Below are 60,948 nucleotides of genomic sequence, written 5' to 3' on the forward strand. Positions count from 1 at the left end.
TATAATGACAGTATTTGATCAACTTTGGTTTTGCTATCTTTGTCTATTATTCGACAAAGCCGGTGGTACTATCCTTTTCTAGGTCCACAACAATGTCAACTATGTTTTTGACAGTGTTGAAATATAATTAATTAATGCAGAGAATCGGCATCGCTATTCTCCTATCTTTATCCACTGCCATTATAACGTAGACCTCACTATAGTGTGATTCACAGAGAAGAAAGATTCCTTCTACTTTGTGTGTGATTGTAATAGTGAACTCTTCATGTGCAAAGACACAAGGAACGTTTTATCAGGCGTTTTTGCACTGGCAGGGACCGAGTCAGTAAGGCAGGAAGCTCTTCGATTGGCTGATTATCAGCTTTCTGTCCTGTGGCCTGAAAAACTCTTTATGTGGCTTGACCCTTCAGAATAGAGAGAGTTCACTGACAGAGAACTTCAATGCTTACAGAATAGAGTTCATTGGTAGATGTTAGAGAACTCTACATAGTAGAGTATTGGGTTCTCTGTACAGTGGAATATAGAGTTTACTAAGTGAGAATGATATTGTATTAGATAACTGATTGAATGTAACTGACTGGAATGAATCTATTTTTTATCATGAATTCCAGTTCATCACAATCAGCTTTTTGGACAAAATTTTCGTTCTTTGTGCTTATCAAAACATTTACAATAATACCAATATATTGCCATACAAGGGAATCGGAAACCAAACCTCCCTAACCTGTCCTTTTATTTTTGAAACCATGATTGAACTGAATCTTATAGGTAATGAAAATCCACCCTTGTAGGGTGGATGAATATTTATTTATTGAATTGTAATATGATTATTGAAATCCAGAGGAACTGAGTCGCTCCCTATACACCCTGCATCATTGTTGACATACCACGCTAGCTAGCTCTGTCTGCTTCCACTCTGTGGAGACACACAGCATGGCATGGCCTCTCTCTCACTCTACCCGTCTCATCAAGTCTATGCTTTTGTTCACTCTTTTACTGATCGTTGCTCTCTCGCTCCACCGAAGTCTCCCGCCGACGAAGAACGTCTGCGGTGTTGCCGCTTTGCTCCAGACAGAGTAGCAGCAGCAGCTCTGACTGGAAAAAAACCCAATCAATATCATCAGCAGAACCGAAATCGCTTGCAACTAGCAAAGAATGTCGCTACCGAAAAACACACATTTCCACTATCCACTGTCTGTTGTATCGGTTATGGATTATCAGACATCTTCGCGGTATGTTCATTAAATTAGACCGCCGTAATATGACGACATCGTAGTGTTGTAATATATGTTTATTTGGAATGCTATCATTATTGGGTACTCATAGAAGTATATATGACTGACATAGTGATATTCATGCAAGACAAGTTCAAATTCAATGAATAAAAAATATTAACGATAAGAAATATGAGGGATACAAGGCATGTAAAGAATTAAATGTGGACAGGAATACAAGGGACACAAGGATAAAGTTAGATGAAGAGCAAATACATTATATTAGCGACACCTCAAACGAGAGCTCAATGATTGCAAGGAATACAAGAGATAGATAATGTTCTCATTTCTCTTACTATTTTCTACCTCCTCCTCCTCCGCCTCATCATCATCATCATCACTTACTCCTACTCCTTTTCCTCCTCCTTTTTCCACTACTACTCCTCCTCTTCCTACACATCCACCACCTCCTCCTCCTTCTTCTGCTACTCCTCATCCTCATCCTTCTCCTCCTCCTCATTTTCTCATTCTTTGTCCGCTTTGACATTTACTTGAAGATTTTTGGGTCAAACTGGGTTCAATTTACAATAAATGAGAATTGTTTTGAGACTAGAATACTGAGTATTAGAATGCACGGAGAAAGGAGACGCATGAGTAGAAGTGGGAGGAGGAGGAGGCGCAAGAGGAGGATAGACGAAAGAGGAAGTGGAAGAAGAAGAGGAGGAGGAAAAGGAGAAGAATGAGGGTGGATGGGAAGTGTGAGAAGTAGAAGGTAGGTTATGATAATTGATATGTTGGGAGATTTTTCAAATTTTTGAAAAAAATGTTCCTGAATCGCTGTAGATTTAGAAGCAGAGGGTGTACGTTTTCACTAATCACATCAAATAGCGTGTGTATATAATAGGAATTGAGTCTTTCTATACTCTCCTCAATAAATTGCGGAAGGGGATGCGTTGTGCTCGATTTAAAAAAAAACTGTTCCTTGAAATTAGTTATCAGTAATCGGTTCAGTAAAATTTATCGATAAGATAATAATACAATGAGAATAATATTTACAAATTCAGTTATAAGTATAAGGGCATTTTATTTTATAAGTTCTATTTGCAATAGAGCTCAAGTTGGGCAAGATATCAGAGTAGAATATTCCAAATCTCAATATTTGAATCAATAAGGAATAAGGCTCTGATGATAATTTTCAAAAGTTAGAGTTCAACAAGAATATAGATGAAGTTCTGAAAGTTCAAGTTCGAGCTGAGGTATCAAGTATGCGAATATTTGAACGATACTGTTTTGATAATAATTTCCAACTAAACTACAGTATAGTTCAAGTTCACGTAAATTGCAGTTCAAGTTTGAGGTGAAGGTATTTATGTATTATGTATCTTGCTCTCACTCACTTTCCCTTGCTCACACTGTCTCTCTCTCTTTGGCTCTGATTCACTCTCTCCCTCACACACACTCACTCATTCACTCTCTCTCTCTCTCTCTCTCTCTCTCTCTCTCTCTCTCCTTCTCTTTCTCACCCTTTCTCCATCAGTAATGCGCTCAATAAAAAGCTATCAATAGTAGTTCAAAAAGCAATAGAACAGCAGAGCAAACTACAACTACAAAACGTGCATATACGTATGTAGAGATAAGAATAGTAAACATATACATTTACAGTGATAGTGAGGTAGACAAATACATAGAGGTGGAAGTGAAAATATAGTGATAGTAAGGCAGACAACAAACTACCACTACTACTGAAAAACACAGTAACCAAGTGAACTAGACATAGCATAGCATGGTAGACAATCGTTCGTTATGTTCCACTGCTCGAGAGAACGAACAGACTGAAAAAAGAAGATGAGAAGAAGAAGAAGAACAGTAACAAGAAAGAGAAAAGAATGGTGATGATGAGGAGGGAGGGAGGTAGAAGAAGAGTCTATCTATATCTGAGATCGAGTTTTGTATAGAGAGAGCATGAAGAGTTTTTGAGACGAAGTATTAGACGGAGAGAGATTGTGAGAGAATATGTTTGTGAGGATTAGTGTGAGAGAAGATGGTGACTTGAAGTAAGATAGAAAGAGAGATTGTAAGTGAGAGATTACCCGTGGAAGTGAGAAGAGTAGTGATCTCTCTCTTGTGATACAAGTAGAGAGAAAAGGAGTAATTGAGAAGGTGGGGAAAGAAAAGATAAATATGATAAGGACTTTGTTGCGAGGGAGACAGAGAGATGAGGAGTAAAATAAGAAGAAAAAAGAGAAGGAAAGTGAATAAAGAGAGAAGAGGAGGAATTTGAGGAGTACGAGGATTCGGCTGCTGAAACAAAGCGAAAGAATTGTTCATCTTCTCATTCATTCCACTATTTCTATCTTTATTCAATTCTTAATTCTCTCCCTCAAACATTCACCATTACTCGCTCTATCTCTCTCCCTCACGTCCTATTCTCCTTGTCTTTCTTGAGCATGAGAGCTTCTTCCATAGAGCCCTGATCAATTGCCATTTCCATCACATTATTAAGCCTGCAGCAACACCATTCTTCCAGCTTCCAGGATCGTGTGTTGATAACCACTTCGATAACTTTTTTCTTGTTTCTCTATTATAAATTGGAGGGTTTGAACTTACGGGTGATAACTGAAGATGAGACTGACGGTATTTCTGAATATTAAACCTATAGTATGACAATATTATTGAAGCAAGACCTGAAAACCTCTTGCTGAAGGCCTACCTCAAATTTTAACTATGCTATTCCATGTAATCTATTAGCAGTGGCTTTGGCAGGGGGTCAACTGAGCAGAAAGAGAATACAATTGGTTCTATGTGAGTGTTAACACATTTGCAGTTTTAGCATTTGTAGAATGGATCATTGAATGTAATATATTTCCAATGGCAAGAGCTTAAAAAGATTTTGCAAATAAAAGGTAAAAAAAGTAGTTTCAGATACATTTTAGCGTATGTGTGGTTGTGTGCACACAGAGAGCGGTCCGGCGGTCTTGGGAGAATATAGATTATATAAATACAGTCGAACCTCTCTATAACAAACCTCCACTTAACGAAATCCTCTACACAACGAATTTTCACCTAGTCCCATGACATTTTAGAGTTTTGGCTGCATATTTACATCTAACGAATTTCGGACCTCTCAACAACAAAGTTTTCTCTTGACTTCAATAAACAAAATGTAGTGTGTATAAGAAGCAGACGGTCATTCTCAAGGAATTGTTCAGTTTCAGCAAAAAAGTCAATAGACTAAAAATAATGGAAATTCAGGTAGGAAGAAGATAGGGTGGTACACAATCAATAGAGGTTGAAACACATGTTTGAATGCAAGTTATAAGAAATTGAATTCCAAGAACTTGTCATTTGTAGACCAGGCAGGTGAACGACTGGACTTTCCCATTCTTGCTCTTGTCACACATTTCAATTCATTGAACTGACTATGATGATGATGGCTGTGACGAACCTGAGGAAAAGAATCCGTCAGATCAAGAAATTCTAGAAGATTTAAAAATCATCAGGCAAGGATTAAAACTGAAAAATGTACCAGACAACATTCGACTTGTTCGACTGTTTGAATAGAAGTGAGTCGTTTATTAGACATGATGTTTTATCCAAATGCAAACAAAATTCAACCGAAAATTACTCACTTTTTCAAATAAAACATTAAAAAATAGGAAAGTTGAGTTATTATAGTATTTATAGTGAAGTTATTAACAAAAGTACCGTATTTATATCTGATAGTAGTGTAAAAAGTAGTAAAATAACTTTGGTGAATGAAGTTGAAAAATATTGCTACAGAGTATGTACTTTGATTAAACTCTATTAATAGTACAAATCAAGCTTTCTGGGAATACTTACTTATTACATTCTATAAATATTCAAAAAACATGTTTTTTTATTTTAAACTGCATGAATTTACAAATTTCCATATTAATATTGGCCTAATAGGTACCCTACCTAAGTTCGCGATGATATGTTTTATGTAGGTACCATATTCATTTATTTACCGCCGTGATACGATATTACAAGATCCATAAGATCGTGGCAGTTTTCTTGAGAGAGGAACCTCTCAATAACGAATACCTCTCTGCAGCGAATTTTTTCTCGGGATAATCGACTTCGTTATACAGAGGTTCGACTGTATCTATATTTTCCTTACACCGCTCTGACCGCTTACCGCTGTCTACCGCTCTCTGTGTGAATACACACTTAAAAAACCACCAGTTCGGTTATATGTAGGAGAAATAGCCCATTATTTTGGGACTGAATAATACTGGGACTAAATAATCAACGTTATAAATAACGTTCAAGAATTTAACCTCAACTTGTCCGTCATGCCCATCAACTTTTCACCTGCTTTTTACACTTCTTAAAAGTTATAATTTAAAATGGAATAATGAATATTTAAACATGATTGTGACATTATATTTAATGACATTGTCAGCTATTTGATTTATTACTGACTTATGACTTGACATTGTGCAAACTACTGTATTTACATAGGGGATAAGATTCAAATCACAGTAATTTGACTTTTCGCAAACTATAACTGCTTAGGAAATTGTGAAAACTTTGATTGATCACTATCATATTCACATTGTGTATTTGTATCTCAGTTGCACTCATTGAGTATAGAATGCTACACTGGTTGCATTGTGTCAATTTGTGTATTTCTGATAAATTTGTATTTGTAATTGATCAACTGTATTTGATGAAAAGCATAGGAGACTGGCAGAATGGAAGTACGGAAGATGTGTAGGTCAGTTTAAGAGAAATATTTGATATTAGTTACTATCTCACATTTCTATCCTATGAAGTCTAGTTTCGTGAGATTCATGACCATTATTCCATAAGATTCATCCATCTCTTGTTCTTCTTCTTCTCCCTATAACTACTTCTTTCTTTCTTCCTCGATTTTCACATTCTCCACCACTTCACCAATCCATCATCAAACCATCTCTTTTCAAACTTCCTCATCATTTCATTCTCCTCCATCTCCTTCATCACCTCTTTCTCATCTATAATCCTTCTCTCTCTTCCATCCTCCTTGTATTTCTCTTTCTCCTATCCTCCTCTTCCTCCCCTTCCTCCTCTTCCTCCAATTCCTCAACTACCTCCACTTGCTCCTCTTCCTCCTCATCCTCCTAATTCTCACATTCCTCCTCTTTCATCTCTTCCTTCGCTTTCATCTATCATCCTCGTCCTCCTCATCCTCTCTTTCTCCTCATCATATCTTCCTCCTCCTTCTTCTCTTCCTCTTCTTCCTCCTCTTCCTCCTCTTCCTCCTCTTCCTCCTCTTCCTCCTCTTCCTCCTCTTCCTCCTCTTCCTCCTCTTCCTCCTCTTCCTCCTCTTCCTCCTCTTCCTCCTCTTCCTCCTCTCCTCCTCTTCCTCCTCTTCCTCCTCTTCCTCCTCTTCCTCCTCTTCCTCCTCTTCCTCCTCATCATATCTTCCTCCTCCTTCTTCTCTTCCTCCTCTTCCTCCTCTTCCTCCTCTTCCTCCTCTTCCTCCTCATCATATCTTCCTCCTCCTTCTTCTCTTCCTCCTCTTCCTCCTCTTCCTCCTCTTCCTCCTCTTCCTCCTCTTCCTCCTCTTCCTCCTCTTCATCCTCTTCCTCCTCTTCCTCCTCTTCCTCCTCTTCCTCCTCTTCCTCCTCTTCCTCCTCTCCTCCTCTTCCTCTTCCTCCTCTTCCTCCTCTTCCTCCTCTTCCTCCTCTTCCTCCTCTTCCTCCTCTTCCTCCTCTTCCTCCTCTTCCTCCTCTTCCTCCTCTTCCTCCTCTTCTCCTCTTCCTCCTCCTCCTCTTCCTCCTCTTCCTTCTCTTCCTCCTCTTCCTCCTCTTCCTCCTCTTCCTTCTTTTCCTTCTCTTCCTTCTCTTCCTCCTCTTAATCATTTTGCCTTTCAATTCTAACTCTCAATCTTCTTCGCCATGCCTTGTACACTGTTCAGCCTCCACCTCGTGCAGTAGACGAAGTTGGAGACTTGGCAACACTGTACTCAGAAAGAGAGAAGTCCGCGCTTTGTTTACGTTTGCCTCTCCCAACCACTCCTCCTTCTCCACACACTACTCCTCTATTCCTCCTCCTATTCCTCCTTCTACTACTACTCCTCCTTTCCTATACTGTTTCAGAGATGCATGTTCTAAGTCCCAAGTTTCAAGTCCGAAATGCGCTTTGCAAGTACCCGCTAATGCATAATCATTATTGCCAGTACTGTACTTTAATCATCTCAACCAACTACAATCGGATGGTTATATAACCACGATCCTTAGTTCTATTGTCGATCACTCTTCAAGAGCCGTGTATTTTGGAAATGTGATAACTCTGTTATTTGCTACCCCTTATATTGGGATAATTTCACAAATACATATACTATACTTTTAGATAATGTTGACGCTTTTTGATTTTATTTTGAAGTGAGAAATCCCTTTTATCTCAAGATGAACAAGCAGATGGCTAATTAATCATTTACTTATTCATAACATCAAATAGAAACGGAAAACAGAGATAAATTTTATTATATTTTCATTTTCGAACTTTTATTGAATAAATGAATAAGGGAGCGGTTTGACTCAGTGGTCGCGCTGATAAGCTATCGCTTAGATAAGTTAGGAACATTATGATTTGTAAAATTGCTTTCCGGTGGTTTGGAACCCACCTAGAACAGTAGGTCAAGACTAAATTTCAACAGAAATCTCATACACATATTATACATGTATTCAAAAACTTTAGTACTTTGTGAAGATTAATTAACGTTGATCCCATTCTCATGATGAGTAAATTTGTTTCAAATCCAGTAAATCATTCAAAAACACTCTACCTATTAAAGATTAGAGAAAGAGGAATAGCACAAGGTCACTTTATTTACCTCTCACTATCATTTCGATGATGTACTTATTGTATAAATGAATAAAGAATGAAGATCCTGACTAGTGCATTGTAATAGTCTTGAATAAGAATATAATTTGATACAGCCCTGATAAGTGATATCAATAATTATTTATTACTTTTATATGACTCCCAGAATTTGTAAGTTATAATTAAGTATATGTGATTTGTTGATGTTAAGCACTTTGTCTTAACAAATTACTCTATAATTTCAATTCAGTAAGTCATTTAGAAAAATGTATCTTTTATTATTGTTGAACGAAAATCCGAATTAAATGCTGTAGCCTAATTCACCCCGAAGACTTCTGCTACTGCAAATATTGACAACAGGGTAAACAGCTAGAAGAAAATTCGATGAGCGCTACTATTCAAAAATAGTTACTATCAAGTATTTCATTGATATAATAGCATAGAGAAACAATAGCGTAAGTAGATATCCCATGGTATAGGGCGTTTATGTCGCAACTTTTACTGTTATCTCAAGCCGATTACTGTCGATTATTATCGATTTTTACTGTTTGACTGGGTAAGAGTGTATGAACGGCACAATATGTGAGACTACTAGTGTCACACAGCTTCACGGGAAAGAATTACATGGACTATGGGCTTGAGATAACAGTAAAAGTTGCGACATAAACGCTCCATACCATGGGATTTCTACTCACGCAATTGTTTCTCTATGATAATAGTTACTAATACTATTTTGAATAGTAGCGCTCATCGAATTTTCCATCTAGCTGTTTACCCTGTTGTCAATATTTTTGCAGTATCAGTCTTCGGAATGAATTACAGCATTTAATTTGGATTTTCGTTCTATAATAATAATTAATTCATTAGCATTTGAGTGATTGCAATATCTCAGTAATTTCCATCTGTAGATGTATCTTTGATTCAATGTGTTATATTCTCGAGGGATAATAAACTATTCTATTCTATGACACTGACACATTCCATTTTCCAAACAGCTGATGTAGAGTGGGGTGAAGGAGGAGGAAGAGGATGAGGAGGAGGAGGAGGAGAATGAGGAGGAGCAGGAGGAATGAGGTGGAGGAGGAGGAAAAGTGGGAGAAAGAGGAGAAGAGGGAAAAGCACCCTCTAGCAGCTCGTCCTAGTAATGTCTGGCGTTTTTCTAGTTGGAGGGGATTTTTCCGGGTGGGTGGGGGTAGGAGAGGAGGTGGTAGTATAAGTTTCCCGGGGACTGCATGCACTTTGCACCCCCGTTAGCCCCCCTCCCCCAACTGCGCTAGTAGGAACTTAAAAATCGATCAACTTGCAAGTACCCTCACTTGGGGGTGGTTGGGGGGTGGGAAAGTTCCTGTCTGTCCCAGGCAAAATCAGCTGAGGTCGGTCTCCCTCGCCCTCCCTCTCCCTCTTCAATGATAACAGTCTGCGAATAGCTTTTTGAACTGCAATGCAACAATAAATTCTTCAACAGTGGAATTCTGCTCTGGAATGTTCTAAAATTTATTCGCAAAATTATATGAATGTTTGCAGATGGTGAACTATGAAATTATTTAGCAACATGTTGGAAAGTGCGAAAAGTTCCTAGCTCAATGAATATGATGTTCAATAGAAGAAGTTTCGTTTTTATTAATTCCCTCACCAATCACAGAGTAAACAGTTCGGAAAAGGAATAACTGCCAAACTGCCCCAATAATTGATTCATTCAACGGACACTATCAAATATTCTGAATAAATGCAAGGGTTACTCTTGTCTAATCAGCTATTAATATTATAGTGTTGACTTTTAACCAATTGAATTACTACCGTACTGCATCCATGATTCCTCATATCTTAATATTATTGGAATGTAGAAATTTTGAAGAATTTCTGATCAAATTTAGAACTTTGTAGAAAAAACAGAATACTTAAGAATGCGTATTTCACAATCATTTTTACAATTTATGTAATTTTTCAATAAGAAATTAACCAAATTTATAATTCTTCCATTACTTGCTGGATGACAGCTGGATACAACATTACTTGATGGATGACAAATTTACAAGAATTATTTTCGACTCAGTGTACTCCCCAAATTTGGCAATAGTTAGTAGACTAACTCTGAATTATAACACTGAATTCTCTTGCACTGGCAGTAGAATACAGCATGATGTTGGATAGGCTACCATGTTCAACAAAATTACATTATGTGGTTTCTAATGCTTGAGTTTTCAATGTTCCTATAATACAGAACAAACAGTAAGTTCATAATTCCAAATTTCTAGCCCTATTTAAATTAAAATGACTATGGTTCCCAAATTATCAATTTTTAAATTTTGAGTGAAACAGATTATAATTTCCAAAAAAGATTAGATTTCCAACATAAAGTTGAAAGAAGATGATACTTGTAACTGTGAAATATATTCAACCATCTACATCATGAATGAACAAGTTATTCTGATTCCATAACAGTTCAAGAAGGTTGAAAACTTTGAAAAACTTGATAGTATTTCCAATAGAAATTACTAATACCCTATTAATTACATTACTCTTCACTCTTTTTGTGAATTATTGGAAGGATACAAAAGGGTTGTTCATTTATTCATCAACGATATGTCGACAACTCGTCGATTATCTACTGTACACTGTTGTTAGTTCTACAGGAATAATGCAATAAAAGTCTCGTTAATTCGTATTCAATTCTGAATCCTCTGAGTATTCAACATTTTTGCTACTTGTACAGCAGAAGCCAGCAGGTTGTGGTACGGTCCTTGCTGCAATCCAATACTCACAAAGATTCAACTATTACGTCGTCTACAAATCACAGGCCCAGTATATACAGAGCTGTTGTACATATAAATATATAAATTATATGTAAGGCCAGTATTCTTAATGCATGCGACTGGACTGGAGAACGAAGCACGCTGCTTTCAGTTTCATGTCTCAAGGTCTAGGCTGGCTGTGTGTGAAGGCGCGTGCGTGAGTGTATGTAGGAGCCTACGCGAGCGAGAGTGAGTAATGGTGAGGGGCGATTATTCAGTCGGGAGGAAAGGGGAACACTCACTGGACCACAGTGCTCCATTGCTGCTCGCCAGTCTGGCTTCGGCGGCATCTCTGTCTCAGAAATAAAGTATGTGGGGTGATCGTAAAATTGTAATTCCTAATAGAAATTACTACGAGTGTACTTTACATACCAATAAAAATTTCAAATCTATAATGGTATGAATAAATATTGCAGAGAAAATTGAATGGAAAATTATTTTCACCGATAAATTGGTGGATAAAACAGAAATGTGATATCGTCATCCTACGTTCAAATTATCACAACTGTAATTAAATTAATTGAAAATATCAGAAATTACTAATAATAAATTTCATTATCAGTGATTTTTTATATTTTCAATTTGACAAAGTTAGCCATTGATTAATAGAGATTTCTATCTCTGTTTTGAAAACCTTAAAACGAAGAAGAGATTGAAATTGAAAAAAGGAGTAAGAAATTGTGAATCATCACTGTTCGAATAAATGGAGAGACTACTGAAAATTGAAACATTTGAACATGGAGAGGCTACTGTCAAATTTGAAAACAAAATGAGAAATAATTTTGAGAGAATGAGGAGAAAGATGAAACAGCAGTAAAAGTCGAAGAAAAAAACGAGAAAGAGGAAGAAGAACAAAAAGAAAATAGTAGAAAAACAGAATTGAATTATACCAATAAAAATCTGGTGTGGTGCACTCACACAACATTCCTAGCCGTTATGGAAATTGATCAACTGACGCTAGTGTTCCCGCGCATCTCAAGTCCACTTTTCTAAGATCTTAACCAGCTGGTGACAGGACAATAATGCTGGAGACACACGAAGTCTTCTATCTCTTCATAGTGAATGATTTAATAGAATCAACAGTTGCCAACAGTTTGCAATTCAATAATCTTATTTTCTCTAATTTCGAGCTTATTTTCAATTTTAGGTGGAAATTTTACTTGTCATTAATTGAAGAGATTTTCATGCTCAATCTATTCCAATTGAAATTTTTTGTTTAAATTGTATCTGAAACCTGATAATTGAAGATCTAAAATCAAACTTTGCATGGATGGTGCAGTGCTCCTGAAATTTTTACAGATATGGGACTTGTAGCAGTTGATGGAGCTTATCAATGACTTTTCTAGGTATGAATTTGATCAAAATCGTTGGAGCCGTTTTCGAGAAAATCGCGAAAAACCCTGTTTTTGACAACATTTTCGCTATTTTATCCGCCATCTTGAATTGCATTTGATCGAAATTGTTCGTGTCGGATCCTTATAGTGTAAGGAACTTACGTTACAAATTTCAAGTCATTCCGTTAATTGGGAGATGAGATATCGTGTACACAGACGCACATACACTCATACACACACACACACACACACACACACACCACACACACACACACACACACACACACACAGACAGACCAATACCCAAAAACCACTTTTTTGGACTCAAGGGCCCTTGAAACGTATAGAAATTGGGGTACCTTTTTCGGAAAGCAATACTTTCCTTACCTATGGTAATAGGGCAAGGAAAGTAAAAAAATTATGAATCACTGCTTTTTTATTAAATCTAGAATAAGAAAAAAGATAAAAGAAGAAGAGGTGATGAAGGAGGAGGGAGAAGAAGAAGGAGAAGAGGAGAAGTAGCAAGAACACGGACAAGAAGAAGCGGAAGAATAAAAAAGAACAAAAGAAGCACAAAACAAAGAGCAAGCCAGCAAGCATTTTGGACTGGACCAACACTGCAAGAGGAGCCAAGTTGTTGGCTGTTGCTGTAGTATTGAGAAGAGAATCTACGTGTCCGAGACAAACTTGTGTTAGAGAGAGAGAATGACTGAGAAGGGGGGAACGAGAGTGTGCGAGAGAGTGAGAGCGTCAACTGAGAGTGAGAGTGAGTGAGTTTCAAGGTCTGTAGGCTGCTTTGGTTGTGCTTGTGCGCTTGAATAGCTGCCCAAGGTGAGAGACTACATACAGCCTCTCCTTCGAGAGAGTCCAAGAGCAGCCCAGAAGGTCACACTTCAACAGGTCAACGATCCACCACTGTGTCTCTCTCAACCCCCTCTCACTACCACTGTCTCTGTCTCGCACCCGGCTAACAAAGTTGAGAACAACTTTGAGAGGACTGTTCTCTGGTCTGAAGTCTACCTCTTCGGCTACTCTACTCTGCAGCTTCTTGGCTACAGCACGCCTATTGGAAGGAGGCCCTACAAAGGGTGCTTCATGCTGGAGGAGACTGTATTCAATGTATTCAATAGTAAATTAATTGAACGTTGTTGATGATCGGGTTGACAGACTTTTGTAATAAGACGACTAGCAAAATACATAAAAAGATATTTTGTTTTTCCAATGTTATTTTTTCCTTGTTGAATACTAATCACAGTACTAGTTATTATTTGCTATAGTAAACATAATATTATAGAGTAAATATACCGTTTAATACATCAAGAATACCTAGATAACTATCTCCAACCCACCAATTGATATAAAAATGAAATTTGACAGAACTGAATAAAATGTATGAGAAAATTCTATTTTCATTTTATTTTATTTTATTTTAAATTTTATTTTATTTTCTCTAAATACAGTAATGTATTTGCTTGCCTTATAGCAATGATTTTCTTATTCTAGAATCCAAAAAACAATAGATCAATAATTTATCTGATAATTTATATTGATTGAATTTATCTTTTTGCTCCCTCTCATGGAAAACGATACTCTGAATATAAACTTTAAAGATTAAGCTGAAATAAGTGCATTGTAAAACAAAATCTTTTACTATCAAAAATCTTCAGTAAAAATCATTGGGATACTTGGCCATGAGGTTTAAATTTGATTTACTGAATTACATAACAGAGTATTCATAAGTATAATACTGTGAATATGCTTTTTGTTCTATGTATTTTATGGTAGCAGGTAACCGGTGCTTTCTCTGTGGAAAATTCTATGTTGTAAAATGCATCTCCTTATGACCAGGAAACATCTGAAAATAGAATAATTATTTAGTAAAAATAACTTGGATCATCTTCACCAGAGTTGAATATTCTCAGCAAAATTTTTCAGTTTGGTCTCGAGCCCGCAACCTTTCATTCATGATTTTCGTGTGCTACCAATGCTATCAATTGAAAGCTCTGTTTGGTTAGGCTTTTATTGTTGCGTAAACACAGAATCACAAATTGAATAAATTTACTTCAGTTATTGAATTAAAATTAATTTATTCATTGATTAATAGAAATAAAAATGAAAATAAGGTTACATATATCCATCCTCGGTAAATCCAGAATTGTTTTGCAAAATTGCAACAGTTCGTTAGTTCATAATATGTGATAATGAGTCAATCGTGCATTTCCTATCCCTTACATGTATAAGCCAATTCCTTTTTTCTAATATAATAGATAGATTAAAGATAACAGGACCCACAGAATCTTTATAAACTGTTCTATCCCATAAAAGCTAATAAAATAGAAAAACACTAATTTTATTACTGAATAACTATCATACGATGTTATGAAGTAGTAATCTTTAATGCATTGAATTTATGAACTATACTATTGTAAATTAGGAAGCAATATAGATTGCACCTTGTAGAGCTTTGTTTACTACATTTGGAATGAAAAGAAAACAAAAGAGTTGATGTTATAGTACTACAATTCATTCAGGGAGAAAAAGGATATCATTGGCTCACACAAAATTCCAATCGAGTCTTGAACAGATAACGTTTGTATGAATGAAATGGAAATTGTTCTTATGTTCAGTGGAAAAAATGAAGATTAAAGAAACAACAGCATATTTATGTAACGGCTTATTTAGCGGACCCCGAAATGAGAGAAAAAGAACTCGAAGAGAAAAAGAAGAAACTTGGAAGTAGGTATTTTATGAATCAAGGAAGCAGGCGCAATAGGAAAAAAGATGAGGCTATCTTCTTCCTCTTTACTTTACTTTTTTCTATTCCCACTTTTACTTTTTGACTTGTCTTCCTTCTTCATCTTTCCATGAACTCGTTTAAAGCATATTGTTTTGTTTATATTCTCTCTATGTTGTTGTAATCTGAATTCGTTTTCTCTTTTCTTCTTCACTTCCTACTCACATCATTATTACTCTTATTTTACTATTTTCTATTCTTGATCGTTCTTTTACTGCAACAGTAAAAAATGATGTAACAGAAGAGTTTTCTCCAAAATGTGACACCTTCCAGAGCTCATAACTAGAAAACAATAAGAGTTATGGGAAAATGTTACAGATGAAACTTGTAGGCTAATTTGTAAACTATGATTTTGTATTCGATAAAAATCTCTGAAAGACGCATAGTGATCGAGATATACGCAAAAAAAACAAAATATGGTACTTTCAAACCATCCCCACTCACTTAGCACAGGGGATAAGAGTGAGGACTTTTGATATATTTACCCTCTCACTATCCTTTAAAGAACTGCGGGGTAAAAAAATATGTTCCAAACATTTCCCTCTATAATCTTTCGTTGACTGGACTACTATTATAATGAGAAGAATATTTTCTTGTTTCCAAGTGCAGAAATACGATTCAGGAGGAAGGTATGTGACCCGCTAAACATTATTAATTACATACAGAAACTCCTTATTGAATTAAAAGAATCTATTGAATTTGCAGATTTCTTATTCTGCGAATTGCAAGAGCATTAAGAATGATCTCTATAGCCTAGTTCTTTTTCAATCACAAATACAAAGCAGCCACGCTTTGAGAAATTGTTTTTTGGGATACTTTTAGATCTTTGTAGCAAGATAACAAGACCATAATAACAGGGGTGAATACCCCCCTACCAACCCCCCCCCCTGGACGCATTCTCCCTAAATTTGAAAGAAAATTAGCTTGTATCTTAAATCAATTTGCAACCCAAATAAACTTCATGTGGTCATTTTAAACACTTATTTTGGGATCCTCCCAAGATTTGATTTGATTTTGGACCCCCCCCTCAAGGATTTCAATGACGCAATCTGCTTCCAAACCCCCTCCCATTCTGTGGGCACCCCTGACTTTAACAAATATATTTTTTGGACTATGTTTAGAAGTACTTGCTTGGATGGGTCTGGTACCTATATAGCTGAATGAAAAGAGTGGGAAAATGGTGTCCTAAGTTTAATTTGTATATTTTGTCTAGGTCAATAATTTTATTTGTTTCAACGTTTTGTTATTGCAATTAATTTGTAATGTATTGATTACGGTATGTTGTTTTAAATTCTATGTGTGACTCTTATCTTCAAATGTTAACAAATTAGTGAGTGATTTAATGGCTGGATAAAACAACGAATTGAATTTTTTAATAATAAATTACATACACTGATACGATAAGTGGAGTAAACATCTCTTTCAGCATTGAGTGACTGATACTTTGGATCAATAAATCTCATGAAAATATAGTCTTTGAGAAAGATATTAGTTATAAATTCTTTATATCAACAAATATTTTCTATTCAAACGTCTTTCAATGAATAATCTCTATTCAAACTTCGGTTGTTATGTGAAATGTGGTACTCCATAATGAAAGGAAACTTCGTTAAATATTGCATTGTACTGTTGGTGTCCGGACCGAGCACAATAATTTCAATTCTATTGTGGGATGTCTTGCAACAGAATCTGGATAGCATAGAAACTGAAATATAAAATTATAAAAAAGTTTCATTGAATTAAATACTTATGCAAGCTCTACAATGCTATTTTGAGCATTTTCTATGAATTGAATCCGCTTTGTAATCCAAACAAACATCATTCATGGAAAGGAACAATCATCTATTTCTATGCTGCTGTATCATCATTGCCATCTGCAAGCAGAGAATTGAAAATTTACAATTATTCTGTGAATGGAAGTAACTGACCTCCACGTTTATTGTTTCAGACGTAAGTAGTAAGTAAAACACACCTCTACATCGCAGTCTTCCAAGATATTGGAATTTATTGAATATTGAACTATTTCATTATGATAGAATCTTGGAAAATAATGAATGAACTCTATTAGGCTGAGCGTCTATTGACGCAAATGACGCATATTGAGCTTCTTCTGTGATTAAACGATAATACAGTACATATTAAACTTCAAGGAAGACCCTCTCGTGTAACCTAGATAGGTTGAAATGTTTGCTGACCAAATTATCAACAAAAATAAACGTCTCAAATTCAATTTTATGTAATTTGGGGCTTTTTACAAACTCTACACCACCAGGAAATGTCCTAGGTTGCGGGCCTCACAGGTCCGTTGTTTTACCTCAATGAAGACAAGTCGTAAGAAAGTGGAAAATATTGTATATTAGGCTACTACATACTTCATTGACAATATAATAATGAGGAGAATTCTAGGATATTTAACAAAATCAATGAAAGTTTCAGTATTTTCCTCAGAGCCTTTCACTTGACTCAAACAAAAGACTAAAATGGACCTATTTCTAAAGGGAAGACAATGAGAGAAGCCCATTCCAGCCCGGTTTTCAAATTGAAAGTGGAATAGACAATATTCAGGAGAGCAGAGTATTAATTTATTCAAAACTTTACAATAATATTCATTTTACTATAATATCTGAGTTTTGAGAATCAAGGATGTAGATGATGATCATGATTTTGCGATTTTGTCCTAGCAATAATAATTATTATTATAATTTATGTTGAGACGACACAAGATTTGGTAGCCAATATAGAGATGAAGTCGGCCTAATGCAATAAATTGAAATGTCAAGGTAACCATCTTATTTCCGCGTCTCAACGCATGTACACAAAAGTCTAAATTCGGGAGATCTTGTTGTGACGTTCTGACACTACTTATGAAAAACCTTGTTGCTAAGATACAAAATTCCCTTTCCAAAACTCTCCAAATATAATTAATTGTATGTAGATTGGATAGTGAGATACATCAACAGTGGTGATGTAGTAGTGGGAGGAATATAACAGAATTGCTGATTTTTTTAATGAAGTGACAATTTTAATGCTATTTATCGTACAAAATCATTATTGAGATACTTTACAAATGGTTATCTGTCCTCACTTTAACAGTACCGTACCCAGGATTTTGAAATGGTTGTCAAAAAATGTTGAGGCCCCTATAGAAGAATTTGATGAGCGGGGAGGGAGTTATGTTGGGTCTCATCTTGAATTTTTGAGCCTCTTCTTCGGGCTCATGAGGGGGTGGTTGTAGCCTGGACACCCCCCATCGCTATCCCCCTGTACTTTACCGTTTTTGCAGACAACACAATTTCACTCGTATATCATAGTGATTCAAATTGCATTTTATCTTCATATTGTTCAATTATTTTTCAGTTTATAATCTGTGAAATCCATCGAATATCTGTATTGGTTTTTATTAAATGTGTAAAGCAGTACAATATAAATATTGTTATCTTCTTCTACATAAAGAAAGGGATCTAATTTGATCAAATCTCTCTCTGAGATGTCAAAAAGTTGGTTTTTCTTTCGAACTCAATCAATTTTCATAGATACATTGCAATATATTTTATAACTGTAATTCAAATGATATTTCTTCTTCATTGTTCGTTGAACAATTCTTCACTTAATACTTTTTAAAATGCATTGAATAGTTAGCAATGTTGTTGATTATCATGAAACAGCGTATATCCGAATCAGAGAGTAAATAATGTGATTTTTATTCAGAGTATACAATGTTACATTCTAGATTCTACACTTTCTGATTATAATCTGCATTTATGGAGAAATCCAATCTAATCCGACCTATCTCTCTGTTGAAACTCCTATTTTATTTAACTTTCTTCAGATCAAATCCTATTTTAAAGAAATCTATCTTTACTACAGTATCATGAAAAAACTATTCTAGTTCACAAAGTGTTGATGAGAAGTGGGAAGGATATCATTACATTTCCTTTTCTCGAAGATTATGACTCTCAAATTGAAAAAAGAATCCGAATCGTGTACATACAACATGTTTATGAATGCTATTATCACCTTATAGTCTACATTTCAAGGATTATTCAGTTCTCACTAGACACAATTTATTTGTAGTCTGTAAATTATCAACTTATATTATCTATACCTCATCTGCCTAAATAAAGAAATCCAATCTTATCCTTTTTTGTCAGTTCTCATCTACTCAGTCTCTCACTCTCTCAACTTACTGTCCTCTCTTTCTATCGTTCTGCACGATTTATCGGCGTGCTCATAGTAAGATTCACTTATATACTGACAGCATTCCTTATAGATAAAGCATCAACTAACTCATTCGACCAATGCTGGCAAATTTAAGTGAATCTTACCACTTATTTGTCCCTGACCTTGAAGCAAGCCAAGTTCATTGTCAGATCAAAGGAGCTAGCCTAGCTGCTGAGAACACAATAACCTAAAAATAGCTCTGCTATTCCAGCAGTAACGCGATAATTATCATTGAAGTCCATCAACGCTTGACTTTGCAAAAAACAAGACAGCAATTATTGCAAATGAAACAACTAGCATTGAAAGTTCATTCAACACTTTAGTATTATCAGTATAATCGTCGTCAATACAGCACCTATGTATTATCGATTCGAACATTTTTACGATTACAGAAACAAGTGTATGATTAGGATAATATTGTAGTTCCGATTCATTGATTTGAAAACTAGTGGTATCTATAACTAGTTATTGAATTGACTCATAAAATGAAAACTGCTATTATCCATAAACTGTGCGACATATCAACTAATTGTTGTTATAAGTTAATAGATATCAACGTTAGTAGACAAAGACTAACTTTGAATAGATATTACTCAGCAACTATTGAGTACTATCGAGTATACATGATTTATAATTTAACGGATAGAGTAATAAAATCCTTAGAATAGTTTCTAGTAGAGAAATTTTAATAACTGGAATTGATAGTCGGCATTTGTTGTTTTCACAGTTATAATTTACGAGTACTATTATGTTAGTGAACTTTACAACACTTTGGTTTGAGTTGAGACGTGTGTGCAGTCAACTTGTATATTAATTTGTGATTCATTAAAAAAAAAACTCAATACTAGATTAGCTACGATACTCGATACAGTTTAATAATTTCATGTATGATCTCAGATGGATCCCAACTATCTGCTCCTCTGTATAAGTGCCTGATTGTGATAATGTAATCATGATAATTATTATCACCTATATCTGTATCCATTTTGCTTTTACAGTAATCCGTTTTGGGCTTATATTGAAGAGCATGTGGTACTTTTCTTGGAGTTGAGTTATGTTAAATGATTTGATTGATTAAATGATTGGGAAAGGGACAATCATCATCCATATACTTTGTTGTAATTGCCATGGTGTGATATCAGTCCAACTTTATAATAAAAATATGAAAAAGCATAGTTTTCTAAACAGAAAAATATAATCCACCACATAAATCTCCGCTCTAATAATGGTGTGGACGCGGCTTGATTATATAACCCCACACACATGGTAAATGGTCATAGGTCTCTCGTGCAGTATAATATTGGTTGGAACTGATGTGGCGGGGTGGGGAAGGTGATTGGTGGTGGATAAGGGGGGTAGGTGATGACCTTGAAGGTGTTGGCTGGGCACCAAGCACCCCCCTCGCCGCACCACCCAAAAAACCGCCTCTGGACCAGCCCGTCTTGTCTCTATAACTTATATATGTATATACTTGAGGTGGATATATATTTTATATACCTCGTCTTGTATTTATGATCTCGCAGCAGTAGAGGCAGCATCTCGAGATTCAAGGTTGACCAGCATAATGATGACGATTATGATGATGATAATGATGGAGTTGATGATGATGGTAGTGGTAATGTCACACGATGCTGCTTCAGATGATGATTTCGAAGAAAGAGATAGAGATAGAACAGAAAGAGATAGAAGGAAGTGAGAGAGAAAATTGAGAGAAAGGATTGCAGTGATGTCCAGAAGCAAGCAGAAGCTGTACATCTCGGCACACCTTATGTAACTGAAATGTTTGTGTCTGGTTTTGAGGATAAGAATTCCACTGTTTTTTTTGTGGATGTTGATAAAGGAAGAGGAGGAGACGAACGAGGTGGTAAAAAAGGTTGAGGTGGAGAAGCAGGAGACAAGAAATGAGGTTGGATGAGTTGGAGGAGGAGGAGATAGTGGATAAAGAGGAAGAGGACAAGTAGGTGAAGTGGGAGGTAGGAGAAGTTAATAAAGAGAAGAACAAAATGAAACAATAGGAAAGAGAAGTAAATTACAGAAACACAACAAAAGTATTGTAAAGGAACATTTAAGAAAGTCTGGCAAAAAGAATACTATAATACGCAAGAAAATAGGCTGCACCAAATATGTTTCAAGGTCATTCACCTATAGTTTTGACGACCAACCCTTTTGTGTACAGTACAGACCTAATCTTATGTGTTACATATGTTTTAGAAATTTCAAGAAGACAAATTCTACAAAAGTGTCAGCTTTCTCTCTTACTAAGGAGAAATAATTAACTGTAAAATCTTGTACAAATGAACGTTGTGGAAGCTTTTAGAATCAATGAATAGCTGGCTAGAGATTAGTGCATGCCTGAATGCAATTCCGTGTATTGGTGAAAAATGTGTAACAGGGTAGTTGCCTTGGCACTATTGTTTGTAGACTTGACTTGAGTGCATGAGGTATTTATGAATAGAAATTCTTAGAAGGTATGTCATAAGCATGCATTGAATGGTCCATATAGATATTTTGAATAACACAACAAATAACCTGCATGAGTTGAATGGACTCACATTTCTTTTTCCATAATACCTAATTGAGCTATCAATCAACAAATCAACACATATATAGTACAGTTCAAGTCCGATGGAAACTGGAACAGATGAGTGTAACGTTGGCAAATAAGAGTGTATCAACTTTGTCTACAGCTGATAATAAATTAGGCTTAATTTAATATTTGTAACGAATTGGCACGTCGACGGATGTGCGGGGGGATGAAGTAGGATTCATCTCCAATTTCCATCAGACTATTATGCGGTTGACCAAACATGTTGCACCTATTGAATTAAAATCAAACGATTTGAAATTGATCCCAATCACTTATTAATGCTTTCAGGAAACTCGCTGCATAAGCTGGAATAAAAGATTAAAAAATGAAGTACATTACGTTACCAACTTATGGGTTCTAGGGAATGATTCGTAGTCATGGTTTGGGAATTCCTACCACAAATACATTCCGTCAACAAAACACATCAATTTATGAAACGACAAATTTCTAGAGCGAGAGAGAGAGAGAGAGAGAGAGAGAGAGAGAGAGAGAGAGAGAGAGAGAGAGAGGGTGTCTGAGTTTGGTGTTTGTGAGTGTTGGAAGGCAGGATTTTCAAGGTTACAAGAACAAGACACCGAGGAGAGAAGAGGGCCTAGCAAGCAGTGCAGACTAGAAGAGAGCAAACCAAGCCAAGCCAGCTACAGGCTTCAGTCGAGTAGCCAGACTCACAAAATGGCTTGAGCCAATGGCTCAGACTCAGTGCTGAGTGCTCAGAGGAACAAGGAGAAGTAGAAGATGGAGAAGGAGAAAAAGGAGTAAGAGGAGGAGGAGGAGGAGGAGTGACTGAGACATTCCAGTGCTGGTTTGACCTTGACAGTGGGAAGCTGAAGCTGTGATGATGTTGAAAGGGATGGTGATTAGGCAGGTTACAGAAGAGTTTTCTTCTTCTTCTTCTCCTTCTTCTTCTTCTTCTTCTTCTTCTTCTCCTACCTCCTCCCCTTCATCATCATCATCTACCTCCTCTTCTTCATCATCTTCTTCTTTATCCTCTATTCCGGATCATCCAAGTCTTTTGGTGTTTGTATAATTATTTTTATAAAAGTTTCAATGTTTATCAGCAGCAGCCTAAGAATGTAATCTGATAATAATATTATTAAGCTATTTTACCAACTTTTTTTTATTGTTTTCAGTTTCTCTGTACATCTTCATCTTCATTTTCTTCTCCATTTTTGTGCCCCAGTCAATACTACAGCATCTCCATTATTTATGTGGTAGTTATTTATAATATTATTCATTTTGTCATAAGCTTTGTAGTAATAATTGTCTTCTGTCTGACGAAAGTATAATAATAGTATAAAAAGTATAATAGTATTAAAGCATACTAAGGCAATATCGACTGGACTTATCACTTCACATCCTTCTTTATTCTTTCTTCTCATATCTTCTTCAGCTCCTACTTCTACTCCTTCACCTCATCATAATTCTATCTCCTCTGCCCACTGTCTGAGAAAACTATTTTTACTTTGATAAGATTGTATTATTCTTTGTTACAGCCTACTGCTACTTCTCTCATCTTCGCAATCCACAGCTCATCTTAAAACTTTGGTAATTTACACTTTAAACTGTCAGAATAAATTCATAGCAGATAGCATAATAATGCTTCCTTTTCAATCAATGCTGACAGATCGAAGTGACACTCACTGTAGGTCCGTCCTACCGTTTCTCAACATTCGTTGTATTCTCGGATCTTTTTTAATTCCAATATCTCTCTCTCTCTCTTTCTCTTTCCTAGATCCATCCAAATCCATCTCACTCTGTCCAGACAGGAGACTATTTTCCCCTTTTTCTCTCTCTCACCTTTCCTCTCTAAATCCGAAATCACCACTACTTACCCATTTAACCCGTCCCCCTCTGCCTCCTCTCTACCATCGAAACCTATCCTTACAACAGCGTTCCAGACGTAATCTTTTCCAAATTTACCCACAAGGCCTCTCAACATGGTTCCAGCGTAATGGTGTTGATGATGATGATGATGTAGAATCCTTCTACTACTTCTTCTTCCCGTTCTTATCTAACTCTACAAGTGCGTATTCTTCGTCATAGTCTTCTTCTTCTTCTTCGTCTACTCTTCTTCTTTTACCACATTTTCTTCGTTTCCTTCTTCTTCTTTTTCTTCTTACTCCTCCTCCTCCTCCTCGTCTTTCTTATCTTCCTCTTCTTCCACCACGTCCTACTTCTACTCCACTTCCTCCATTTCTTCTTTTCTCATTTCTATTCCTGCACATTGTCCTCTTATAACTCCTCCTTATACTTTTTCTCTTTCCTAATCCTTCTTTCTCCATTTTCTTATCATCATCATCCTCGTTTTTATTTTTTCGTCCACCTCGTCCGCTATTCTTCTCTTTCCTTCCTCTCGTTTCTTTCATTCTTCTTCATCTTTATTGTCTATTCTGTGTCTACTCATTCTCTCTTCATTAGCCCATTTCTTATTCTAGCTTCTTCAATAACTCCTTCCCTCCCTTTTCTCACGTTTTTCTTCTTATCCGTATTTCATCTAGTTTTCTCTTATTATTCTTCTCTCCAGTGTATTAACTCTTCTATATTATATTTCTTCTCCTCTCTATTCTCTTTACTCTTCCTCTCACCTGCTCCTCTACTCTTGTTCTTCACTTCACACAGAGAGTCCTTCTTTGCTTCTCACTTTTCCTTCCTTCTTATCCCACTCTCCTTCTTCCATCCTTTGCCAATCCCGTTCTCTTTCTCAGTCTTCTCTCAGTTTCGCAGCAGTAGGCCTACACTCCGCCGGCCGAAAATAGAAGAGTTGTTCTGGAAGTTTGTAGGTCCACTCTTACTGCCCATAAAACATAACCTAACCTACACCAAACCTCTCGTCAAGGCACTGCATGTCTTTTCCTTTGTGTCTTATTTCCTTCTTTTTTCCACAAAATAAAACTGGCCTCCATCGTTTTGCTTCTTTTCCGCTGTGATTCTACGCAGTAATTTTTCTCGATTTTACCTTTTTTCTTTCTTCTGCGTCTATATACGTATAGTAAATTCTCTTTTACAGTTTATGAAGGACAGAAACAAGAGTTTAGAAGGAAAAGGAAGAAAATGAATAAGAAGTGGGGCATTTCACTTTTTTAGTTAAGAGTTGTTTATTGTAGTGTGTCCGCTATCTTAACACTATTACCGGTTTATTCTCTACCCACTAGCCTACATGCTCGATTCATCTTCATCATTATTTAACCTATCTACTGTACTTTTTTCTATGTTTTAATTTTTCCTATTACACAATTTCACCTCCAGAATGCTTCTACTTGTTTGTCCTATAGACTATATTAGTTTTGTTATCATATGTTCTCATTCTATTTTTGTGTTCTTCAGTGACTTTACTCTCCCTGATTCAGTTTCATATTTTACTTCTATTCACCCTTCACCGAAGAGTTGAATTTACTTGTTTTATAATTTTATTTGTTTATTGCGTTATTCTTTACTCTCTTCCTGGTTTGAATTTCCATTTAATGAACTTACATTCCAACTCTTTGTCTTATTTTTCTCCAATTGTTTTCTGTTCCTCTTCCACTGTTTCTTTCTACAAAAAATACTTCGACTTGTTTCTATCAGTCTGAGAAGCTACTATTTGCATAAATTATGTTATATTGTGCTGATATTGATAATTGAATTACTATTAATTTACATGTAATATTTGAAAGTTTATGAATTCGAATGTTTTATGCATCTTAGTAGATATGTTTGCTCAAAATTTAACTTTGATTGTGCAAATTATTTAAATTATTCTATTCTTATCTATCATAAATGGAATACTGGATTTAATCTCATTTCTCTTTTTGTTCTACATTTTTCAAAATCCATTAAACAAGAAAATAGATGAAATTATATTTTCAAATACTTATTAACATATTGTGCATTGCCCTAATATCCACCTGTGAAATGTGTTCTCTTATTTTATCAATTGAAAAAGGGACTATCTTTATTGTTTTTGTTTCTCCAGAATTCTAAACAGAACAAGGGTTTTGGGCAGGATGATGACGATGATGAAAGATGAATAACTCAATTGTAATACTTCATCCATGTTCTCATTATTTCTTTTATAGTGTCTATTGTATCTGGACCTCCAGAGTCAAATTTGGAGAGGGAAATGAAAAATGTCATTGTAGTGAAAAATGTTCTCTACAAATTGATGACAACCTTAAAGCTTCAGAAATCTACTACTAACCACTAGTAATCAATGAGCTCCAAAGTGAAGTTACAAAGAAAAGTCTGAAAAATGACCCATACGGTACTCTTGAGATGATGAATGAAAATTTAGTCCGGTCAAATAGTAATTTTTCAGGAAACAGCCCGAAAGAATTTTCATCGTCGGTTTCCTACGCATTTTGTCGCGAATCTGAAATTCGCGACACACCAGATGGCGGCTTCACCTCTTAAAGCCCCCAACATTTTGGACTTTTTTCAATTTTATTTCGAAAATAACAAGTTCTTCGAGAAAAAACATTCTCTACTATCAAAGACAATAAATTTCCAACAAATTGAGTGGTCGCACTGGTCTCTACAATTTATGGTTGTGGGGCTACAGATTTTCAAAAAAGGGGTACGGTATTTTTCATTTTTTTTTTTAATTCTGGAAAATCTAGTCACTACTTCCACTCTATAAAACTTATAAAAAAATAGTGGAAAATCACATATCATGTGAAAGTACAACTAATTCTGAACTAGGTTCATCAGAAATTTTGAAATTTATTATAGGGTACAGTAACTATATTACCCATAAAATATATTATATATATATATATAATATATAATTATATGGGTAATATAGTTACTGTAGTATAGGGGGGAGGGAGAATAATCGCAAAAATAAAAAACGATCTTTGTTTCATAGATTCAACATTCTCCTGTACCGGTATCTCTTTTATAGTTCTTTTATAGATTTTATAGTTCTAGCTTGTTACCTCATGTCTATGAAAAAACGCACCAGAAACCATGTCTTTGGAGAGCGCTGGAGAACACATTTATTGATGTACAGCGGTTGAAGACATATCATTTTAAAGCTGAGTGTACGATCTAAATTTTATGGATTCTACATTCCCCTGTATTTTTTGCACAAAAAATTTATAATGGAAGGAAATTTAAGAAAATGGGAAGACAATCCTTTTAGGGTTTTGGGAAAGTATAACTAATAAAAAATGTATTTGGGAGGTAACATTATTATAAAATAAAAATGCTAAAGGAAGATTTCTCGAATATATTCCTGAATATGTTTCGTAAATTAAAGAGGTGGAATATCTTCAACGATTATCAAAATACAAGCGACATAAGAAAAAACTAAAAATTTTGTTTTTGAGGTGTTTGGCTGTGATTTAAACTCATCATTGTTTTTTTTTTTGTTTGTTTGCTAAGGGTGTGATGCCCACATGAGCTCTTGGCTTGTGTGTAGGTAATGAGGCGGATGATAATGAGAGATGGATGGACCTACAGCTTTAGGTGGGTTCCGAACTAGTGGCGTAGCCAGAAAAAAATTTCGCGGGGGATCATAACATTGGAGTAGAAAGCACTTAAACTTTGAGGGTAACACTGGAAGGCATGGAATATCCGCCACCAAAGGGAGGTCCGGGAAATTTTAAAAATATAACTTCAATTTGGTGCAATTTTACACAATTTCCACTTGAAAACAAACATTACATTCAAGTTTTTTTGGTGATCAGTAGGCCATTTATTTTAATGATTTTCCCTTGACAATGTCATAGACTTATTGGTTTTTGATTAAATAACAAATAGAATGGAATGAAGTATTTTTTTTGTCATTCAATTGTTTAAAAAATAGTGATTTTGTAGGACTATTCATTATCTATTATTTTGATAACAAGCTAGAATGCTTAACTTTTGGCTCCAATAAAGCACTATTTCTACCAACTTTATAGGCTTGGTTTTAACTTGATTAATTTTTTTCAATTTACTTGATTTTTACCTGAGTATTCAAACTTACATAGTTTGGGGGGGGGGATTTTTTTCGAATATTAGAGGGATGTGTCCCTCCTGTCCAGGGTAAGTATTTATATAATTATTATTTAACGAAAATCCCAAATAAACGCTGTAAATCACCCCGAAGACTTCTGCTACTGCAGACATTGACAACAGGGTTAACAGCTAGATGGAAATTCGATGAGAACTACTATCCAAAAATTATTTGCCAGCCCGGGAATCGAACCCGGTACCTCCCAATTGCCAGTCAGGAATGCTTACCCTTACACCAAACTGACAATCTCTGGATAGTAGCGCTCATTTTATACGAAGCCATAGCGGCCAACCAGGTTACATATGGAATTAAATAGAGAATGCATTTATTCAAATGCTAATAAATATATAATTATTATTCAACGAAAATCCCAAATAAACGCTGTAAATCACCCCGAAGACTTCTGCCACTGCAGACATTGACAACTGGGTTAACAGCTAGATGGAAATTCGATGAGAACTACTATCCAAAAATTAGTTGCCAGCCCGGGAATCGAACCCGGTACCTCCCAATTGCCAGTCAGGAATGCTTACCCTTACACCAAACTGACAATCTCAGTTTATACTGACAGTATAATTATACTGATAGTGAATCAGTTTCAAACTGACAATCTAAGTATTTATAACTACGCCCGTTCATCATAACTGTGAAATTTTCGGGGGTACTCTCTAGAAGATGTTGCTGGAGCTTTGTTTAAGAATATGCATGGAACTGAATAAACTATAATCAACTAGAGCAAAATAAGCTATATTCAATATCTACATAATAATAAATGGTAAAAAGTGATCTAACTTTTAAGTGCTATCTGTAGTTTCTCCATCCCACACTAGACCACTCGTCAGCACTGTCTAAGAAAATAGTTCATTATTATTATTATAATTTATTGCTATTGCAGTGCTATTCTCTCATTCCTTATATATTTTTCGACTTGCATTGTACAATATAACGAAAATATGGCATTGAATGCTAATTATTGTGTCTGATCCAGGCAAAAAAAATTCAAGTTCCATTTCGGGGGGGACACATCCCCTGGATACGCCGCTATTCCGAACCCCCGAGAGGCGGGAAGCGATTTTACAACTCATGAACCATTATCAAAGGAGTTGGCTCAAGGAGTTGTCACCCTTCCAAAGTGAGTAGCAGGCGCATGATTCTCATTTTTCCTAATCATACCAGTCCAGTGCTAACGAAGAAATTGAGACATTTCCCACGATTGTAAGAGTTACCCAAAAATGACCAAGGAAGTACTTTGGCGCCCCGACTACAGTACACCGGTTGTAATCAAGAAGGAAATTGAGATAGCTCGTGCTCCCTAGCGGAAGGATTTCCAACAAATACGCTAATGGCAGTAGTTGAGTTTTCTACCGCTAGATGTCAAAAGCGCTGCCTTTTTTTAGGCTTCACAAGGTCTATAAATACAGGTCATGACACAGTCCCGTGATGCATTGCAAGATCGCCATTTTATGGGGTCCTAGTTCACCAATTTTCAAATTTATCAGCTGTTATCATTATAGATTGAACAACATGATGTGTTATTTTGTTATATTGTTCAAGAAATATTGTTCGGCTTAGAATTGTAAAATAAATTATCCCCACAGAATAATAATATTTAGATTCCAACTAGTAACTGAATTTTTTATTTTTAAATTGGGAACTTAAACTATTTTTGAGGTTAGCCTTTTGTCCCAATGCCTTATGAATACAAGTTACAAGAATAAGAACAATTTTTAATGCTAAAAAATGAATTATTGAACCATTTATTATTAAAATTTCATTATAAAAAAATCGAAAACCTGAATTTATATATTATCTGAACCAGAATATTGTTTTTAAAAAGCATAATGCATGATTTTGTTATGAGCAGATTGGAATTTTTCAAACGTACCGCCACAATGACCCCACATAATGGCCGCTCCATAAGAAACACGAGTGTCATGACCTGTATTTATAGACCTTGAGGCTTATAGGCTTCAGGCTTGAGGCTTATAGGCTTGAGGCTTCATAGGGTGGTAAATTTCAAATTTTACTTTTTTCATAATCACTCCTGAAACAAGTTCTTCAAAAAAATGGATCCTACTGGCTTATTGGGAAACAAGATTCTTTGAGTACCGTACTGTATTATTTGGTGTTACCCAGTAACTTGTATTTTCAAATTAAAGTATTCATATTTTGTAATTTTTACATTTAAAAACTCACCAAGGGATAAATCTATCAAAACTCTACTTTTTAACATGTACATTTACCGTACAGGTAGCCTACTGTGGTACCTAACATAATATTATAGGCTAATTATGTACCGTACCCTATTTGGAAGCTGTCATTCATACAGTATTTTATGAACCTTATATTTTGTGATAGTCACAATAATGGTAGTTTTCAATTCCTGAAATATTTTTTCTTGTTCGTTCATTTCATGGAAATATTTTCTGTGAGTACCGTATCTCCCTACCTATCCGTCCTCTTACAGATAACTATGAACCATCAGAATTTATTTCACAGGAGACTAGGCACAGTCAAAATCAATCTAAAATAAAGTAGGCCTACCCATGCGCAGTAGATAAAATAATTTCATAAGTGGGCAAGTAGCGTAGCAATCTCTTTAGGCTCATTATTTGTCTGGTTCACTGGTTGGGGCACCTTCTTGCAGAGTTCAGAGTATCAAATTGAAGTAAGCTGATTCAATCTCGAGTTTTATTATGGCTCAAGTTACAATTATACAATTAATTTGACAGTTGAGTATCAATATGGTATACAGTAGGCCTATATCTTATACACAAATAAAAAATATGAAAATATTCGCTTAGGCCTATATAGGCCAGAATACATTTGAGAGAGCAAAAAGTTAGCTCCTGACTATAATATACTCATTTTTACAGTCAGGAAGACAGGAAAAATAACTATTACAAGCACAAATTTGTAAGTATAAATTAATAGCACTGTAGGCTAAATAAATTATTGTGACAATTTTAACTTTTTTATATAACAATGTACCTGACAATTTCCATAAACAATAAAAACCACATCAACAGAATCTAAAATATATTTTAATATCAACAACACAAACAGTCAGTCAGCCACTGAAAAAAAACTAGCACTTCATTTCTTCTTGCTGCAAGTGTCTTTGTTATATAACAAAGATGGTTCAGTCAACAGGAAAAGCTTGTATTTGTAGCGGCCTTATCAGTGGGATCAAGCTTTTTTTCATGGCTGAACCCTCTATAGTTCGGTCATGAGAAAAAGCTCGGTCTGTATGGCTGAACCATCTGATTTTCCGTCACAAGAAAAAGCTCAAACTCCATACCTAAACTACCTACAGTTCGGTCGTAAGAAAAAGCTCCAGTCTTCATTGCAGACCGCTGCAATTACAAGCTTTTTCTCGTGACTGAACCATCTATATCAGATTATTAGTTTATGTAGGTCGCACATCATTACTTTTACAAGAATCCTTCTAATCAGCTGCTTTAAACTTGTAGCTCATCTCGCCTTGCAAAAGTCATTCTTATCAGCTGATTCCATCTCCGCACATCATTTCTTCTTGCACGGGTCCTTCTTATCCTGATCAGCTGATTTCTTGTCATAGCTCTCGCCCATCTCGATATCAGCAATCAGCTGAGGCATGAGTGCATTGAGCAGTTTGCACTCGTCATCTATCAGCTTGCCGTAGCCGAGGTTCTTCTTGACGCCTTCGGGGCCGAGCAGAACAGCTGTTGAGAAGAATTTTGCGTCGGTGACGTCAGACTCAACGTAGGTGCACTCTATGACGTCACTCTCACCGTTCAGACCGCGGCACAGTGAGATGACGAAGCGGGCCGCTGCGTAGGCCATCGAGAGGGTGGCTGAGCCTAGACCTGTCAGCCAAAAATCGCGTATTCAATTTTTGCTGATAAATTAATATAAAAGCAATTTATTCTCAATCCCTTAAAATGGAAATAGAACCTACAAATATGAGAACACTAACATAAACTTTGTTTTGATACAAGCCAGGTGTATAAATTGGTACAGTATAACTTACACAGTGGCTGTCATTAGTTTAAAAAAGTTATATTCAAAGATTGCTTAACCTTCTGGTAGTCGCGCTGTTGTAAAAATTACAACAGTGTCAGTTTTTTTGCTGCACAAAACTATTGAATGGGGTGGTGTCAGTGAATGAGTCACCTATGCATTCCAAAACTTTTTCCACATCACTCCACTGAGTTACAGTATCAACCGAGGAATGGTTCATTCTTCAGGTGCCATTTAGTCGCGACAGTGCATAAGTCGCACTGTGCAATAAGATAGGAAAAGACTGTCTACGGGGACTGTAAAAAACGAACCAATAACGCAGAATTAATGGCTTTGCTTGGTTTTCCTTATTGGGCTATGAAATGATAATCATCAAAATGTTCATAGGCGTAAAATAATCCAAGAAGATAGAAAAGTGATTATAAAATTAATCAATATATTTTGACAGTAAACAGAGTACATAACACTTGGAAAATTGGATGTTGTAAAAAATACAACACGCGACTGCTCGTGTGATTGAGTAGGGCGCGACTACCGGAAGGTTAATAGAATTTTCATTGTCCTGTTGAATGGCACTGTGTAACGTGAAACACACAGCTTGCTTTGTGATTTCACAAGTCAAACAACGAGACTTCTATTATACGTGCCAAAACATCGTGATTTTTCAATGATTACACGGATTCAAACGATGAGAACAGCATTTAATCTATTGCATAAATGCATCATGAAATAATTATTGTTGAATTGTATGGCTGATCTAAGATTGTGAAACCTGGATTGATTTAGTTTGTTGAGACTTCGTCTTTATCCACACAGAGAATGTTTGACAAACATAAATATTAAACCATAAATAAAAATAAAAAATCGAAGCAATCTTTTCAAACATTTTCACTCATAACATGTTTCAACATTAATGTCATTTTCAAGTGAGTTCGCATTTTAAAAGGGTGAATTTTTTATTTTTATTTCTTGATAATTAAGAGTAGCCCTAACCAAAAAGTTTATGAAAATGAAAAGTATGGTCAACAAAATCAATATGTTTTTGGACAAACAGTGAACCAGTTGACGCTTTGAGAGCATTTTCCAAGCTGTGAAAAAGTTTTTCTCTTGAGTCCGTTACCAAAAATATGTGAAAATTTTTCTCAGATTAGACTCAGCCTCTGACACAACTCAACATAGAAGGTATTGAAACAGTATTTTTTTGGAACTATTGTAACAATTATTTATTCATCTATTTATTTATTTACTGGGTTAGCACAAACAATACAGTTAAAACAAACATTATACAGTTAAAGTAGTTAACCCCATGATTTCAGACCACTGCGCGGTTGTCTTCCAGATCCAACAGGAGGCTGGAAAAGCTGAAATTGCATGGAAATCAAATTACAACCCTGCACCAGAGTAGTCAGAGAAGAGCAAATTCCAGAGCTCTGTCAGAAATTGTGCAGCATAAACTGGAATCAAATATTCAGCACCACACATCCAGAACTGACATTTGATTATTGATTACTGGGTACATAAGCGCTTTCAACTCTGTATACCCTAAAGTGATGAGGAAATTCACAAGACTCAATAGAGGTCTTCAACACACTTCAAACGAGAGAATATGGTTCACAGGGGATCTCTGTAGGCAGAAGAACCTAGTGATGCTGCTAAACCATCAATACAAGACAGCCGAAACACAAGAAAAGAGACAAAACAGCTACAGGCTCTACCTGAGAGTAAACAATGAGTACCGAAGGAATGACAGACATGCAAAGAGAGAGCACACAGCCAACATCATCATGAATGCAGACAACAAGTGCAAAGTGCAAGTGCAATTGGGATGTGATCAATGAACATCGTCCAAAGAAGCCCCAGGTAGACTCTCCACTCAGCCCAGACGATTTCAACAATTATTTTGTTGAGGCTGCTGGTAATGTGTTGAAGGACCTGGACGAAACAGGGACCACGATCCAGTTGTTGGCAACTCCAGAGGTGGTGTAAGTATGTATGTGTGGAAGGAGGATACAGAACATTATCAGAGGATTGAAGAACTCCAAAACACAGGACATTTATGGCCTGTCACCTTTTATCTTGAAATCCACAGCACACTTAATAGCAAGACCAATGGCAAGGGCAATAAATGATTGTCTCAGTGTGGGTAAGTTCTCAGATCTACTGAAGATTTCAAGAACAATACCGATCCACAAGAAAGGAGACACCAGCACCCCATCTAATTTTCGACCAATATCAATAGTCCCAATTTTGTCCAAGGTCATCGAGACAGAAATGAAGGTGCAACTCACAGAATTTCTGGAGGGGAACGAAATCCTGGCAAAATCCCAACATGGCTTCAGAAATGGGCGCTCAACTACAAGTGCATTGCTCACCCTGACCAGCAAGATATAAAGTGCCTTTGAGGGTGATGAAGCCCTGGCCCTCACAATGTGCGACCTGAGTAAGGCTTTTGATTGTGTGCCACATGACTTACTCATCAAAAAGCTTGAAATGTATGGCATGAAAGGGACCGTGCTGAAAACAATTGTAAACTACTTGCAAAATAAAATGCAAGCTATTTCAATAAAGGAAGCGACTTCAAGAATCAGGAGAGTAGAGCATGGTGTACCAAAGGGTTCAGTGTTGGGACCCTTGCTGTTCATTCTCCTCATGAATGATTTCACAGCAAACGAGGAAGCAGTGATTTTTGCAGATGACACTACAATAACAGCGAGAGGTCCAACAAGTGATGAGGCCATTTCAAGATCTGCAGAACTGCTATGCAGCGCAAAAAAGTGGTTCTCATCAAACAAACTAAAGCTGAATGAGGACAAAACAAATACCCTCATTTGCTCACTGCGACGGCAGGAGGCAGAACCGGTCCAGTTGCTTGGCTTCTGGCTGGATGGAAGGCTGAGATGGAGTCACCATGTGTCAGAAGTGTGTCAAAAGCTTTCCAGGGTAATATACCTGCTAAGAAAGCTCAGACATGTGGTAGGCAGGGATAGTTTGGTGATGGCATACCACTCACTCTTTCACAACCACATCATGTATGGACTGATCCTGTGGGGACATGTACCAGCAGCAAAGGATGTGCTGCTCCTCCAAAAAAGAGCAGTCTGGCGAACAATCACATTCTCGGGAAGTAGGGACCACTGTAAACCTCTCTTCAAGGGTATGGGGATCCTCACCATCTACAGTCAGTACGTGTTCTGCTCACTATCACACCTGATGGACAACCAGGAAGACTGGACGAGAAGAGGTGAAATACGCGCCGAGCTGCTGACCTTGAGGCATCCCACACACGATTGAGCAGCACCTACAACAGCTAAGCAGCAGCAGCCATTCAAATGTTCAACAGGCTGCCCAGCGAAGTGAGAAATTTACCAAGAGATAAGCTGCTTAGCACAGTGAAGCTGAAGCTGAGCGACAGGCCACTCTACTCATTTGCTGAGCTTGAGGACGAGCCCCTTTTTTGAATCAGTTCTACTCCAATGACTAGCCAAAATGGCTACCAACCAACCTTGTTCATGGCACTGTCTATCTGGAATCCCCCAGTATTCGACAACGACAACAAGTATCAAGTAATAGAATGATCGGAAAAGAAAAAAAAACAGGCTATTGCCCAAAACTTTTTCAATTTCCTAATTTAGTTTCAAATTGTCCAAATATTATACATAGGTTATGTCCATTTCAATTTTCTACACCAAATCATAATCTGAGAATATAGATTAGGATAAAACAAACAATTTTAAATTTGGATATTTGTATTTGTTTGTAGTAACAATTAGTAAAAAAGCTATTGGAACAATTCGCATTTGAGCTCTATTTATTATTTTTTGATCTAATAATCTTTGAAAGCGAATAGAAGGAAATGCCTTGACTTATTGACTTTTATACTCTGACACCTGTATATGATTGCTAAGCTTTTTTGTTGCGCAGACTGCATCACGGGTTCAGTGGCTGTCATTAGGCCCTAGTAGTTTTTCAGAAATCTTCTGATATGTAAGGATTCAATTAAAAATTCTACACAGGAATATTACGGAGCTCCTGCAAACCGTGAAAAACATGGTTTTTTAGTAATTATCCGCCATTTTTCTCAAGAATATTACGGAGCTCCTGCAATTTTCCCAGAAATGAGACTCATATCAGTTGATAGGGCTTTTAAATAGCTATCTATGGTATAAATTTGAAGAAAATCGTTGGAGCCGTTTTCGAGAAAACAGTGAAAAACATGTTTTTTTAGTAATTATCCGCCATTTTTCTCAGGAGCTCCTGCAATTTTCCCAGAAATGAGACTCATGTCAGTTCATAGGGCTTATAAATAGCTATCCATGGTATAAATTTGAAGAAAATCGTTAGAGCCGTTTTTGAGAAAATCGTGAAAAACATGGTTTTTTAGTAATTATCCGCCATTTTTCTCATGAATATTATGGAGCTCCTGCAATTTTCCCAGAAATGAGACTCATGTCAGTTCATAGGGCTTATAAATAGCTATCCATTGTATAAATTTGAAGAAAATCGTTAGAGCCGTTTTTGAGAAAATCGTGAAAAACATGGTTTTTTAGTAATAAATTATCCACCATTTTTTCCGCCATCTTGAATAGCATTTTATTGAATTTCTTATTGTCGTGTCCTCATGGTATAAGGACCTTAAGTTTACAATTTCAAGACAATCGGTTAAGTAGAAATGGAGTTATCGTGTTCACAGACATACATACATACACACACACACACACACACATACACACACACACACACAGACACACACCCAAAAATCATGTTTTTGGACTCAGGGGACCTTGAAACGTATAGAAAACTTGAAATTGGGGTACCTTAATTTTTTACTTTCCTTGCCCTACTACCATAGGTAAGGAAAGTATTGCTTTCCAAAAAAATTAAGGTACCCTAATTTCAAGTTTTCTATACGTTTCAAGGTCCCCTGAGTCCAAAAACATGATTTTTGGGTGTTGGTCTGTGTGTGTGTATGTGTGTGTGTATGTGTGTGTGTGTATGTGTGTGTGTGTATGTCTGTGAACACGATAACTCCATTCCTAATCAACCGATTGACTTGAAATTTTAAACTTAAGGTCCTTATACCATGAGGATCTGACAATAAGAAATTCAATAAAATTGAATTCAAAATGGCGGAAAAAATGGCGGATAATTACTAAAAAACCATGTTTTTCACGGTTTTCTCGAAAACGGCTCTAACGATTTTTTTCAAATTTTTACCATGGATAGCTATTTATAAGCCCTATCAACTGACATGAGTCTCATTTCTGGGAAAATTGCAGGAGCTCCGTAATATTCTTGTGAAAAATGGCGGATAATCACTAAAAAACCATGTTATTCACGGTTTTCTCGAAAACGGCTCTAACGATTTTCTTTAAATTCATACCATGGATAGCTATTCATAAGCCCTATCAACTGACATGAGTATCATTTCTGAGAAAATTGCAGGAGCTCCGTAATATACTTGAGAAAAATGGCGGATAATTACTAAAAAACCCTGTTTTTCAGGATTTTCTCAAAATAACTTGACCGATTTTTTTTCAAATTCATACTCTGTATAGCTATTTATCAGTTCTATTAACTGGCATGAGTCTCCTTTCTGGAGGGGAACGAAATCCTGGCAAAATCCCAACATGGCTTCAGAAATGGGCGCTCAACTACAAGTGCATTGCTCACCCTGACCAGCAAGATATAAAGTGCCTTTGAGGGTGATGAAGCCCTGGCCCTCACAATGTGCGACCTGAGTAAGGCTTTTGATTGTGTGCCACATGACTTACTCATCAAAAAGCTTGAAATGTATGGCATGAAAGGGACCGTGCTGAAAACAATTGTAAACTACTTGCAAAATAAAATGCAAGCTATTTCAATAAAGGAAGCGACTTCAAGAATCAGGAGAGTAGAGCATGGTGTACCAAAGGGTTCAGTGTTGGGACCCTTGCTGTTCATTCTCCTCATGAATGATTTCACAGCAAACGAGGAAGCAGTGATTTTTGCAGATGACACTACAATAACAGCGAGAGGTCCAACAAGTGATGAGGCCATTTCAAGATCTGCAGAACTGCTATGCAGCGCTAAAAAGTGGTTCTCATCAAACAAGCTAAAGCTGAATGAGGACAAAACAAATACCCTCATTTGCTCACTGCGACGGCAGGAGGCAGAACCGGTCCAGTTGCTTGGCTTCTGGCTGGATGGAAGGCTGAGATGGAGTCACCATGTGTCAGAAGTGTGTCGAAAGCTTTCCAGGGTAATATACCTGCTAAGAAAGCTCAGACATGTGGTAGGCAGGGATAGTTTGGTGATGGCATACCACTCACTCTTTCACAGCCACATCATGTATGGACTGATCCTGTGGAGACATGTACCAGCAGCAAAGGATGTGCTGCTCCTCCAAAAAAGAGCAGTCCGGCGAACAATCACAATCTCGGGAAGTAGGGACCACTGTAAACCTCTCTTCAAAGGTATGAGGATCCTCACCATCTACAGTCAGTACGTGTTCTGCTCACTATCACACCTGATGGACAACCAGGAAGACTGGACGAGAAGAGGTGAAATCCACAGCCACAATAAGCGCCGAGCTGCTGACCTTGAGGCATCCCACACACGATTGAGCAGCACCTACAACAGCTACCCAGCAGCAGCCATTCGAATGTTCCACAGGCTGCCCAGCGAAGTGAGGAATTTACCAAGAGATAAACTGCTTAGCACAGTGAAGCTGAAGCTGAACGACAGGCCACTCTACTCATTTGCTGAGCTTGAGGACGAGCCCCTTTTTTGAATCAGTTCTACTCCAATGACTAGCCAAAATGTCTACCAACCAACCTTGTTCATGGCACTGTCTATCTGGAATCCCCCAGTATTCGACAACGACAACAAGTATCAAGTAATAGAATGATCGGAAAAGAAAAAAAACAGGCTATTGCCCAAAACTTTTTCAATTTCCTAATTTAGTTTCAAATTGTCCAAATATTATACATAGGTTATGTCCATTTCAATTTTCTACACCAAATCATAATCTGAGAATATAGATTAGGATAAAACAAACAATTTTAAATTTGGATATTTGTATTTGTTTGTAGTAACAATTAGTAAAAAAGCTATTGGAACAATTCGCATTTGAGCTCTATTTATTATTTTTTGATCTAATAATCTTTGAAAGCGAATAGAAGGAAATGCCTTGACTTATTGACTTTTATACTCTGACACCTGTATATGATTGCTAAGCTTTTTTGTTGCGCAGACTGCATCACGGGTTCAGTGGCTGTCATTAGGCCCTAGTAGTTTTTCAGAAATCTTCTGATATGTAAGGATTCAATTAAAAATTCTACACAATATTTTTTACCTTCTTTAGCATTGACCACCTTAGTTCCAGCCTTCTGTACTTCTTCTCTCAGCTCTCTGATTTTCAACGAATCAATCGAATTGAAGTCCAAACAGGGCGATGTCTGTGAGAAAACTGGCAACATTGTTTCGGCCGAATGTCCTCCAATCACAGGAACTTTAAGAGTAGCTGAAAACAATTGTTTTTGAAAAAAATGTTATTAGGCCTATGTCATTGAATAAAGGTCTAGCAAATTTGGAAGTAAGGATTACAATAAACTGTTATAACTGTGCTAGATGTATGAAGAAATAGATTCACTTCAAACCGTGTCGTATTGTTGAATGGATCGTATATGTTATCTATGAGTTATCCTATGCTGACAGTTCACAGTGAATCTCTCTGAATGTATTCTAATTTATGTTAAAAGAAAGTAGAAAGATAGATGAAGACTTGGCGGTTGGAGTGATGGGCTCTATCGCTCAGATAAGGTAGGTAACGTGCTCTCGGTACTTGTGTTGGAAGGGTGGTTGTTCCAACAACTAATAGGCTTTAAGGCTCAATAGTTGTTATGCATTTTCCGATGTGGTTTGAGACATTCAGCTGTCATTACCATGACTCTCATAGCTGGAGAATGCGGGTGTGAATTATTTATTTATCTGAGATACATTCAATATCTATGAGAAGTTAACACATTAAAGTACCTTCTGATTTGTGAGCTTGCTTGCTGCTACCAGGCCCGGAACTAGGGGGGGGAGGCAAAGGGGGCAGCTGCCCCGGGCAGCAGAATTTGGGGAGCGGCAAAAAAGTAAAAGGAATAAATAAAAACCAATAAGTAAAATGTAAAAACGGTATTGGAAAAATATTTGGAGCATTGTTGTAGGTAATAATAATATTAATAAGTATTTGAACTCATATTTCCTCTCTCTGAACTGAGATCATTAAAGTGTGGCTTATTGAATAGTTTGTCTTAAAACAGTCTAACTATTATTTGCATCGTAGTTAAGCGAGTATTTTTTTGGAATACACAATAACTTTATAGTTTATGTACTATAAATTAGAAAAAAAATTGTTAAGTATAAAATTAGACAGAAAATTACAAAAAAAGTTACAATAAATAATATTTATAATTATTTTTATTAATATGTTGTAATCTAATGTGTAACAGTCTATCCCCCCCAACGTCTATGACGCCAATCCCCCATCGAATGAACTAAAAATCCCCCCTTATTTTTAGATCTTCCTGTTAAACGAGTGAGAGTGGGATATGGGACTATTGAATAACAAGTAAGCTGAATGTTGGGGCTGTACGCCTCACAAACTACAACTTTAGGAGTCTTAAATACGAAATATTGTTGCTTCAAGTACATACCGTCGACCGGGGTGACTTTGTCCCACCTCGCGGAAAAATATTCAAATCAGTTTATCTCCGATCTCTGCTATCCGAAATCGATGTTCAACATTGATACCCGTAGCCCTGATCATTATCGAGGTTCTACAATCGATATATTGTCGAATCTCGATATATTAGTTGAATTATCCACATAAAACCTAACTGCTTGTTCATCTTGTGATTTTGTTGTCGGAAAACTTTGTATTAAAAAACTTATTTCTAAAAGACTTATGATATTGGCGAGTACATTTTATGTTTGCCTTCATGTATTCTACCTAATAAAACAAAATATTCACCTTGCTTAAAATTAATACGTTCTCTATATTCATTTTTTGCTTATTCTGCAGTTGCAGCCATCATGCCATAAGATTTTCAGGCAGCAGAAACTGGAATATTTTTCAATAAATAATTTGTGATTTTTTGAAGTGGATTTCATTTTTTTTATGTCATTGTTCATTTTAAAGGTTAACAGTTGGTTTCACTTTGTCTAACTCTTTAAAATTATTTTTCCCATATATTTTTCAAAGTGAGACAAAGTCACCCAAACCCCTGGTTGACATTGTCTCTTATTTTCAAAAAATATACCTATCTTTGTTAAATTTAAGAAAAATACTAATTTTTTATAATGATAAATTTAATAGTCTTCAAACATTGCAGAGTGCAATAAAAAATATTGCAAGAGATTTGTTGCAACTCAAGTAAGTATTGATTGCAAGCTGTTTAAAATTTCAACTCGGTGCTGGAAGGTAAGGACTGCTTGCTGCTTGCAAGTATACTGTAGCTCAAATAGTATTTTTCCTAGCCAGCATAACACTAGATGTTCTTGTAGATGAATGTTCTTGCGTTTATGCGCATGTACTGAAACTATACATTCCCGAATATTCGATCTGATTGATGTCGATCGATCAGTTGATCCATATCGACAATATTGCCAGTTGATTGACAAGTTGAAAGCCTGCCAGCTAATCCAAGTGCGGGAGAATCCTCAAATTAAAATTCTCGATACGATTTCCAAAAACCAGTAAGCTGGCGCTTACACTGATCTAAGTCGTTTATTTCAGTAGGAGCTCATCATTTATATCGTTGGGAAATCCAAAGGAGTAATGAATAAAAGAATGAGCAAATAAAAATAATAATAAAAGAATGAATAAAATAAAAATTATTAGAGAATCGGTCCTCTAGGTTAAAATTAATCCCCTCCAAAAATGTGTATGACGCCATTGGCTTCTGTCCCCCCCCCCCTGTAGGCACCCCTGATGTGTAATGCAAACAGTTGTAGTTGAAATAAATTTAAGTTTTTCATAAATTGATATGTCACGTTTTCACCTCCTAATATGTTATGTATTAAATTGCTAATAATAAAATGGGGGAGGGGGCGGCAGACGAATCTTTGCCCCCATCAAAAAACACCTAGTTCCGGGCCTGGCTGCTACTCTATGTTCCTGATAGATATTAAACCATATCTTATTTCTCTAATTTTCTTCTCCTCTTTCCACTCACTTCCTTAAGCTTCCTTATATAGCTCAATAAGTGCAGCAAAGTATGTACCATCAATAAGCTCTGCACTTATAAAAACAGCTCGGCAAAAGTCTAGCCTACTGCTCGTAAAATGAACCAGTTCTTTACACTCGCCGCATGATCATGACATTTTTCTGTAATTTTTACTGGTGCAGGATAATTAATACTGCGCGTCTAGCCACCTACCATTCCCTACAATGGAAATCTATTTCTAGCAGTAAAATTCCTATCGAAACAATAAGTAGTAAAATACTGCCTATGGAGCATCAGGAAATGATTTTAAAACTTCCATAATTGAAGTAAATCAGAACATGAAGACGATAAATTGTAATGAAATTATTTTAAGACACGTTTAAACTGACCAGGATCCTTGCACAACATCTGACCCAGAAACGTGTTGGCTCTGACGACGTCAAGCGTCGTGACGCCGAACAGGCGCCGAGGGTCATACACCCCGGCGTCTTGCAGCACCCTCGCAGCGACAGGCACCACGCTGTTCACTGGATTGGTGACCAACGCCACCAGAGCGTCTGGACAGGCGGTCGCCACCACGCGGATAATGTCACGAACTATGTCTGCGTTTACCTGTCAAGTCCAACATAATTAGCGCATTCAATTCAAGACAATATTCCAAATAAAATCCATCCATGTGTAGATATTTAAATAAATAATATAGATCATTATGAATGAATAACCTCAATCAGTTGAAAACTGTTCATGTTTGTAAATTCAAAATTGACAATGTATTAGTACAAGGGCCACTCGACACCTCTCATTATCATCATCCTTAATACCCACACACAATCCTAGAGCTCATGTGGTCATCACATGATCACTATATGGGCATGATCACATACTCAGAAAAAATTGATAATATTTATAATAACTAACAAATAATTAATCTGCAATGATGAGTTAGTGGTTAGCCAATTATACCTAGGCTAATAATATAATTATATATAATGACACAGTAAAATATGTTATTAATGCGGGACAGAATTCTGGCTGAGAAGTGCCAGAGAAAAATAATCAAGATATCTTGTTATTTTTATGGTAGTGCCATTAATTACTTGCTTTCAGTGTAATTATTTGTCAAAGTGTTTTTGTATTGCTTATGCATTCTTATCTTGATTTCTCTCTTGACAATAAAAGATGCATAGATTTTTGAATACATACACGTGTATCAAAGTGTAATATCTTGATGAATAAATATTCTTCTTCATTCTATTCTACTTCAATTCACGTCATGAAATTTGAAAACACTGTACCTTGAAGAGATCAGCCCTTGTCTGGTTGGGTTGCCTGGGCAAGCCTGCCGTAACGACGACAATCCTGGAGCCTTGCAGTGCCTGGTGTAGATTGGCCTGGCCGTTGAAGCCTTGCACCGTTGTGCTCGTGTTGATGTGACTCAGGTCCATGGCTACGCCTGCGCAGTTCATCACGTCATACAGTTTGAGCGCGCTTACCTGCGGCGACACCTTTAGCAACAGTGAAAGCTTCTGGCCGATACCTCCGGCGGCACCTACTACGCTCACCTGTCACCGTTTGTTCAACACACAATTTTCCATAGTCACATTTATTGTACCGTACTTTACAGTAATTCAAAAAATCTCTATTAGAGATTTTCAAAATATAATAAAGGCTTATAAAACAATGAATTATCGCCGGTTTTTGGGTCCTCTTGCTCTCCCACTCGGAATATCAAGTTACACCCAACACTATAATGTTATTACTTTTATAATTCATCTACTGTTATCTGAATCTTATTTTGTAATATTTTAATCACACATATTGTAATATTTATAGTAATTAGAATACCATATGACTACTTACATATTATAATTATACTGCTGTCCCCCAAACTCAGACGCATAGTCTTACTGGGGGAATTCCACTTTATCAATATGTTCTGTGTACTGTTTATGCAAAAATGTTATTTTTATTTTGTAAAAGATCAAATATATGTACATGTATTGTTATGCCAAGTGGAAATAAACGAATTGAATTGTTAGTAGGATAATTAAATCTTTATTCAATAATTATTATCTCTAATATTATGAATATGGATATTATTTTGTGATTACTTCTAATTAAATAAATTGACAGTTCCTGAATTCTTATATGTACTTTGGTTTAGTGCTGTAGATTATATTTATTTTTTGTATTTTGTTTTTGGCATAAATTCATTAATTCAAAACACTTGATAAATTTTCCTACAGAAATGGCATTCAGACCATTTACGTTATACGCTCACCTGTCAGATTTCAACAATTTTATAATGACATGTTACAATAAACTTTAAAAAATCTTTATTGATTCGACTGTATGGGAGGAGATAGTGTGGTATTTCTCCATAATTGAAAGAATATGACGTTGATGTTGCATTCTGCAATGTGTAATTTGGCTAAGATTTAATACGTACCGTATATGGTAATGTTATTGACAACATCAACATCTTAATAAACTTAACTTAATTTTATCTTTTGTCGTAGCCTACTGTATTAATTATTTGACTTTGCCTATTATTTGAGGAATTTAACGGCATTATTTATTTTTATATTATTCTTTCAATCTTTGATATTTCAACAACAAAAATAATAAATACAACGATTGATAATTTTTTACAGCAATTGCTTCAAGGCCATTCACGTTATTAAGTCAGTGGAAATTATAGGACAAAATAAGGGCCAATTTCATTTGCAAGTTTATCAGTCTGTCCACCACCCTCTATAACTATAGTAGATAGTTGTGATTCAAGTCATCCTGGTATAACTACTGATACACACCTAATATTGACTGATTATTGTTGATAATCATAAATTATATCCAGAGTTAAATATATTATATTCACCAAGAAAATATATCTTTCAATAATTTAATAATACATTTTTGATTAAAATTAATTCTGGTAATTCATTTTATGTCTACATATAGGCTGCAAAAAATTGGCAAAGTTACAAAGCTAGAAAAAGATAGAGCTGTCTGATTTGTCCAATGAGAGACAAGGATAGCAAACCAATGTTAATTACATAGTTTGTCTGAAACTGATTAAATTTTTTTCTCTAACAATTGAAACAAAATGACAATATTAGTATAACTTAAAATATTAGAAACATTAAATATGTTTAGGACTAAAATAAATTCAACTAACCTGAATTTTAAGGCTGCTGCTAGTTGTTAGCTGTCTGAAAACTCCAGTTATTGGAGTGAACCTTTGAAGACATGCACAAATTATGGACATCATTCTTTAGAACAATTTATTTTTAAAACTTAAAGTGGAGTCCACTCACTGTATTGATATTGAACGTAGATTATTTCCAATAAAACAGATGAGTCTACTCTATCATTACAAGAAAAATAATCAATGTTTAACCTTGTGTAAACGGTGAGACTTTCTTGTCTTTTAAACTGTTTACAACCATATGATTCACTTTTCCTTTTAATTGAAATTTTTTTTTCTTATTTTACAAATTGAAATAATTAAAAATTATATTTCTTTGCTTCCTATTTTGTCCTAATATTCCAGTGGAAATGATTTAGTCAACAGTATATAATTATTGCTAAAACTGGAGGTGAGGATAGAATTAATTTAATATTTTAACATTCAAATTAATTTATTTTGTAAAAATATTAAAAACATATAGGGTACCGTAATCGAATACAAAATTAAGAACACTGTACTAATATGAGTATTGTAAAACTTATCAAGATTAACTTTGTTAGGGCTACTCTTAATTATGAAGTTCCAAAATTGTTTTATTAATATATTTTTTCAAATTCTGAATTCATAACCAAAGTAATTTTGCTATTCATTATACCTTTTGCTGGCTGATCCTTTTTTCCTGGTCCTGCCGGTTGACGTCCGTCCTCTTCTCCTTCCTCCTCTTCATATTCCAAAATCAGTACATACGGTGGCTAAGTTGGTGAATGAAATCATTGCCGATTGATATAATCCTGATGTACGGTATCTGCTGTTTGAGAGTGTTATTGACCTACTTTTTACTACTGTTATTGAAACTACTCTACGCTATGAGATGTTTACTCTTCGACTACTCTTCCACTATATTGAGATCTTGTGGTTATTTCCAAAGTGGTAATCGAGGAAATGTAATAATGCAAAACATAAGCAAAAATAAGGCAAATATAGAATGTCAATGAACAATATTCTGAAAGCTGTTGGTCTTCCTGGAGAGAATATAATTGCAAAATCAGCAATCATATGTGGTCATACTCATCTTAATTATTTGATCGATATAGCAATATCTGAGTTAGAAATATGAAATTATTTAAAAACTCTTTTAGCTAAAACTTTGAGAATAATTGAAGCAATTAAGAACAGCTAATGTGATTGACCGCTATTGTGTAAACGCGATAATATTCACATTATTATAACTGGATATTTATTCATGATTTATGGAAATGTGATTATTAGTAAAAGAAGATGAATTTATACTTCTATTTATTTATTCATTTGGAAATTGGTTTATAGTGGTGGAAATAAGATCAGGCTAATAATAAACATTTTTTTGGAAACTCATTTCTTCTGAAAAACTTAAAAAAAACACGAATGAAGAAACTTTTGTAAATTATGTAACTGCGTACATAATAACTCGGATTAGCAAATATTATAAGGAATTTCCTTTTCTTTAGTATGAAGTTTTCTATGTACATGCAAAGTGGCGAGTCGAGGAAAACACTTATCACAGAAATCACATTTGAATGACCTTTTTCCAGTGTGAACAATCTGATGAGAATCTGAATGACTCTTGTATAATTATTCATGATTTATGGAAATGTGATTATTAGTAAAAGAAGATGAATCTATACTTCTATTTATTTATTCATTTGGAAATTGGTTTATAGTGGTGGAAATAAGATCAGGCTAATATACATTTTTTTGGAAACTCATTTCTTCTGAAAAACTTTTGAAAAAACACGAATGAAGAAACTTTTGTAAATTATGTAACTGCGTACATAATAACTCGGATTAGCAAATATTATAAGGAATTTCCTTTTCTTTAGTATGAAGTTTTCTATGTACATGCAAAGTGGCGAGTCGAGGAAAACACTTATCACAGAAATCACATTTGAATGACCTTTTTCCAGTGTGAACAATCTGATGAGAATCTGAATGACTCTTGTATAATTATTCATGATTTATGGAAATGTGATTATTAGTAAAAGAAGATGAATCTATACTTCTATTTATTTATTCATTTGGAAATTGGTTTATAGTGGTGGAAATAAGATCAGGCTAATATACATTTTTGGAAACTCATTTCTTCTGAAAAACTTTTGAAAAAACACGAATGAAGAAACTTTTGTAAATTATGTAACTGCGTACATAATAACTCGGATTAGCAAATATTATAAGGAATTTCCTTTTCTTTAGTATGAAGTTTTCTATGTACATGCATAGTGGCGAGTCGAGGAAAACACTTATCACAGAAATCACATTTGAATGGCCTTTTTCCAGTGTGAACAATCTGATGAGAATCTAAATGACTCTTCTGCAGAAACCTCTTGTCACATAATTCACAGGGATAAGGCCGGTTCCCCGTGTGATTCTTCACATGTGTACTCAGCCCCGCTCTGTGGGCGAAATATTTGTCACAGAATTCACATTTGTAAGGTTTTTCGCCAGTGTGTAGCCTTCTGTGAGTGACCATTTGGTTTCTCTGCTTGAAACACCTGTCACAGAAATCACATTTGAACGGTCTTTCGCCGGTGTGTATTCTAATGTGTTCGTTCAAACTGTTCCGCTGCGCGAAGGCTTTCTCACAGAAATCACAGGCGAACGGTTTCACTAAGGAATGAGTACCAATGTGAACCGTCAAAGTGTTTTTCCTCGCGAAACTGTTGTCACAGAACTTACACTGGTAAGGTTTGTCTCCTGTGTGAGTCTTGATGTGATCTTTCCAAGTACTTTCATGTAAAAATCGTCTGTCACAAAACTCACACTCAAAGGTTTGTTCCCCGATATGTCTAATCATATGACGTTTCATAAAAGTTTCATTTGAGTAGCGTTTTCCACAAATTTCACACTGGACCGGTGTTTGACGCTTTTCACTATTGACATCACAGATGTGATCACTCAAACCAGATTTATATGAATACTGTCGTCCACAATATTCACACTTGTAAGGCTTTTCTCCCGGTTCACCTCCATGTTTCCGCAAATGTGTATTGAAATTACTTTTAGTAGAAATGCGTTTACCACAAAATTCACATTTATAGGGCTTTTCTCCAGTGTGGGTCCTGATATGGTCTTTCAAAAAAGTTTTTCTTGAAAACGTTTTGCCGCAAAATTCACATACATGACGTTTCAAATCGGTGTTTTCGGTGGCACTTGAGAATGAATCTTGGTTATTTGCCGATGGATCTTCTGAATTAGATTCTTTTCCTTCTACTTGAGGCATGGACAAATCCAGAGCGATTTGGTCTGTGTTAAACTCCTCTCCTGCACTCGTCCATTCTGAAATAATACAAAAATTAGAGTTATTCAAAACACGATTGGTAGGTAAATTCAAATCTGATTTTTAGTTGTGCATTTAGTTGCGGACTCCAACTTGCGGACAAATATTTACTTTCGCGATTATTTACGCCAGCTTTCCACCAAGTTTTTGCTATAAGGTATATTGAGCATTTCTGATAAATTGAGTGAATAAATTGATCAAAAAAATGTATATTTGAAATGTCACAATAACAAAATGAATAGAATAACCTAATGATAGAATGCAGTGGCGTATCCTTGGGGGAGGATATGGGGGATGTATCCCCCCCAAAATGGAACCTAATTTTTTTGTGGCTTGATCAGCCACAAAAATTAGCATCTAATACCATATTTTCGTTATATTTTACTTTGAAGATCGAGAAGAATACATATAAGGGATGAGAGAATAACACTGCAATAGCAAAGATAATTAATGAGCTATTTTTTATAGACAGTGACGAGTGGTCTAGTACGTAGGGACTAGACAGTAGGGGATAGAGAAACTACAGATAGCACTTCAAAGTTACATCACTTTTTATCATCTATTATTATAAATAAATTCAATATATAAATATGTTCAGCTGTTCTTAGTGAGAATTTGTGGGTATTTTTGGCTTCAAAATTCATAAAATAACTTAATTAATACAATGTGCAGTGATAATTAAGTGTAATATTTAACTATAATTTGGTGTTTTAATTTTTCTAAATTTAAAATTTGCATTTCATATTTATTTTTGGACGAAAGTTGACCTTGAACTTTTTACAGAACAAACATAACCTATTTTTGGACATGTAATCAAAATTTGGGAATGGGATAGTTTTGGGCCAAGCCTGTTGTTCCTTCCCAATCATATTTATATGATTTGTTATTGTATCCACGTATAAATAAATAAATATAGCTTATATTGCTCTAGTTGATTATAGTTTATTCAGTTTCATTCATATCCTTAAACAAAAGCTTCAGCAGCTTCTTCTAGAGACTTTTTATTTAAAAAAATCTGGTGTGGTGCACTCACACAACTTTCCTTGCTGTTATGAAAATTGATCCCCTGACGCTAGTGTTCACGCGCATCTCAAGCCTACTATTTAAAGATCTGAGCCAGCTGGTGACAGGACAATACGCTGCAGACACACGAGGTCTGCTAATCTCTTCATAGTGAATGATTTAATAGAATCAACAGTTGCAAACAGTTTGCAATTGAATAATCACATTTTCTCGAATTTCGAGCTTATTTTCAATTTTAGGTGAAAATGTTACAAGACATATTTTATTGAAGTGATTTTCATGCTCAATCATTTCCACTTGGAATTTTTTGTTTAAATTGTATCTGAAGCCTGATAATTGGAGAATTAAAATCAAACTTTGTATAGATGGGGCGGAGCTCCTGAAATTTTTACAGATATGGGACTTGTGGTGGCAGTTGATAGAGCTTATCAATAACTATTCTAGGTATAAATTTGACCAAAATCGTTGGAACCGTTTTCGAGAAAATCGCGAAAAACCGTGTTTTTAACAACATTTTTGCCATTTTAGCCGCCATCTTGAATTTCATTTGATCAAAATTGTTCGTGTATGATCCTTATATTGTAAGGACCTTAAGTTCCAAATTTAAAGTCATTCCGTTAATTGGGAGAGATATCGTGTACACAGACGCACATGCACTCATATATACACACACACACACACACACACATATATATATAAGTTAAAGTTTATCAATAAATAAATTACTTTTTAAAAAACAATTTTATTCATTACAAAACATTACAAGTTTAACATGAGGTCCGTTCGCTATGTGCGCTAGCAAGGAACTGAGCTCTGAATACAATGTTGTCTTCCACTATGACTATGCTGACTAAACAAGTTAACTGTGATTCTATGCAGTTTTCACTCATATAACTCCTCCATCCCTAAAGAGAACATCAGGGGGTGGATGAGCTGCAAGAACGGGTTGCACATTTTTAAAGAATTCTTTATAAACAATTATGATAATAATTACTAGAAGTACGATATACAGTAGAGAAGTCCATAGACTAATGCTTGTCGTAAAATTACTTTCTTCCCTTATGGGGGTGTACTTATTGACATCAATCGGATTAAAATTAAGATGTTCTAAATTAATTGTGAATTCTGGTTCCTGGTCTTCATTCATAGTATTAATAACGTTGTCTAGGTTCAATAACTTAGGTCTATACTTCGATTCAGACAAATGATTAAGTTTTTTACCATTATAATAAAATGTATTGTTGTTGCTATTGATTAAATAAACTCCTTTTACAGACTTTGTTATCATTTCTGATTGCTTGTCAATTTTTATAGTTTCCTCATTTGGAAAGATACACAAGTAGCTATTCAATTCTGGAATCCATTTGACAATACTATTATCTATTTTCATCTTACTATATTTACAATTTGATGTAGTTCCTGATTCAATAATTTCTTTTTCGCAATTTAGTTTGTCATGATACAGATTTTCTATAGAACAAATGAAAATTGAATTTGTTTTTCTAGTACATTCACTAGTCAGACCTTCATTGATATTTCTTTCTTTTTATAAATATCGTTTGACTTTAGTAAGTATCTAATTTTAGGTAGGACAGTTACGTATTCATTTCGAAATATATTAGGTACAGAAAACAACTTGTATAGGTTATAATGTGATTCGTCTACAATTGGTAAGTTCAAAAAGTAAATAATTTCTTTAGAAGTTAGTTTACAGTTTACATCTATTAAATTTTCTAATTGCCACATATTTTCCAATTCGGGTTTTAATGGTAATTTGTTCTGATAGTAACCAGCAATCTTGGTAATCTGATAGTACAATTCTCTGGTTGAAATAATACTAGGATGTAGAACTTTCAATTTACAAAATGTTAGAGAATTTTCAATATCTTGGATCAAACTTAATACAATGTTATATAAATATTCAACTGGTTCAGCAAATCTCTAAATCTCTCTAGTTCTACATAGTCGCTAAGTTTATCATTTACAAATTTCAATTTATTCTCCAATTCATTAAAATTATAATTAACAATGTTTAAAGTCTGATTAAATTCAGCCATAATTTCTGAATTCAATGAATATTGGGCTGATATTTGATTTATCAAATTGTTTTGATTATCTTTCAAATGTTCAAGTAAATTATCATATCTTTCACTATCATACGAGTCTAAATTTCCAGTAATAAATTTTATTACAGCTCCTATTCCATTCACAAGTCCTCTTTTAGATCTCTTATTATTAGTTACATTTATAATGTCTAACTTATCTTCTATTACATTCTTAGTGTGATTAATAAATTTCAAATAGTTTACTATATCTCTTGCTTTACTACCATTATCAGTTATATACTCTACATTTTTCATTATTGGAATCTTATCCCTAATATTCTCTAATACCTTATCATAATACACATTCAAATTATCAATATGATCAAAAATACTATCTAATTCATAATAGTGTATGAAAGTGTGCGTTGAAATTTCTAATTTTGCAGAGCCTAAATCTGCTGCAATTATTCCTAGATTGTTACTTATATTCCGGAATTCTTCAGCTTGAGAAGAAGGATTCGTCATACTCATTAGGCAGAGGAGGTACAAGATAATATCCAACATTGCACTATGATTTCTTAACACTATTTCACTGATGACAATATGCACTTGACACAAATGAAGTTCTCTGTGGCAATATTCACTTGACACAAATGATGTTCGCGACGACTTCTCAACGGTGAAAACCGACGAATTATTTCAATGTTTGGAAAATTATTTTCACTAAATTTCACGAATTGACTAATTCTGAAGCCGTCCTACCGACTGCGCCAGTTAAAGTTTATCAATAAATAAATTACTTTTTAAAAAACAATTTTATTCATTACAAAACATTACAAGTTTAACATGAGGTCCGTTCGCTATGTGCGCTAGCAAGGAACTGAGCTCTGAATACAATGTTGTCTTCCACTATGACTATGCTGACTAAACAAGTTAACTGTGATTCTATGCAGTTTTCACTCATATAACTTATATATATACATTATATATATATATATATATACACACACACACACACACACACACACACCACTTTTTGGACTTAGGGGACCTTGAAACGTATAGAAATTTAGAAATTGGGGTACCTTAATTTTTTTCGGAAAGCAATACTTTCCTAACCAAAAAGGGTAATAGGGTAAGAAAAGTAAAAAAAAAAACAAGATTTATCTCCGCCCTCCAAAGCAATGTAAGCTTGAATACTCAATTGAAAATCAAGTAAATTTAAAAAAAAAATGTAATCAAGTTAAAACGAAGCCTATAAAGTTTGTTGAAATAGTGCTTTATTGGAGCCAAAATTTAAGCATTCTAGCTTGTTATCAGAATAATAATGAGTAGGCCTTCTACAAAATCACTATTTTTTAGACAAATCACTATTTTTTAATTGAATGACAAATAAAATTCTAGTCCATTCCATTCTATTTGTTATTTAATCAGAAACCAATAGGTCTATGGAATTTTCAAAGAAAAATCGAAATAATAAGTGGCCAACTTATCACCAAAAAACTTGAATGGAATGTTTGTTTTAAAGTGGAAATTGTGTAAAATCGCACTAAATTGAAAGTATATTTTCACAATTTTCCGGGGGAGGACACCCGGACCCCCCTTTGGTAGGGGGTATTCCATACCCCCCGGTACCCCCTCAAAGTTTAAGTGCTCTCTACTGCAATGTTATGACACCCCCCCGAAATTTTTTTCTGGCTACGCCACTGATAGAATGTATCACTGAAAGTGAGATTCTGTTCAAACTGTTTGTATTCCTCATAAATAACTGCGTGGATTTATGAGGGTATCAGCAAAAAAGAAAGTGAAAAGTCATTGAGTAATACAGTAGTTATTGAAAGTTCTAATGGAAAGTCTCCGCCCTTTTCAGCTTTTCGATAGAAAAAAGGGTCAACTCATATGAGGTTTTCACCTAATAAGGATTACGAAAGGTTAATGGTGAATATCACAGTGTGTAAGTTACTATGATATATAATATTGCAATATTTAAATAGTTTTGATTAATTTAAACATAGCAACTAAACTAATTTTTTCGGCTTCAAATTTAAAAGCAAATTTCGCAAAATATTACATTTGATTTGAAGTTAAGTTGATCATTTAATAAGTTGGATTTGTCATAGTGGAGGTGTTTAAAAATTTCGTATTGTTCTAGTGTGTTGAGTCTCTGGCTTTTTTGAAGAATGTGTAGGATTTCGATATCTGTCTGTATGTTTTTGTGACTGTGTCCTGTGGCTATTAAATGTTCTGCATATGTAGATTCTGAATTTGAATTTACTGCTTTTATATGCTCATTGTATCTTATTTTGAAGCTACGGCCTGTCTGTCCAATATAATTTTTTTAGACTAATAAGCATTCCACTTACAAAAGAAGATTACCAGAGAGAATTGAACACTATAAAATATCTGGCACAAAACAATGGCTACTCATCCAATGTAATAGACAAAATACTTCATAAAATGAAAAACAAGAAACAGAAACCCCCAAATCCCAACAAAAAATATGTCACACTAACATATTTCAATCAAAAATCACAATCCATAGCAAACATATTCAAAAAATCAGGCTACAAAACAGCATTTAGAACCAACAACAATTTGAAAAGACAGGAATTTATAAACTAAGATGTAATACATGCCCAAAATTCTATATTGGACAGACCGGCCATAGCTTCAAAATAAGATACAATGAGAACATAAAAGCAGTAAATTCAAATTCAGAATCTACATATGCAGAACATTTAATAGCCACAGGACACAGTCACAAAAACATACAGACAGATATCGAAATCCTACACATTCTTCAAAAAAGCCAGAGACTCAACACACTAGAACAATACGAAATTTTTAAACACCTGCACTATGACAAATCCAACTTATTAAATGATCAACTTAACTTCAAATAAAATGTAATATTTTCCCACATTTTGGCCACACAGTCCAACCCATAAGAGCAAGCGCCCCTGGTGTCAGGCTGATGAAGCTCCTCTTCAGGAGTGAAATGCATGCATTCCTCAACACTCCAACAAAAGTAAGTGTTTTTTCAAATATTTACTAGTAACACAGTGTCAGAACTTCAACAAAGTTATTTAATTCTAAATGTAACTTACCTCTATTCAGTTGCAGATGGTTTGTGCTGTCCTCTATTGTCTCATCTTCTGGTTCTCTGCTTCTCTCTTCATCAGATGTAAAAGTCTGTAAAAAAATACACATCTTGTGATTCTATTGTTATTGGAGGACTCTCAAATACGTTTAATACAACGTATTAATGATTGTTCTCGCAGGGATACTTATTAGTTTACGATTGAATAAATTTGTAATTATTTTTCTGTTTTGTATTCATTCACGACTAGTTTTTGATAATTTTCCCATCCTCAACAGTCAAAATCAATAAGTACAAATTAAGAAGAATACTAGTTCATATCAAACTAAAAATACTGCATTATAAAATTGTAATACTAAATGTAAATTGAGTGAAACTAATGACATTCACTCCGTCAATTTAAGAATGGTTTGCTCCACAACAAAGCTTAGCATAGGAGAAATAGGTACGTTAGTGAAAAGCTCTTTGAATATCTTTATCTCGATTAGATAGTGAGTAAGTACCTATTATGTGGACAGGCATAAATTATGCAGCTTTGATATAATAATATAGACTTGCATAAATTATGAGAGAAAAATTATTTTGCAAAATTCATCCACTTTTGATGTGTTTGAGTGGTGAACCTACGAAACAATCCCAATTTTGTATATTTATTTAACATTTTTTACAACTATTCAACATAAACAAATTTAAATTAATAACAACCAAATCATAAAATTTTGATTTGGACTGTGCTGTATACATTTGGAGAGGGAGAGTATTGGGCATAAGCCAGTTGTGCCTTCTCATATAAGTAAGTGTAAGGGTATGATAAAATTGGATGGAGACCACAGATGAGAAACAAAATATGAAAATAATCATACAGTCATAGGAATACGTTGTGACTTGTCTGGAACACGTTCACACTGAACGTGAACGCACAAGCAAGCGTGAAGCGTGCACTTGCTGGTGGCGTTCAGTGTGAGCAGCGATTGACAAGACAACGTGTTTCTATGGTTTTTTCCAGATTTTGTTTCTCATCTGCACGCCTGGTCCCGCGTGCAATCGCGGAAACGTGCATCCCATGTAATCATACCCTACATGATTGAATGGATGAATAACCTCAATATAAAATCAAAATATAATCGCGAATACATTTATCAAATTTTGACTAGAAGAGACAAATATAAGTCTTGACCTTTGACTAAGTGTATGTGCAAACAACAATATAGAACCGCTAAATATTCACTGGATATTACGTAGCAGTAATGGGTCAACATAGTAGAGCGGCGAAGGTAGAAGGAAACTGAGACATTCAGATATATACATTATGTTCAACACACTAAGCTATATTCTATGCTACACTCTACCTTCGCCGTTCCACTATAATGGTTTGACCCTAAATGCCCTTCTTTAGGAGTGGAATAGACGCGATGGATTTTTTTCGCTAGTTAACAGGATGCATTGTTGCAGGATGCACAAAAAATTCTGTCACGTCGCTATTCCGCACACTAGTGCCAACTAGTGACAGGTTACCAAGTGATATTGGCCTAATTAGTTGAAAAATTCCGAATAGATCAAATTAAATTTTGCACTGTACACTTTCTGACGTTTATCAGTTACAAAATTTGAGTTTCTTCTTTTATTAACATCATAAAAGGCATTTTCTGCACAGCTCCACCACTGTATATTATCTAAAACAATGTGTGTAAGATTGACATCATCTACCTACTTCTTCTTTGATGTAAATTGTGTGGAAATCATCTTGCTTGTATTCATCTTCAATGTTTTCCATATCCATCTGTAAAATTCAAATTCAAATTCAATACCGAGCCTATCATCACAATAAAAGTGTGGAGAAAGAAAGAAAAAGTGATGTAGTCTAATATTATAGTCACAGATATAGAAATAAATAGTTACACAGAGTTGGTGAAAATGATGGAACCAGCCATAATTGGAATAATGGTTAACTTAATTATCCTAGATATCCATATGGTTACAATAACCAGCAGTGAGAAAATAAGTGGGACTTTTGATTCTAACAGAAGTATAACTCTACTTTGATTGTCCACTAGAATTTTGTGTTCAAAATGACTTTATCGAAAGTCATGTATCTACACTTTCAGTAAGGAGAATTCTGGATTTACCCTCTAGAAGCACTGATCATCATTCAAGGTGAACCTCATTTACTGAACATCACCACTTCGCTTACAAAACCTCCTCGGGGACGCGAGACCCCATGTCAGCAGCCTGTAACCTCCCTAGAAGCGGAAACTCCAAAGACACTGGTCAGTGCGGCCAGTACAAGGTTTTGGCCGCGACGCCACACCTCCAAGTAGGCACCTGCGTTTTGCATATGAGATGAGACACTCCAACTACTACCCATCGGCACTGCCAAGTAGGTAGGCAAGTATTACAGAGGAATTTAGCCTGCAATGCAGTGGAACCACCTCAATTGACCGTTCACCTCAGTCGGGGCACTGCGCCCCCGAGGAGGTACGTGGGCTTGGTAGGGGCCCGGACGTATCCTCTAACTCGTCTACAGGTCAGGAAAAATACTTGTAGTCCTCAATTACATACGTCTGAAAGGTGGGCGCTTGCACGTCCACCACACAAGCGCCCAAAAGGGGACGCGAGCATTACGGAAAGAAGCACCAGTGCAAGGCATTTTTCGACATGCTATGATGCTACTTTCAGAGATGGAGGCGATACCCCAAGGCCCACAGTCTGGGTTGAACTACGCGCTGAAAAGCACATAGTAATTACCAAGCCTGCTACTTCCAGAGACGGGGGGACCTTGATTCCCATAGTCTGGTCTCTTACAGATTAACCCCGAAACTCCACCGGACAAATTTCACTGTGCCAGCTACTTCCATAGACTGTCTAGCTGTGGTTCCCCCTGGTTGGCGGGGTTTCACTCCGCCATGAGAACCAACACTGTTGGCTAGGGGATCCCTCAGGGACCATGTGCCTAAATGCTACTGCAATTCATTCAACCAGAGCTTGAGACGTCGATGTCAGTCAGTGCCCGGGGGAGCACACGTGGAGCGAGCATTTTCAGGCCACTTCCTCCATACTTAGTCCAGACAGAAACACCCGAAGGCTGCTTCTGGAGACATAGACTTGCAATGGCAGTACAACGAGGGCCTATAAGAGGAGTGGTCATCCCCGGGGCCGGCCAGCAAACAGCCCATGCCTGAAAAGATTTCCAGGAGGCTGGATCCCGCTCGACCAGTCTATTAAGCTCCTTGCTGCCTTGTCCCACCCACATCACGACTAAGCAAGGTCGATTGGCAGAAACACCTGAACATCAATCAGACCACTCAGACAATAGAAAATGTACCTGATATGAAATAAAAATGAAGCTGTTTCCATGATTTTCACCAACTCTGTATAATAAATAGACATCAATATCTATGTAAGGAGCGGTTGGCTTCGTGGTCACGCTGATAAGGTATTAGTCAAAAAATAAGTTGAAAGATCCATGCTTTTTCTACTTTATTTGGAAGGATGACCAATTGTAGAGTCGATTCCTCTATACTGAGGTCCATTTATGAAATGGCAGTAGAGAAAGATAGGAGAACAGCGTTGCCGATTCTCCGCCTCATCACTGTCTTCTATAGGACTGTTCATTCTTGTTAAAAATAATGAATTATATTTTACTGTGTTGAATATACATAATTTTTCACTAATGATAAAGAACTTTAAAATTTTAAAAACACTTATGAAGTGTTGAATGCACTTAGTAGTGACGATCGTTTTGACCTGGTGCGGGTCATCATCAGACTAAAACTTACTCTGAAGTCAAGGTGAGTTTCTTCAGTCTGATGATGACCTACATCAGGTCGAATGCCCAATAGTAAGGGCATTTTCACTCCATAAGTGTTTTGAAAGTTTAAATTATATTTCATCCGCAAAGAACATATATTTTTCAATGATTTAATTGAAATTGAATATTTTGTTACGTTATAGTTATTTAAATAAATAAATAAGTTAATGTTATATTTCTACATCTAAAAAACTGATCTGGCAACGTCGCGGTGCTAAAAATTGATAGCCCCAACTGCTTTATTAAATGCACAACACCAATGTTAATCAAATACCTGGAATTAAACTATGGAGTCTGTATAACATTAGGACAACAGGTTGGGTCTTCAGTGTGTGTAAGTATGTAAAGAAATTTCAACTTGAGACTAAAATGTGGTGGCCGAACGCCAAAAACTGGAGTCCCTATAGTATAATGAACGTTATAATGCCCATAATAACGTTATAATGATCTGATGCCCCGCAACTTACTAGGTTAATAAATTAGTGTCACAAAGTTTAATGTCATAATTTAACACGAGCTTAAAAACTGCTTTGTGGTTGTTTTGAATCCACTTAAACTAATTGTAGGTCCGCTCATCTCTCTCAAAAGTCGCTCGACCCATATGCACAAAGTACTGTAAGATTTTTTCTTTCTCTTGAGATACCTACGACACCATACAATACGATATAACTTAGTTTACTGTTCTTATTATAGGACTAGTGGTTTATACATTGCCTCTGTATCTATAAACTACAAAATAAAAATCAATTATAATATTATACTTTATAATAAAGTAGAAAAATAGATGTTTACCCTCTCTGTTATGGGAAACCCCTAAATCTCAACAACAAAATTTAGTTTATTCATAATTTTTATAGATAGGTTACAATATCTAAATAAGTGAGGTTATACATTGAAAAACAATCAATAATATAGATTTTACGGTTGTTCTGATTATTTAATTGGTACCGGTATAAACTTTACCATTATAGCAATGTACCTATTCTTTGAATTCAACTAAAAAACTCAAAACCTTTAATTTGAATAAAAATAAACAGGTAAATGACATTAGCCGTAATCAAGTAACTATACTTTGAATGATCGATGATCGTTAGCGACGTCTCGAAGTCCGATAATACTGGTATCGATATTTTGCTTCCGATACCGGTGGTATCGGTATCGGAGGATTCGATACTTCACTGATATCGATACACAAGTTGGAGTATCGAAACAGCATTATCGAAAGCGTGAGAACACAGAGAAGAAAGGAGGAGATTCCTCCAGGAGCTTCTCTTTGTCTCAGAAACAGAGTAACGGCCAGCAACAGTCACAGTTATTCAAAAGTATTCTTTGAGTATCTATAGTGAGGTCCACGTTATAATGGTAGTGTACGATTTGCAATAGTGTTGCTATCCTTGTCTCGTTCAACAAATGTAAAAGAGTTGGGGGTTAGATTTTATTCAGGTTATATTTAATAATGTTTTATTAGGATAGGTTAGGTTTTTGCTTTAAAATTGCAATATGCTAGAAGTGGCTAGGGTCTAGGTGGAGTTATGTTTTTTGATGTTTCAAAGCACAGAATTACAAGGAGTTTTATAGGAGTATTATAGGAGTTTTCTCTGTTTCAAAGGTAAAAGGATAGGTTAGGCGGTTGGGATTTTGCTTTGAATCACATGTTTGTGAACATGTTCATGAATTGAACCACATGTTTGTGAACATGTTCATGGAATGAACCACATGTTTGTGAACATGTTCATGAAATGAACCACATGTTTGTGAACATGTTCATGAAATGAACCACATGTTTATGTTTTGTTCTAAAGATGATGAATAAATCTAAAGTATTAAATGTGAAAGGGTTAGAGGTTAGGTTTTATTTAGGTTATATTTAATAATGTGTTATTAGGATAGGTTAGGTTTTTGCTTTGAAATTGCAATATGCTAGAAGGGGCTAGGGTGCAGTTAGAGTTATGTTTTTTGATGTTTCAAATGTAAAAGGATAGGTTAGGGGGTTGAGATTTTGATTTGAAATCTAAATTATTGAATGTGAAGGGGTTAGGGGTTAGTGGTTAGGTTTTTTCTGGATTATATTTAATAATGTTCCATAAGGTTAGGTTAGGTTTTTGCTTTTAAATTGCAATATGCTAGAAAGGGCTAGGGTCCAGGTAGAATAATGCTTTTTGATATTTCAAAGGTGGATAGATAGGTTAGGATTTTGCTTTGAAATTGCAATATGCTTGAAGGGAATAGAGTTTTTTCAAATAGTTATGTTTATTGATGTTTTAAATGTAAAAGGGGAGGTTGAGGGTTCGGTTTTTGTTTTGAAATGACAATATGCTGACTTAGTTATAGTGTACATCACTTAAATAACAACTGTTATATTTGATTAATCATATTTTTCAAAAGTACTCTTTCTTTTATTAAATAAGATAATAATAAATTGATTATTATATTGAATTTAATGATAAATCATCATTGGATAATAATATCTTCATCAAATAGAATGACGATTGGCTCCAGTTACAGTGCTCGGTAACCATCA

The 60,948-nt window shown here is 35.5% G+C and overlaps 2 protein-coding genes across 3 annotated transcripts; both read right to left on the bottom strand.

The window, feature by feature from the left end:
• Positions 1–30,777: 30,777 nt before the first annotated feature.
• Positions 30,778–46,479, bottom strand: LOC111049817 (malate dehydrogenase). Of its 2 annotated transcripts, none has more exons than XM_022335992.2 (5): positions 45,794–46,479; positions 43,244–43,510; positions 42,338–42,560; positions 39,089–39,256; positions 30,778–31,601 (listed from the first exon to the last, which is right to left on the bottom strand). In XM_022335992.2, exons 1-5 carry the CDS (start codon positions 45,863–45,865, stop codon positions 31,279–31,281), a joined length of 1,053 nt encoding a protein of 350 aa, XP_022191684.1. In that variant the 5' UTR covers positions 45,866–46,479; the 3' UTR covers positions 30,778–31,278. The 2 variants fall into 2 exon arrangements, with proteins under 2 accessions (XP_022191684.1, XP_022191683.1); XM_022335991.2 differs by lacking the exon at positions 45,794–46,479 and adding an exon at positions 45,127–45,503.
• Positions 46,480–47,112: 633 nt separating this feature from the next.
• LOC111049816 (gastrula zinc finger protein XlCGF52.1) lies at positions 47,113–59,642 on the bottom strand. Its single transcript, XM_039428746.1, has 4 exons — positions 59,499–59,642; positions 56,331–56,399; positions 54,627–54,711; positions 47,113–48,450 (listed from the first exon to the last, which is right to left on the bottom strand). Exons 2-4 carry the CDS (start codon positions 56,397–56,399, stop codon positions 47,333–47,335), a joined length of 1,272 nt encoding a protein of 423 aa, XP_039284680.1. The 5' UTR covers positions 59,499–59,642; the 3' UTR covers positions 47,113–47,332.
• Between the last annotated feature and the right edge of the window lie 1,306 nt (positions 59,643–60,948).

Source organism: Nilaparvata lugens, chromosome 5, assembly GCF_014356525.2.
Source record: "Nilaparvata lugens isolate BPH chromosome 5, ASM1435652v1, whole genome shotgun sequence".
In the NCBI taxonomy this organism is placed as follows: domain Eukaryota; kingdom Metazoa; phylum Arthropoda; class Insecta; order Hemiptera; family Delphacidae; genus Nilaparvata; species Nilaparvata lugens.

Coding starts and splice junctions, on each gene's coding strand:
- LOC111049817 (XM_022335991.2), bottom strand. CDS start 45,219: ATGATGTCCATAATTTGTGCATGTCTTCAAAGGTTCACTCCAATAACT. Junction 42,561..43,243: donor CAAGGGCTGATCTCTTCAAG/GTACAGTGTTTT, acceptor TGGACTTGACAG/GTAAACGCAGACATAGTTCG. Junction 39,257..42,337: donor GATGTTGTGCAAGGATCCTG/GTCAGTTTAAAC, acceptor AATTGTTTTCAG/CTACTCTTAAAGTTCCTGTG.
- LOC111049816 (XM_039428746.1), bottom strand. CDS start 56,399: ATGGATATGGAAAACATTGAAGATGAATACAAGCAAGATGATTTCCAC. Junction 54,712..56,330: donor CAATTTACATCAAAGAAGAA/GTAGGTAGATGA, acceptor ATTTTTTTACAG/ACTTTTACATCTGATGAAGA. Junction 48,451..54,626: donor CCATCTGCAACTGAATAGAG/GTAAGTTACATT, acceptor GTATTATTTCAG/AATGGACGAGTGCAGGAGAG.